Below are 72089 nucleotides of genomic sequence, written 5' to 3' on the forward strand. Positions count from 1 at the left end.
TAGATAGGGAAGGGATGGGGTGAACACTAGTCAGGCCCCACTACAAACTAAAGACAACAAGGTAAACAAAAAAAGGGGATACACTTAGCTTGAGCAGACACCAGAGAGATAATGCCAACTGTCCTCCAAGAGCACCAAAGATGAGACTAGCCAACTGTCAGTATTCCAAGTCTGCACAGAGGTACATAGAACTATCACCAGCGACTCTCTGGAGAAACTGAGACTTTTAAACTACCAAGCAAGGGTGTGTCAATCAGCAGCAGAAGGTGGAGGTAACTGCTGGGTCTTAAAAGGAGAAGGATATAAATATACTACAGAGAAGAGAGGATCAAGAAGGCGTCTGTAATACCAAGTGCAGTGACCTTCTACTCACCTGACACTCCCGTGACACAGTGGCATTAAATGTACATCATTCTATGTGCTTATTGGTGCCCATGTGAAAAGATTGCAGGGCGTCAATGAGTTGCTTTTGTAGCTTGGGATTTGAAAACCTTTATATTTGCCATCAAAAGCTCTGTTGAAGCCAAAACTCCACTTCCAAGTAGAGTGGGATTTTTTTTATACACAGCAATACTGTGGCATTGCTGTGTAAAGCACAAGCAATCAGACAATTGCAGGTTCTAGTTTCCTAAGGAGTTTAACAGATGAAGTATTCAGTTAAATTTTTTTTATAATAACATGAAAAAAAATGAAAAAAGCAAAAAAGTTCAAATCACTCACCTTTCCCCAATAAAAATAAAGATATGAAAATATTAAATAAATGCATTCAGAGAAGTCCAGTTTATCAAAATATAATATTAATTAATGCAATAAGTAAACACTTTAAACAGAAAAAAATGAAAATCACCAAAAGTGTGTTTTTTTGTTGGCCACAATGCCACAAAATATGCAGTAAAAAAGTGATTAAAGTGTCATATCTATCCCATAATAGTATCAATAAAAAGTTTGTCTCTCTCCACTAAAAATAAGCTCTCGCACAGCTGAAAAATTAAATTGTTACTGGTCACAGAAAATGGCGACACAATCAAAAAAGTGAAAAAAATGTATGTGCCTGTGAATGCATGTCTCTATGTATGTGCCTGTGCATACATGGCTCTGTATGTATGTACTGCATGTATCTTTATGTATGTGCATGCATGTCTCTGTATGTGCATATACAAATCTGTCTACATGTGCCTGTGCATGCATGTCTCTGTACGTATGGGTATGTATGCATCTATATATATGTGCCTGCGCATTCATGTCTCTATATGTATGTGTATGCATGTATTTTTATGTATGTGCCTCTGCATGCATGTCTCTGTATGTATGTGCATGCATGCCTCTGTATGTATATGCATTCATACATCTGTATGTATGTGCATGCATGCCTCTGTATGTACAGTATGTATGCATGTATCTGTATGTGCTTGCATAAATGTGTATGTATGTGCCTGTGCATGCATGTCTCTGTACGTATTTATGTATGCATCTATATATATGTGCCTGCGCAAGCATGTCTCTTTATGTATGTGTATGAATGTATCTGTATGTATGTGCCTGTGCATACATGTCTCTCTATGTTTGTGCATATATGCCTCTGTATATATGTGCATGCATGTATCTGCATGTATATGTCTGTATGTATGTGTTTTATGTATGCATGTAATTGCTCCTTGTATACATACAGTACAGACCAAAAGTTTGGACACACCTTCTCATTTAAAGATTTTTCTGTATTTTCATGACTATGAAAATTGTACATTCACACTGAAGGCATCAAAACTATGGATTAACACATGTGGAATTATATACTTAACAAAAAAGTGTGAAACAACTGAAAATATGTCTTATATTTTAGGTTCTCCAAAGTACCACCTTTTGCTTTGATGACTGCTTTGCACATTCTTGGCATTCTCTTGATGAGCTTCAAGAGGTAGTCACCGGAAATGGTCTTCCAATAATCTTGAAGGAGGTCCCAGAGATGCTTAGCACTTGTTGGTCCTTTTGCCTTCACTCTGCGGTCCAGCTCACCCCAAACCATCTCGATTGGGTTTAGGTCTGGTGACTCTGGAGACCAGGTCATCTGGCGTAGGACCCCATCACTCTCCTTCTATGTCAAATAGCCTTTACACAGCCTGAAGGTGTGTTTGGGGTCATTGTCCTGTTGAAAAATAAATGATGGTCCAACTAAACGCAAACCGGATGGAATAGCATGCCACTGCAAGATGCTGTGGTAGCCATGCTGGTTCAGTATGCCTTCAATTTTGAATAAATTCCCAACAGTGTCACCAGCAAAGCACCACCACACATCACACCTTCTCCTCCATGCTTCACGGTGGGAACCAAGCATGTAGAGCCCATCCACTCACCTTTTCTGCGTCGCACAAAGACACGGTGGTTGGAACCAAAGATCTCAAATTTGGACTCATCAGACCAAAGCACAGATTTCCACTGGTCTAATGTACGTTCCTTGTGTTTTTTAGCCCAAACAAGTCTCTTCTGCTTGTTGCCTGTCCTTAGCAGTGGTTTCCTAGCAGCTATTTTACTATGAAGGCCTGCTGCACAAAGTCTCCTCTTAACAGTTGTTGTAGAGATGTGTCTGCTGCTAGAACTCTGTGTGGCATTGACTTGGTCTCTAATCTGAGCTGCTGTTAACCTGCGATTTCTGAGGCTGGTGACTCAGCATAAACTTATCCTCAGAAGCAGAGGTGACTCTTGGTCTTCCTTTCCTGAGACGGTCCTCTTGTGAGCCAGTTTCTTTGTAGCGCTTGATGGTTTTTGCAACTGCACTTGGGGACACTTTCAAAATTTGCCCAATTTTTCGGACTGACTGACCTTCATTTCTTAAAGTAATGATGACCACTCGTTTTTCTTTACTTAGAATGTATATTATGGCAAGAAAAAAGCAGCTAACAGTCTATTCAGTAGGACTTTTAGCTGTGTATCCACCAGACTTCTGCACAACACAACTGATGGTCCCAACCTCATTTATAAGGCAAGAAATCCCACTTATTAAACCTGACAGGGCACACCTGTGAAGTGAAACCCATTTCCGGTGACTACCTCTTGAAGCTCTTCAAGAGAATGCCAAGAGTGTGCAAAGCAGTCATCAAAGCAAAAGTTGGCAACTTTGAAGAACCTAGAATATAAGACATATTTTCAGTTGTTTCACACTTTTTTTTAAGTATATAATTCCACATGTGTTAATTCGTAGTTTTGATGCCTTCAGTGTGAATGTTCAATTTTCATAGTCATGAAAATACAGAAAAATCTTTAAATGAGAAGGTGTGTCCAAACTTTTGGTCTGTACTGTATGTGTGTATGTGTTCGGTGTATACATGTGTGTGCCCCACATGTATATAGATATGTGTGTTTGTAACTTACAATGTGTGTCACATACTATGTGTGTAGCATCCGCATTTATAAATCCTGTCTGTGCACATCATAGGTGTAAACATGTCAACAGTCGCCCAATGAACAACCAAAATGCTGCTCATCGGAAGATTGGATTGTCTATACAGGGCAAAAATCATTGTTTTCAGCATCACATCGCCCGGTGTAAACTGCAGATATGCTGCTGATATCATGATACTGTATGGGGACAAATTGATCTACTAGTGATCGTTCTGTGCCCATCGTTCTTCCTTAGCTGGTGTGAAGAGTCCGGTAAACTACAACATTAATATTGCCAATCACGCTCGTTTAATGTCCTGAACTCAGCTCATATAAATGTAACCAAATGTTTCTTTGTGATGGTGCAATATGGGTTAGCATTTGGAGCTCCACTTTAAACTTTTGCCCAGGGCCCCACTTTGTTTAAAATCTGTCTTGCAAATGGGTTCCTGTTTACCTGCTAAGCCGGTCCAAGAAGCTCTAGTAATAGTGGCCAGACTTCCACGATCAGTGCTATTGTGACAAATTCATGTTCTTCAGTGTTAACTATTACAATTCTGGTTAATATTGTGATTTATGCTTAGTTTTCTTTTGTTTTTTTATTTCTTTCTTGAATATTTTAGCATTTGGTGATAAACTGGTGAGTTGTTAAGAAATTGTTTCAATGAAAGGATATACAAAAAATATAAATATACATTGTTACCCTTTTGCTGGTCACTGTAGATATAGAGACATACTGTAATTATACATATACAGTATATATATATATATATATATATATATATATATATATGTATATACAGTACAGACCAAAAGTTTGGACACACCTTCTCATTTAAAGATTTTTCTGTATTTTCATGACTATGAAAATTGTACATTCACACTGAAGGCATCAAAACTATGAATTAACACATGTGGAATTATATACTTAACAAAAAAGTGTGAAACAACTGAAAATATGTCTTATATTCTAGGTTCTTCAAAGTAGCCACCTTTTGCTTTGATGACTGCTTTGCACACTCTTGGCATTCTCCTGATGAGCTTCAGACTTATCCCCTGGGGCCAGGAAAAATCCTTTTTTTTCATCTAAATCCTGATTTTTTTTTTCCTCAGTCAGACTGTACAAATACGCATCTTATTAACCTTTTGGTATTCCCCCCCTAAAAAAAAAAAAAAATTGAGTGTGTCTGTGACTCTTCAGGCACCAATATATCTGTTTAAAAGAGTCTGGTGTAGGCCAGATAACTAGAACTTTGGTTTTGCAGTTCCACGGTTCAAATTTCTGTATTATCCTGCTTTTGGCATTTTTTCCATAAAAAAAACAGTAATAGTGTCTCCCTAACTGTTCAGACACCAATATATCTGTTTAAAAGAGTCTGGTGTAGGCCCGATAACTAGAACTTTGGTTTTGCAGTTCCACGGTTCAAATCTCTGTATTATCCTGCTTTTGGCATTTTTTCCGTAAAAAAAAACAGTAATAGTGTCTCGCTGACAGTTCATACACAAATATATCTCTTTAAAAGATCTGGTGTAGGCCAGATAACTAGAACTGTGGTTTTGCAGTTCCACGGTTCAAATTTCTGTATTATCCTGCTTTTGGCATTTTTTTCGTAAAAAAAATCAGTAATAGTGTCTCCCTGACTGTTAAGACACAAATACATCTGTTTAAAAGATTCTAGTGAAGGCCAGAGAAATAGAACTGTGATTTTCCTCTTCCACGGTTCTAATCTCCTTTCTATTACCCTTTTTCCATTGATAGTGCGAGTGTAAGCTATTTTATTTCATTTACAATGGGCAAGGTGCATGGCAAGGGACGTGGAACTGGATGTTCTGGTTATGGTGCGTGTAGAGGACGGGGCCGTGGCCAAGGTGAATATCTGCCACAACCAACAGCCACATCTTCTCGCTCCCACTTCTTGGCCGGATTACTAGGGAAGCACACTACAACACCAGATAACTGATCAGTGTGAAAAGGTTATTAATTGGATAGCACATAATACTTCCAGTTACCTGGGCACCACCACCTCCGGTCTGTCTTCCACACGGCCAAGTTTTAGTAGCCGTGAGTCTCGACCGCATACTCCTCCTCTCCCTGATGCTCCTTCCTCCCACCATGCCGAGTGTCGTCAGACAGCAACTGATCCCACAGTTGGAAACTCTGAAGAGCTGTTCACTGGTCCATTTCCATATTTGTGCACCTCGCCTGCTCCGCTTGAAGTGGTGGAAGAGGAGATCCCATGTAGCGATGCCCAAATATTTGAACAGCCACGGCCACAGGAAGTCGACGCTGGCAATTTGTCACAAGTGGTGCACGATGATGAGACACTATTGCCACGAAGTGAGGAGGAGGGTCGTGGTGCGCAAGTGGAAGAGGAGGAGGTGGTGGATGATCTAGTAACTGAATCAAAGTGGCAGGAGGACAAGCAGAGCGAGGCCAGCAGCCAACAGGGGGAGGGAGGCAGAGTACCCCATCAGGCAGGAAGAAGCAGTGTGGTGGCCGCACACAGAAGGCGGGCAACAGTTCCCCGTAACACCAACACGAGGGACATTGCCAGTACAACCTGTTGGTCTTCCAGAGTCTGGAAGTTTTTTAAAGACTCTGCTGATAACCCCAAAAAGGCCATTTGTACCACTGCCATGCCAGCAACAGCAGGGGTGACAAAACTACCAGCCTGACCACCACCAGCATGATCTGGCACATGTCATCAAAGCACCCGACTTAGTGGGGTGAACCCTGGGGTCCACGACTAGTGTCAGCGGGTGTCACCACTGCTTCTTCCGCTGTTGTGCGTGTAAGAGAACCCCCTGTTGTGCCTGCAAGGCAATTCCCTGTCCATACTGCATGCAAAGATGCCCCCTCTTCTCAGTCTTCACTTGTTATGGCAGTTTCTCAAGAAACAGCATCAACGTCCACGTCAACATCCCACCGCAGCATTCAATTGTCCATATCCCAGACCTTTGAATGAAAGCGCAAATTCGCAGCCAACGCCCCACATGCCACAGTCCAAAATTTGCACATTTCACGACTGCTTGTGTTGGAAATGCTGCCTTTTAGGCTGGTGGAGACAGAATCCTTCTGCAACCTTATGGCGGTGGCCATCCCTCTGTACTTGGTCCCCAGCCGAGACTATTTTGCCCGGTGTGCCATCCCCACACTACACAAGCACATGTCCCAAAACATCTGCCGTGCCTTCAACAACGCAGTTACTGGGAGAGTCCAACTGACAACGGACACGTGGACAAGTGCTTGTGGCCAGGGACGGAAGATCTCTCTGACGGCACACTGGGTAAACCTAGTGGGAGCCGGGACCCAGTCGGACCTTGGGATGGAACACATCCTCCCCACGCTGAGGATTGCGGGCCCTATGTCAGTCAGAGTTGCCCCCACAGTGTACAGCTCCTGCGCATCATCCTCCTCCTCATGTTCAGCCTCCATCTCAGATATCACCACATCAGTTACAAGCTGGAAGCACTGCAGTACTGCCTCAGCCAAGCGGAAAAAGGCTGTGCTGAAACTCATAAGCTTAGGTGATAAACCTCACACTGCTTGTGAGTTGTGGACAGTTGTGAAAGAGCAGGCAGATCTGTGGCTGAGACCGCTGAACCTACATCCAGGCATGGTCGTGGGTGACAATGGCCGTAACCTGGTGGCAGCTCTGAGGCGAGGCGAGATCACACACGAACCATGCCTGGCTTATGTGCTTAACCTCGTGGTTCAGCGGTTTCTTAAATCGTACCCCGAGTTGCCAGATCTGCTCGTCAAAGTACGCCGCCTGTCAGCTCTTTTTCGCAAGTCGGCTAAAGCTTCCGCCACCCTTGCTGTGTTGCAGCAGCGTTTGCAGCTTCCTGCACACCGACTGGTGTGTGATGTCCCCACACATTGGAACGCTACCCTCCGCATGTTGCAAAGGATTTGTGAGCAGAAATGATTTGTGAGCAGAAGAGAGCAGTTGTGGAGTACCAGCTGCAACAAGGCCGTCGATATTCAGGTCAGACTCCACATATAAGACCTCAGGAGTGGACCTGGATGTCTGACATATGTACCATCCTGACAAACTTTGAGGAGTCCACCAAGACTTTGAGTGGTGATGATGCCATCATTAGCATCAGCATCCCATTTGTCTGTCTTTTGCAACCCTCTCTGCAGAGAATTAAAGAGGAGGCATTGCAGCCAGAGTACGATGAGATGGATCAAGAAGCCGTAATGGGCGATTATACACAACCCTGCCTCATCTCATCCCAATGTGCATTGGGGGACAATGAGGGAGAGGAGGAGGAGGAAGAACAGGAGCTGGTATCATGCGCTGTAGACGGTAGTACCTGTACAACTGTCATACAGTCGGTTCAGTGTGGGTGGCCTGAGGACAGGGGGAGGAGGAGGAGGAGAGCATCGTCAGTCATCATCTTGGTGAGGACACGGAAGTCTTGCCCGTTACCAGTCTGGCACGCATGGCTGACTTTATGTTACGCTGCCTTAACCATGACCCTCGCGTTGTCAAAATGTTGGGCGACAGTCATTACTGGTTGGTGACACTTTTAGACCCCCGCTACAGGGAGAACTTTCACTCTCTTATTCCTGAGGTGGAGAGGTCTACAAAAATGGGTCAGTACCAGAAGGCCCTTGCTGCAGGACTGTTAAAAAAATTCCCATATGAAAACGCTAGCGGCAGAGGTCACAGTTCGTTGACCAACCAAGGCGTACAGGCGAGAGAGACGCAACTCCAATCCAGCAGAGGCAGAGGAAAACTGTCAACATTCTGGGACAGTTTTCTGAGACCCGCCCAGCTTACAGGCCCTGAGGCACGGGGTACTCTCACAAGGAGTGGAAAGTTTCAAAAGATGGTGAGGGAGTACCTTTCCGACCATGCCAGCATCCTCCGTGATTCCTCGGTGCCTTTTAATTATTGGGTATCCAAGCTGGACACTTGGAATGAACTCTCTCTGTACGTCTTGGAGGTACTGCCCTGCCCTGCCGCTAGCGTGTTAACTGAGCTTGTTTTTAGTGCCGCTGGGGGAATTATAACTGATAAGCGCACTCGCCTGTCAACTGACAATGCTGACAAGCTTACCCTTATCAAAAGGAACAAAGGCTGGATAGGGCCAGACTTCTCATCACCACGAAATGACAGCAGAGTAACATAAAGTCAAATCCACTGTGTTATTTCGGGAGGTGTATAACCATGCACCACTTCACACCCACACATGGGTATACGCTTCCTCATTTCAGCTGTATTTTGCTCTTCTCCTTATCCTCAGCCTCCACCACTGCTATACCACCAGGGTGACCGTGGTCAGTGTTGCCAGCATTGCAAGTTCCTCCATCGTAATTTTTGGAAGCTTTTGCTTGGAAGGCATAGGCAAAGACTGTGGGAGACCCACTCTCCAATAACGGGAATAATGTTTTTAATATGCTGTACTGCATGGCTCTTTTTTGCCCGCATTGCAAGTTCCTCTGTCCTAATTTTTGGCAGCTTTTGCTTGGAAGGCAGAGGCAGAGAATATGGGAGACCCACTCACCAATAATGGGAATAATGTTTTTAATATGCTGTACTGCATGACTCTTGTAAGGGGCATTGCAAGTTCCTCCGTCCTAATTTTTGGCAGCTTTTGCTTGGAAGGCATAGGCAAAGACTATGGGAGACAAACTCCCCAACAATGGGAATAATGTTTTTAATATGATGTACTGCATGGCTCTTGTAAGGGGCATTAAAACCGTCTTGTTAAGCTACTGTGACCTCCACCACTCTTCCAAGGGGCATTAAAACTGTCTTGTTAAGCTACTGTGACCTCCACCGCTCTTCCAAGGGGCATTAAAACCATCTTGTTAAGCTACTGCAACCTCCACCGCTTTTCCAAGGGGCATAAAAACCGTCTTGTTAAGCTACTGCGACCTCCACCACTTTTCCAAGGGGCATTAAAACCATCTTGTTAAGCTACTGCAACCTCCACCGCTTCTCCAAGGGGCATTAAAACCGTCTTGTTAAGCTACTGCTACCTCCACCGCTTATCCAAGGGGTATTAAAACCGTCTTGTTAAGCTATTGTGAACTCCACCACTCTTTCAAGGTGCATTAAAACTGTCTTGCTAAGCTACTGTGATGTCCACCTCCATTCCAAGGGGCATTAAAACCATCTTGTTAAGCTACTGTGACCTCCACGACTCTTCCAAGGGGTATTAAAACCGTCTTGTTAAACTACTCTGAACTCCACGTCTCTTCCAAGGGTCGTTAAAACCGTCTTGTTAAGATACTGTGACCTCCACCACTCTTCCAAGGGGCATTGATATTGTCTTTTTATTCCACTGCGACCTCCCCCACTCTTCCAAGGTACATTAAAACTATTTTGTTAAGCTACTGTGACCTCCATCACTCCTCCAAGGGGCATTAAAACCATCTTGTTAATCTACTGTGACCTCCACCATTCTTCCAAAGAGCATTGACATTGTTTTTTTAATCCATTGCGGCCTCCACCACTCTTCCAAGGGGCATTAAAACTGTCTTGTTAAGCTACTGTGACCTCCACCACTCTTCCTAGGGGCATTAAAACCGTCTTGTTGAGCTACTGTGACCTCTACCACTCTTCCAAGGGGCCTTGATATTGTCTTTTTATTCCACTGCGACCTCCACCACTCTTCCAAGGGGCTTTAAAACTGTCTTGTTAAGCTACTGTGACCACCACCACTCTTCCAAGGGGCATTAAAACCGTATTATTAAGCTACTGTGATCTCCACCATTCTTCCAAAGAGCATTGATATTGTCTTGTTATTCCACTGTGGCCTCCACCACTCTTCCAAGGGGCATTAAAACTGTCTTGTTAAGCTACTGTGACCTCTACCACTCTTCCTAGGGGCATTAAAACCGTCTTGTTGAGCTACTGTGACCTCTACCACTCTTCCAAGGGGCATTGATATTGTCTTTTTATTCCACTGCGACCTCCACCACTCTTCCAAGGGGCATTAAAACTGTCTTGTTAAGCTACTGTGACCGCCACCACTCTTCCAAGGGGCATTAAAACTGTCTTGTTAAGCTACTGTGACCTCCACCACTCTTTCAAGGGGCATTGATATTGTCTTTTTATTCCACTGTGACCTCCACCACTCTTCCAAGGGGCATTAAAACTGTCTTGTTAAGCTACTGTGACCGCCACCACTCTTCCAAGGGGCATTAAAACCGTCTTGTTAAGCTACTGTGACCTCCACCACTCTTTAAAGGGGAATTGATATTGTCTTTTTATTCCACTGCGACCTCCACCACTCTTCCAAGGGGCATTGATATTGTCTTTTTATTCCACTGCTACCTCCACATCTCTACTAAGGGGCATTAAAACTATCTTGTTAAGCTACTGTGACCTCCACCACTCTTCCAAGAGGCATTAAAACCATCTTGTTAAGCTACTGTGACCTCCACGTCTCTTCCATGGGGCATTAAAATCATCTTGTTAAACCACTCTGACTTCCACATCTCTTCCAAGGGGCATTAAAACCATCTTGTTAAACCACTCTTACCTCCACGTCTCTTCCAAGGGGCATTAAAAGCTTCTTGTTAAACCACTCTGAACTCCACAGCTCTTCCAAGGTGCATTGAAATGTTGTTTTTAATTAACTCTAACCTCCATGACTCGTACAACGGGCATTGCATTTCCTCCTAATTTTAGTCAGCTTTTGCTTTTCAATGCATAGGCAAATTCTAAGGGAGACCCACTACCCAATAATGGGTAAAAGGTTTTTAGTACGCTGTAATCCATGTCTGTTTCAAGGGGCATTGCAGTTCCTCATAATTTTTGGAAAGCCTTCCATTCACTGCTTAGGCCAACAGTGTACAGGAGACCCAGTTGCTATAAATGGAAAAAACGGTTTAGTTAAGGCCCTCTGACCTCCATGTCACTTCCAAGGGGCATTGGAGTGCCTCAAAATTTTTGGTAGGCATTGCACTCACTGTATGCCCTATAACTGTGTAGCCGAACCGCTCCTTTTGGTACAGAAACAGATCCTGCAAGACATGTGTGGTTGACTGGCCTGATATTGATGTGAATGGTCCCTGTTCCTCCTGCTCTTTCTCCTTTGCCACCACCTCATCCATCATTCAACACCTGGAGCTTTGTTTTAACGGGAGTCATAGAACTCAGATAGTAGCAGGAAAACATCCAGCAATCCTCGGAGGAGGTACAGTAGGATATGCGCCAAAAACGCTGACCACCTCAGGCCTAGCCGCTACTAAATACATGTACTTGCATTCGAAGGAACAGAAAGCTAAGGAGATGGATGGCCTCATGATCATGAATAATTTACTCATTGTGTCTACCTTCTGAACTTTGTGTTGAAGCCTGATTGACCCAGGACCCACAATCCTCTATGTCTGGAGGATGTGTTGCATCTCAGTGTCCAACTGTGTCCCGGCTTCCACAATATTAACGCAGTGTGATGGCGTCAGTCAGATAAACCATTCCTGGCCATATTCACTTGTTCACGTGTTTGTGGCTTGGCAGTCCTTCAAATAGGGGAGGCTGGGGACCGTTTATGGACACCCGGCCGCCCCCAGGCGGCTGGGGACTGTGGGTGGGCACCCGGCCGCGGGCGGCTGGGGAGCGAGTATGGACACCCGGCCGCCCCCTGGTGGCTGGGGACCAAGCGTGGACACCCGGCCGCTGGCCAGCTGGGGACTGAGCATGGATACCAGGCTACCGATGCAGCCATGACGTGGTGGCCAGATTCAGCCTCCACATGCCTAAAAGGCCCAATTTCAAGTGCAAGCAAGCGAGCAGTATGGTATTGCAGCCTGGGGGTGGGTGGGTGGCAGGCTGCATACTTGCACTTGCATTGCAAGGAATGGGGGGAGGTACAATTGAACACTGCCCTGGGACAAGGACTTGCACGGGGATAATTGCAACTCTGCATCTTCTGATGCGGCAAGGATCACTTCTGATGGCCACACTTTTAGGCAGTGACCTGGGTGTCAGAGATGATTCAAGGGGTCTTCCCCATGCTGTTCCATTGTCTTTTTAGCACTGTATGCATGTGTCACACAGCACATGGCTAGATAAGGTTGTAAAATGATAAATTGACATTTCCCGGTGAATGCATTTGTCAAGGTTGAAAGCAATACAAAAGTGCAAGAACGCATAAAAAATGCTACTTGTGATCCTAGCCCAAGGTGTGGAGGAGTATTTTTGTTTTCGGTTATTTATTTTACCTTATACAGAAGTCTTTACCATGGAAAGGATGTTCCTTAACATATTTCACAGGAAAGCATTTTCAGTTTCGTTTTTGAACGTTTCATTGTGAGCCCGTAAAAGTGGTTTAATACCTCTGACCACGTTGTTGACAGCAGTGACCTGGGGTTCAGAAATGTTTCCTGGGGCGATCCCCATGCTGTCCCCATGTCATTTGAGCACTGTTACTATCGTCTTGGGCACTTTTTAGGCTTTCTACAGACTGCCGGGGGTGCCGCCTCAAAAATGCTTGGGTCTCCCATAGACTAACATTGGGCTCGTTGCTCGGGTCGAGCACCCGAGTATCAGGGTGAGCTCGGCCCGAACTTCGAGCACCCGAGCATTTTAGTGCTCGCTCAACACTAATGATTAACAATAATAAGATTTAAGACATAAAATGGCTAAATTGAGCAGAAAAATAAACAGATTCCTCAGTGCAAAGCTACTCATTTGCATCTTTAACTCTTCAAGTACTGGGTGATTTTTTTGCACTTTAATTTTTTCTCCATTCTACTTAAAGCCATAGCATTTTTTTAATTTTCCCATCAATAAAGTCATTTAAGAGCTTTCATTCTGTGATAACATCACTCTGAATCATGATACTCCAAACTTTTGTTTTTTTATATATGCAGAGAAAAAAATATATATACAGTACAGACCAAAAGTTTGGACACACCTTCTCATTTCAACATTTTTCTGTATTTTCATGACTATGAAAATTGTACATTCACACTGAAGGCATCAAAACTATGAATTATCACATGTGGAATTATATACTTAACAAAAAAGTGTGAAACAACTGAAAATATGTCTTATATTCTAGGTTCTTCAAAGTAGCCACCTTTTGCTTTGATGACTGATTTGCACACTCTTGGCATTCTCTTGATAAGCTTCAAAAGGTAGTCACCGGAAATGGTTTTCACTTCACAGGTGTGCCCTGTCAGGTTTAATAAGTGGGATTTCTTGCCTTATAAATGGGATTGGGACCATCAGTTGTGTTGTGCAGAAGTCTGGTGGATACACAGCTGAGAGTCCTACTGAATAGACTGTTAGAATTTGTTTTATGGCAAGAAAAGAGCAGGTAAGTAAAGAAAAACAAGTGGCCATCATTACTTTAGGAAATGAAGGTCAGTCAGTGCGAAAAATTCGGAAAACTTTGAATGTGCCCCGAAGTGCAGTTGCAAAAACCATCAAGCGCTACAAAGAAACTGGCTCACATGAGGACTGCCCCAGGAGAGGAAGACCAAGAGTCACCTCTGCTTCAGAGGATAAGTTTATCCGAGTCACCAGCCTCAGAAATTGCAGGCTAACAGTAGAGATGAGCTTTGTTCGACTCGAACTGTTCGCTAATCTCAAATTCGAGCTGTTTTGGGCGGTGTTCGAGCGTTCGGCGAACACGAACGATTTGAGAAAAATTCGGCTGTTCGAGGTTATGTTCGATTACTGTTCGTGCACCAAAATCATAACTGGATTTTTTCTCAGTAATGATGAAAATTAATATTAATACGCAGTTTGAGTGTACAGCGGGGTGGGGGGAGGGGCAGGGGATGGATCTCTGCAGGAATAATGAAGATCTCCATTTTTTTTTCTCTTTCCCGCATTTACAGTGGGGAGGTGCAATCTGTCAGCCTATCAGCAGCGCACACACGGAGCGAAGTGCTTTTTTTCACACAAGCAAGGGCATGTGTCATTGGCAGTGTATGTCACATGTCCTTGCCCAATAAGACCAAGCCATTTTCCCCATCGCCACCATTTTCACACTGCTGCAGCTGCATGTTAGACGGCACCGCTGTTGCTGTGTGCGCTATACCTTGTTAATTTCAAGCCAATATTCGCACAAATCTACAGATAGCTTGGGAGTAGGGAATAGTTGTGATTGCAGTCCTTTTAAGGACTAGGTTACAGCATTTCCTACGACTTTTATTAGGCAGGTCTGTGCTCTTAAATAGATAGATTGTGGGAGTAAAGACTAATTGTAATTGCAGTCCTTTTCAGGACTAGGTTACATCAGTTCCTATCAGTTTTTGCCAGGCAGGTCTGTGCCAGTGCTGTGCAAGTTTTTTTCACAGCATTTGGCTGAATCTAGCAAAGCTAATCCTTTTTGGCCTATTGCAGAGTGTGTTAGTCAGTGGAGTAGCCTATCTGTGTTGCAAGATATACCACCTGTGTATAGAATACCAATTTTTTTACTGCACCTAGTGAAGTAAAATCTTTTGGGCATAGCATCATTCTATTAGTCCATCTATACTGACCTCCATCAGGTTGCAAATTGAATATAATTTTTTTCTGCATCTAGCTCTGAAAAAATATTTGGGCTTCTAGCAGTGTGTGGGACTTGATCTATTAGTCCATCTATACTGACCTCCATCAGGTTGCAAACTGAATATAATTTTTTCTGCATCTAGCTCTGAAAAAATATTTGGCCTTCTAGCAGTGTGTGGGACTTGTTCTATTAGTCCATCTATACTGACCTCCATCACGCTGCAAATTCAAAATAATTTTTTGTCTGCATCTAGCTCTGAAAAAATATTTGGCCTTCTAGCAGTGTGTGGGACTTTCTCTATTAGTCCATCTATACTGACCTCCATCAGGTTGCAAATTAAAAATAATTTTTATCTGCATCTACCTCTGAAAAAATATTTATGCTTCTAGCTGTGTGTGGGACTTGTTCTATTAGTCCATCTATACTGACCTCCATCAGGTTGCAAACTGAATATAATTTTTTTCTGCATCTAGCTCTGAAAAAATATTTGGCCTTCTAGCAGTGTGTGGGACTTTCTCTATTAGTCCATCTATACTGACCTCCATCAGGTTGCAAATTAAAAATAATTTTTATCTGCATCTAGCTCTGAAAAAATATTTGGCCTTCTAGCAGTGTGTGGGACTTTCTCTATTAGTGCATCTATACTGACCTCCATCAGGTTGCAAATTAAAAATAATTTTTTGTCTGCATGTAGCTCTGAAAAAATATTTGGCCTTCTAGCAGTGTGTGGGACTTTCTCTATTAGTCCATCTATACTGACCTCCATCAGGCTGCAAATTAAAAATAATTTTTATCTGCATCTACCTCAGAAAAAATATTTGGCCTTCTAGCTGTGTGTGGGACTTTCTCTATTAGTCCATCTATACTGACCTCCATCAGGTTGCAAATTAAAAATAATTTTTTGTCTGCATCCAGCTCTGAAAAAATATTTGGCCTTCTAGCAGTGTGTGGGACTTTCTCTATTAGTCCATCTATACTGACCTCCATCAGGTTGCAAATTCAAAATAATTTTTTGTCTGCATCTAGCTCTGAAAAAATATTTGGCCTTCTAGCAGTGTGTGGGACTTTCTCTATTAGTCCATCTATACTGACCTCCATCAGGCTGCAAATTAAAAATAATTTTTATCTGCATCTACCTCTGAAAAAATATTTGGAATTCTAGCTGTGTGTGGGACTTGTTCTATTAGTCCATCTATACTGACCTCCATCAGGTTGCAAACTGAATATTATTTTTTTCTGCATCTAGCTCTGAAAAAATATTTGGCCTTTTAGCAGTGTGTGGGACTTTCTCTATTAGTCCATCTATACTGACCTCCATCAGGTTGCAAATTAAAAATAATTTATATCTGCATCTAGCTCTGAAAAAATATTTGGCCTTCTACCAGTGTGTGGGACTTTTTCTATTAGTCCATCTATACTGACCTCCATCAGGTTGCAAATTAAAAATAATTTTTTGTCTGCATGTAGCTCTGAAAAAATATTTGGCCTTCTAGCAGTGTGTGGGACTTTCTCTATTAGTCCATCTATACTGACCTCCATCAGGTTGCAAACTGAATATATTTTTTTTCTGCATCTACCTCTGAAAAAATATTTGGGCTTCTAGCTGTGTGTAGGACTTGTTCTATTAGTCCATCTATACTGACCTCCATCAGGTTGCAAACTGAATACAATTTTTTTCTGCATCTACCTCTGAAAAAATATTTGGGCTTCTAGCTGTGTGTGGGACTTGTTCTATTAGTCCATCTATACTGACCTCCATCAGGTTGCAAATTGAATATAATTTTTTTCTGCATCTAACCCAGCCAATAGTTTTGGCCTAATACCACAGTTTGGCCACTCAGCTCTGCTCGGTTCCCATCCATTGTTTTTTTGTGCAAACAACTCCAGAGTTGTGAATTAGTTAACCACCAAAATGAGTGGAAAAAGGCCTGCTGCTGGTGGAAAGGGGAATAGGCATGTTGGGAAAGGGAATAAAGGTTGTGTCCGTGGGGTAGGTGTTAAAGCAACAGTAACATCTGCAGAAGAAAGACCATCTTCCAGCCAAACTAAAATGTCTACTTCTTTTAGCGGACAATGTGATAAGATCCCTTTCTTACGGACACGCCAATCGCTACAAATTCCAGATGAGGCACAAAAACAGCAGGTGCTTCAACGGATATCAAGTGCTCCTTTAAGTGGACTCTCCTCCACATCAACTTCAACATCACAAATACTCCAGTCCTCAAAGGTGTCACCCCAATCGCACTTGCTTCCTCACAACTCCCAAATCTCCAGCTGCCCGTCTGAGTATGAGGTAGAACAGATGGTTGAGTCTGCAGAGCTGTTTACTCATACTATAGCCTGGAAATCAGAGGTCGACTCCAGCGCTTCTGTGAATCCAGACGAGGAAATGATCTGCACTGATGCCCAGAATCTTTATGAGTCGGATCCAGGACCAGACGCAGAAGGTTCTGACCATAATGTAGACCCTCATTCCCAAACTGTAACTCCTGTTGGTGGAGACAATGAGGAAGACTATGATGATACTCAAATACCTGATTGGAGCGACAACTTTAGCTTTTTGTCAGGGCAGGAACAGGTTGGCTCTGAGGACGACGGGTGTGATAACGCACAGGGTGATGATGATGAGGTTGGAGATCCCACTTACTGTCAACCCACAGTCAGCCAAGAGATGAGGTCAGCAGAGGAGGTGGAGGAAGATGCTAGTGACGACGAGGTCAGGTTGCGCCTTCCTGGACAGAGACGTAGTACTGGAAGGACATCAACAACTGCATCCTCAAACACAACTCTGCCTCTCACCACAAGTCGTGGTGGCTCTTCAGGTCGCATGGGTGCTAAGCCTTGCATAGCCTGGGCATTTTTTCAGATCGATAAAGATGACCCAACTCGTGTTATCTGTAACATTTGTCAGCAAAAGCTAAGTAGAGGCCAAAAAATACATAGTTTGAGTACTTCATGCATGAACCGGCACATGGACATGAAGCATAAGTTGCAGTGGGAAGCTCAGTGTGCTACAATGCGGCCTAGCCGGCCGGGCCAACCACCGTCTGCTATATCTTATGCATTCGCGGCCTCTTCATCCTCTGTGACTGGGGGGACAGCAGTCACACCTGTTTTTGGGCGCAGACCTGCCACCTCTTTACCCGCAACAGCCAGCGTGATTGGCAGGTCATCATTTTCTTTGGAGGTGGTAACACCAGCTGGTGTTGAGCGCTGTCCGACATAGATAGCACCACCTTTGGATCAAGTCAACCTAACATGTCCGCCTGCATCTTCCTCACAGACCGGCAGTTTGCCGGGGACACCCTTATCAACCCGATCTAAGCACAATAGCCAGCCCTCGGTCCCTCAGATGTGGACACGTAAAAGACCATTTCCTCCTAGCCATGAGAAAGCTAAGAGGTTGAATTTCACCATCTGCATGCTCTTGGCTACAGAAATGCTGTCTTTCCGCCTGGTGGACACAGAGGATTTTCGAGACCTTATGTCCGTCGCAGTGCCCCAGTACCAGATGCCCAGTCGGCACTACTTCTCAAAGAAAGGTGTGCCTGCGCTCCACCAGCATGTCGCACACAACATCACCGCTTCTTTGAGAAACTCTGTGTGTGACAGGGTGCATTTCACCACAGACACTTGGACGAGTAGGCATGGACAGGGGCGTTACATGTTGCTGACTGGGCACTGGGTAACTATGGTGACAGCAGGACAAGGGGCTGCTGTCCAAGTCTTGCCGTCCCCACGAGTTGTGAGTCAATCCTCTTTATGTCAAAGTTCCTCCACTGCTTCTGCCTCCTCAACCTCCTCTCGGTCTTCCACCTGCACCCAAAGCCTGTCTGGCATGCCACAAGCTTTCTAACTGCGCAGAAGGGATCCTGCACACCTCCTTACTATGCTGGCAGTAGGGCTCAACGTCATCAGGCGGTTTTTACTTTGAAATGTCTGGGAAATGTGAGTCACACAGCTGAGGAGTTGTGGTCAGCTCTGGAGAACCAATTTCATGAATGGTTGTCTCCACTGGACCTGAAACCAGGGAAGGCCGTGTGCGACAATGCTACAAACCTGGGTGCGGCCCATCGCCGGGGCAATGTCACACACTTGCCTTGTATGGCTCACGTGTTAAACCTGGTTGTCCAGCAATTTTTAGCCCACTATCCCAGACTAGATGGCCTTCTGCAGAGGGCACGGTCGCTGTGTGCTCACTTCCGCCGTTCGCATCCCGCAGCTCAGCGACTTACATCTCTACAGAAGTCGTTGGGCCTGCCACTTCACCGGCTAAAATGCGATGTGCCTACCCGGTGGAATTCAACTCTGCACATGTTGCAGCGACTGTGGCAGCACCGACAAGCCCTGGTGCAATACGTTCTGACGTATAGCCTGGGCCAACGAGATCCAGAGGTGGGGCAAATCACGCTGGAGGAGTGGTCTCAGATCAGGGACCTATGCACCCTTCTGCACAGTTTTGAAATGGCGACGAAGATGTTTAGTGCTGACGATGCCATTATCAGCATGACTATTCTGGTGATTTACATGCTGGAGCACATGTTAAACAGAATTCGGAGTCAGGTGGTGGCACAAGAGGAGGTGGAGGAAGTAGAGGAGGAGGAGTTGTATGCGGAAGGGCTAACATCTGCAAGGTCCAGACGGTCAGCAGCACCAAGGCGGCAGGCATGTGAGGGTGGGGGAGATGGTTTTACCAGGGCGCATGGTAGCAGCCAAACTAGTGAGGAAGGTGCAGGAGCCCAGGAAGAAGTGGAGTACGAACTGATGGAAGACTCATCAGATGAGGGAGACCTTGATCACATTTCTGTTGTGCTAGGTTGGGGGGAGAGGACAGAGGAAGGAAGCATGATTGTTACCTCGCCACCAACACAACAGGGACTTGGTGCTCCTGGATGCGCAAGACACATGAGTGCCTTCCTTCTGCACTACCTGCAACATGACCCTCGAATTGTGAGAATTAGAAATAATCCTGACTACTGGGTTGCCACACTGTTAGATCCCCGGTACAAATGTAAATTTGCAGAAATTATTCCTGCCATAGAAAGGGATGCACGCATGCAGGAGTATCAGCAGAGACTGTTGCAGAATCTTACATGTGCTTTTCCACAAAACACCAGTGGTGCACGTAGTGAATCTCACAGTTCCAACTTGCCAACCGTGGGACCGTCAAGTGTTCAGCACTCAAACCGTAACAGAACCACAGTATCTGCTGGTAACATCAATTTTGCGGAATCATTTCACCACTTTTTTAGCCCATCCTTTGCAAGGCCACAGGAGACAAGAAGTCTGACACATAGTCAACGCCTAGAGACGATGGTACAGGAGTATCTCCAAGTAAACATTGAAGCCATGACTGTGTCACTGGACCCTTGCTCTTTTTGGGCTTCCAATCTGGATAAATGGCCGGAGCTAGCCACTTACGCCTTGGAGATCTTGTCATGCCTCGCAGCCAGCGTTCTGTCTGAACGTGTGTTCAGCGCTGCTGGTGGTGTGCTGACAGATAAGCGCACGCGGCTCTCCACTGATAATGTAGACAGACTCACGTTCATAAAGATGAACAAATCATGGATCCGAAACGACTTTTCTACCCCTGTGTCATCCTGGGGAGAGTAAAAGCTTGATGATTGGTTAAAATCACCCTACCAACCGTTTTAAGCTTTCAAATTACTAATCATGTTTATCTGTATCTTGGCTGGAAAATAATTTGGGCTTTGTAGCAGTGTGCAGCACTGATTCTATTAGGCCATCTATAATAAGCTCCACCAGATATAAAATTACTATTCATGTTTATCTGTATCTTGACTGGAAAATAATTTGGACTTTGTAGCAGTGTGCAGCACTGATCCTATTAGGCCATCTATACTAAGCTCCACCAGATTTAAAATTAATAATAATTTTTAGCTGCATCTAGCCCGGAAAATAATTTTGGGGCTCCGAGATGCGCAAGACACATAAGTGCCTTCTTGCTGCACTACCTGCAACATGACCCTCATATTGTCAGAATTCGAAGTAATCATGACTACTGGGTTGCCACACTCTTAGATCCCCCAAACTTTTCGATCATCCTTTTCATTTTAATAAAGACCAAAAAATGGTCATTTTTGAAATTATAAGCATTAGCAGGTAATTAGAAACTGAAATCAAACAGTTTTCAACTCAAAGCTTTATTCTAGGTGATGTTACATTTTCACAAAGGACCCTTTGTTCGAAAGGAGCTTCTGAACTCTCTCGTCCATTGAATTTGTCAGGTTTTGGATGGTTTCTGCTTCAATTGTTTTGCATGAGGACAGAATACCCTCCCAGAGCTGTTGCTTAGATCATCATAGACACTCCTTTTGATGATGCTCCAGAGGTTCTGAATGGGGTAGAGGTCAGGGCAGCATGGGGGTCACACCATAAGTTTGTCCCCTTTTATGCCCATATCAGCCAGAGATGCAGATGTTTTATGTGCAGCATGAGATGGTGCATTATCATGCAAAAAAATGATCTTGCTGTGAAATACACAGTTATTCTTCTTGAACCATGGCAGAAAGTGCTGTTTGAGAAAATCCACATACATTATGGAGTTCATCTTTAGCACCTTCAGGGATCCTAAAGGGGCCGAAAATCTCTCTCCCCATGATTCCAGCCCAAAACATTACTCTACCTCCTCCTTGTTGGCGCTGTAGCCGTGTTTGCGTGGGGTGTCCATCAACCAGCCATCCTCCACTCCATCCATCTGGACCATCGAGCGCTGCACGGCACTCATCCGTGAACAAAACAGTTTTGAAATCAGTCTTCACGTAATGTTTGGCCCACTGGAGCCGTTTCTGCTTGTGTGAAGTGGATAGAGGAGGTCGACAGGATGGCGTATGCACAGCTGCAAACCTCTGAAGGACCCTGCATCTTGTTGTTCGGGGGACGTTGGAGGCACAAGCAGCTTCAAAAACTTGTCTGCTGCTATGACAAGGCTTTTTTGCCGCTGCTCTTTCAACCTGACGTAATTGCCTGTAGGAAAGAGTCCTCAATTTGCCCTTATCAGCACGCACACGTGTGTACTGTGAATCAGCTACATACTTCTTGATTGCCAAGACACTTCATCCTGATCATCGCACAATGTTGATTGTAGTCATGCCTTGACCTAAACACTCCACAATTTGTTGCTTCTCAGCAGCCGACACATCCTTTTTCTTTCCCATTTTGGCAGAAAATGTAGGCTGCTTAATAATGTGAGACAGCCTTCTTAAGTAGTCTTGCCTTTCATTGGACACACCTGCCAAACTAATTAGCACAGGTGTCTGCAATTGCTTACAGTGATATAAAGAGCCCTGACACACATCACCATCAATGAGTTTAACTGACAAACAAACAAATTCTTCCCTTATCACTCCTAAACACTTTTTGCATAATAATTTGGAACACAGTGTACATGTGCTTTTCCACAAAACACCAGTGGTTCACGTAGTGAATCTTACAGTTCTAACTTGCCAACCGTGGTCTGTATGGAGTTGTTCAATAAAGGGCCCAAAATTAAGATAACATAGATGGGAGAGGTCTCTATGAATAGGAATTCCTAAGTATTTGATACCCTGTGAGGGCCAGGCAAAGGGAAAGTTGGACTGGATGGAATCCTATATGGATTTGGGGAGGGAGACATTGAGGGCCTCAGACTTCGCTGCATTGATTTTAAAATTTGACCATGTAACAAAGTGATCTATTTCAGCCATAACAGCATGGATGGATATATGTGATTGAGTGATATATACTAGGACATCATCAGCAAATAGAGAGCACTTGTACTCAGTGCCTCCCACCTCAATCCACCTAATATTGGGGTTATGGCGAATTGATGAGAGCAGGTGCTCCGTCACTAGGATGTATAAGAGAGGGGACAGAGGACATCCCTGCCTTGTCCCATTGGTGATTGTGAAAGGTGATGAAAATGTTCTGATGCACCCCCTGGGCCTTGGGACACCCGGAGCCGGACCCTTTTTGGTGGATGCTGGTGGTTGCAGTCTTCGTGGCGGTGACCCGGTTCCGTGGCTCAGGGTGGTCAAACCAGTGGCGGAACTATTTATGTGGTTTTGATGTTTAAATGTCCGACTATGCCACACGTGGATTGCGGTCAGAGTGAACCGCCGATGCAGGGCAGACCGCTGAGGCTGGTGTTGTGGGTGCAGCAGAGCGTAGCATAACTCCCCACGGGAGGAGTATAGCCTCAGGGCAGTGTATGCGGAGGATGGAGGTGATGGTGCAGGGCAGCAGCAGTAACGACACGGAGTCAGTGATGCAGTCCAGGGCCTTTACTCACAGTTCTTATTATCCAGACCACGTCTGCAGGTAACGGCTGCCCACGTCGTACTGTGCTCACCAGGTGAGGGGCTCAGACAACTCCCAGATAACTTTGGAGCGCTTCACAGGACCCCCTTTGTGTGTCCTTTGTCTGGCCTTTCTTACCAACCATTCTGTCCGGCTGCCTCGGGCCTCCTCTTGGTAAACTTGGCGCCAGTTTCCCTGACCCTATGTGGTGCCTTCCTAGCGGGTGTAGCGAGGGGCTGCGCCACACAAAATGTCACAGCCTCCGGTTTCTAGCTGAGGGTCGATTCCTGCCTCCACTAGTTTCGGGGACCGGTCTCCCCCTTTGGCCTGACCCCTTCACGCAGGTGGATTCGGGCGTGCGGTGGCGACTCGCCCGTCCGCACCCCTGGGATCCCTTCATTCCTCGTTCCTGGAGGTTTCTCCGCTCCTCTTCCTTCCTTCTCCCTCTTCCACGCCTGGGCCTCTGTTACTAGGCCCGCCTCCGGAGCAGAGCTCATGCAGAGCCCCTGCTCCCTGCCACTTCTGCTCAGACTTCTCTGCACTGAACTAAGATGGTGCCCACCTTTTATACTCCCTTCTCAATGCACCCAGGAACTGCTTCCTCCCTGCTCCTGCACTACAGGGTTCCCCTTCCTCAGTGTTCCCTCCCCCCACTCCAGCCAGGGACAGGGACTGTCGTGCCCATCTCAGAGGCATATTGGTCGCCCTGCCCCACGGCAATGTGGTGTAATGCATGCATGTGTCGGGTCCTGATCCACACTCCATCCTTACCTGAGAGTGAGATATCACACCTCTGGGTGAGGTGCAATACCTCTGTAGCAACCGAGCCCTCAGGGTGCTACAGTTCCATTTATCTTCAGCCTAGGTGACGTATTGTGATACAGGGCCGTGATTTTGGCTATAAAAGGGTCCCCTAGACCCCTACCCCAAGCTTTTTAAGAGAATCATATATGGCGTGCCAGGAGACTCTATGGAATGCTTTCTCAGCATCCAACGAGAGTATCTAATTACAAATTTTTAACTGCATCTAGCCCAGGAAATACTTTGTGCCTAGTAGCAGTGTCTGCTAGTCAGCGGATTATCCCGGCTGTTAGACAAGCTACACCACCTGTAGTTTGGACACTTAATTTTTTCAAAGGAAATGCTTCGGGACCATGGGATACTCAGTGAAGAGCATCAGGAGGCACCCCAAGGCATAGGGGCTGGGACTGGCAGTAGGATGCCTTGCGGTGGACAGCCGAGCTCGATCCTTATAAAAGCTTTTTAACTGCAGCAGCTTTAGTGGACGCTACTGGAGCTGGAATTACGCGGCTGCTGGCATGAGACTTGCCCTCCAATAGATCCTTGTAAATGGATTTAAAGTGTATTCATTCAAATTAGAGAGACAATTTAAATTAAAAAGCTTAGAGCTGCCTCCACCACAGGGGGGCTCGCTCGACCCACCAGCGGACAGGCACCAGTATTGGGAGAGGGGGGCTGGCCGTCAGGGTTCACCGCGGCTCTGGCACAAACCCGGCGACACGGAGGTGGCACGGGCAGGAGCGGACTGAACGTGTCGGCTTCTCACTTTTTGGATTTTAGAGGGGCATGACATGCCTATATCTGTGTCTACCCCTCCTTTTACTCCTCCACCTCATTTCTTTTCGCATGACTATATGTACTTGTCACTTTTCCATGTGTTAGTTGTGTCTTCTGAGCAGTTTGTCAGCTTTTGGACACCTTTGAAGGTGTTTTCTATGTGTTTCTATGTGTTTTTGTTTGCCTGCCATTGGTTTTAACGGTGTTCTAAGGTGTTCGACGAACAGTTTGACGAACAGTTCGGCGAACACACGGATGTTCGACGATCCGAACCGAACTCGAACACTACAGGGGTGGCTCAACACTAATTGACAGCAGCTCAGATTAGAGAGCAGGTCAATGCCACACAGAGTTCTAGCAGCAGACACATCTCTACAACAACTGTTAAGAGGAGACTTTGTGCAGCAGGCCTTTATGGTAAAATAGCTGCTAGGAAACCACTGCTAAGGTCAGGCAACAAGAAGTAGAGACTTGTTTGGGTTAAAGAACACAAGGAATGGACATTAGACCAGTGGAAATCTGTGATTTGGTCTGATGAGTCCAAATTTAAGATCTTTGGTTCCAACCACCGTGTCTTTGTGCGACGCAGAAAAGGTGAAAGGATGGACTCTACATGCCTGGTTCCCACCATGAAGCATGGAGGAGGAGGTGTGATGGTGTGGGGGTGCTTTGCTTGTGACACTGTTGTGGATTTATTCAAAATTGAAGGCATACTGAACCAGAATGGCTACCACATCATTTTGCAGCAGCATGCTATTCCATCCGGTTTGTGTTTAGTTGGACAATCATTTATTTTTCAACAGGACAATGACCCCAAACACACCTCCAGGCTGTGTAAGGGCTATTTTACCAAGAAGGAGAGTGATGGTGTGCTATACCAGATGACCTGGCCTCCACAGTCACCAGACCTGAACTCAATCGAGATGGTTTGTGGTGAGCTGGACCGCAGAGTGAAGCCAAAAGGGCCAACAAGTGCTAAGCATCTCTGGGAACTCCTTCAAGATTGTTGGAAGACCATTTCCGGTGACTACCTCTTGAAGCTCATCAAGAGAATGCCAAGAGTGTGCAAATCAGTCATCAAAGCAAAAGGTGGCTACTTTGAAGATACTAGAATATAAGACATATTTTCAGTTGTTTCACACTTTTTAGTTAAGTATATAATTCCACATGTGTTAATTCATAGTTTTGATGCCTTCAGAGTGAATGTACAATTTTCATAGTCATGAAAATACAGAAAAATCTTTAAATGAGAAGGTGTGTCCAAACCTTTGGTCTGTACTGTATATATATATTTATATAAATAAATACATGGTGAGTTTTATCATTTTAATTCCTTAGCCCATAACATTTTTATTTTTCCATTTATTGCACTGTCCAATGGATTTTTGTTGTATGGAGATCTATTGATTTCAATGATATTTTGGGCTAGGTTTGACATTTTAATAGACGTTGACAAGATTTTTTTTTTATGAGAAATGGTGCCTTAAAATTTTTTTTTGCAATGTTATTCTTTTCTCGTTTATGCACTTATCAAATGGGCTAATTACATTTATGTTATTAGAGAAAAAAATTTACTGATGCAATGATGCATAATATGATAATTTAATAATGGCAGCATTAGGGACCATCAGAAGGCCCCCAGCAGCCATGGTATCTCATCGATTCCTCTTGTTTGGGGGTTGCTCAATGGTGCGCACAAACACTCGCGCGTTCCATTTAAAATACACTGTCATAGTGTCATAATGATGATGAAATGGTTAATAAAAATGATATGAGCTCACCTCCAGCCACTGTTGTTAGACATAAATGCTGGCTATGTAATATAGCTGCCATCAATTGCATGTGGAGAGAGGACAGTGTCTGAGCCCTATATGCATGCTGTCAAAATTCTATGTGATTTTGCATTAGGGAGTTAAACTGTATAATACAGGAATTTAGATAAAATGTACACTTCTTTAAACACATTTTCCCGGCTCCTGTGACAAAATGTTGGATGCAAGTTGTGAGCATCAGTATGCTTTTGCCCTTAATAGGTCTTTTGTACTATCACAGTGGCATTCCTGTACTGATGCATTGCTTGTCTGACCACAAAACTTTTCTCCACTGGGTGACACTGATGCTAAGGAGTGTTGTGATCTCCATTTCTTTCTCCCTTTATAGTGTGCATTACAGACTCAGATGCTACCGATGTAAAATATTTTTTATAGAGTTTTACTTAGGCATATATAGAATGTTGCTTAATTTTGCATTTAAAAAGCAAATTGACAAATTAAAAAAACATTACGAAAGGCTCCATAGCATTTTAAAAGCATATACATTTTTTTTTCTCATGAACAAAAAGAAGATTGTGAAAAAATACCCTCCAAGATAGCAATGTATGGAAAGTTTGTACAAGCTGCACAAAAATATCTTCAAAATGTCCCTAGAAGAAAACTAGTTCTGTTAGAAATATTATGATACAGTATTAGATTTTAGCTAACCAAATCAATTTTACAACATCTAAAACCAATTGATTTTCTTTCCTAAGAGCTGTCAAAATTTATTTTTTTTAGAACCAAACACATAAGGCTTTGAAATTGGGATTTAAAAATCAAGTAGTAATCAAAATGTACACATGACCACAAGCTATGTTCTGTCTTTCTTACTGATACTTAGGCAACTGTTACTTTTAATAATGCATTACAAGGCACTATTCCTCCAGGTATTTCAATGCAAAAATACATTAATTATTTAGATATTTTCAGTTTTCGTTACAATATTTTGTTTAACGTAAAAGACAAAATGACAAGTATGAATTTGAATTGTATGCAATGATTTTCATACTTTTACCTTAAATCATTAGAATTTTAGTTTTGTTACTTTAGAAAGGAAAACTGTTGTTACTATTAGGCAATTGAATAATTATGCATTATTAAAAATTTAAACCAGAGTGTTTATTCTGGTCAGGAATTAAAAGGTTTAGCTAAAGTGATGCTTTAAAGTTTGTGAGCCCTTCAGAAGTATCCATATTTCTGCATAAATTTGACCTTAAACTACATAAGATTATCACACATGTCTAAAAAAAAGTAGCTAAAAAGAGCCAAATAAAAAAATGAGTAAAAAGTATTAGACTTTTAGGCCATGTTCACACATTGCATTTTTGCAGCGTTTTTTTCTGAATCCTGACATTTTGGCAGTAAAACAACTGCAGACAAAACTGAGGTTTTACTGACTTTTTTGCTATATTTCTTGCTGTGTTTTTGCTTTGTTTTTCAGGATCCCAAAGGCTTTGCTTCAATTCTAAGGTTAAATGGGTTCATGAAAAAATACACAATTACATTCAATATCCTGCACATTAATAGGGCATTGAGTTGGTAGAACATTGTTTACATTCACACATTTGTAGGACATTGAAATGATTGAGCATTATTTGCTTTTACACTATCACTAGTTTATTTAGTTAAACTGTACTGTACTAACAACCAAGCTCAGGTGAGGAAACCAAGACATTGTGGTTTAACCCCAAAGGTTGTTTGCACGTTAATGACCTGGCCAATTTTTACAATTCTGACCAGTGTCACTTAATGAGATAATACCTCTGGAACGCTTCAACGGATTACACTGGTTCTGACAATGCTTGTTCGTGACATAATGTACTTCATGATACCGGTAAAGTTTATTTGATATGACTTGCGTTTGCTTGTGAAAAAATCAGAAATTTGGCAAAAAATTTCAACATTTCGCAATTTTGAAACTTTGAATTTTCATGTCCTTAAATCACAGAGATATGTCACACAAAATAGTTGATGAATAGCATTTTCCACATGTATATTTTACATCAGCACAATTTTGGAACCAAAATTTACAAAACATTTTTTTAGGGACCACATCACATTTGAAGTGACTTTGAGGGGCCTTTATGACTGAAAATAGCCAAAAGTGAAACCTTCCTAAAAACTGCACCCCTCAAGGTGCTCAAAACCACATTCAAGAAGTTTATTAACCCTTCAGGTGCTTCACATGAGTTTTTGAAATATGGAAGAAAACAATGAACATTTAACTTTTTTTCACAAAAATTTTATTTAGACCCAATTTTTTTATTTTTGCAAGGCTAACAGGAAAAAATGGACTCCAAAATTTGTTGTGCAATTTCTCCTGAGCATGCTGATACCTCATATGTGTGGGAAAATCTCGCTTTGTGCACACGGCAGGGTTTGGAAGGGAAGGAGCGCCATTTAACTTTTTGAATGTAAAATTTGCTTGAATAATTAGCGGACGCCATGTTGCGTTTGGGGAGCCCCTGATGTGCCTAAATAGTGGAAACCCCCTGCAAGTGATATCATTTTGAAAACTAGATCCCTCAGGGAACTTATCTAGATTTGTGGTGAGCACCTTGAACCCCCAGGTGCTTCACAGAAGTTTATAACATTGAGTCATAAAAATAAAATTTTCACATTTTTCCCACAAAAATGTTTTTCAGCCCCCAATTTTTCATTTTGATAAGGGTAACAGGAGAAATTGCACCATACCATTTTTGTTTAGGCGCACGGCAGGCCTCGGAAGGGAAGGAGTGCCATTGGACTTTTTAAAAGTTAAATTTGCTTGAATAAATAGTGGATGTCCTGTCGCATTTTGGGAGCCCCTGATGTGCCTAAACAATAGAAATCCCCCACAAGTGACCCCCTTTTGAAACTAGACCCCTCAAAGAACTTATCTAGATGTGTGGTGAGTACCTTGAACCCCCAGGTGCTTCACAGAAATTCATAACGTAGAGCCTTGAAAATAAGAAAATCAAACTTTTTCCACAAAAATGATCTTTTAGCCCCAAATTTTTTATTTTCACAACGGTAAGAGGAGACAATGGACCCCAAAGAAATCAGCAGCAGGTGAAGAATTGTTTTTATTTATTTTACGCTGCTTCTTGTGCGGTATAAGTGATTAGACAACTTTATTCTTTGGGTCAGTGCGATTACAGCAATACCAGATTTATATCGGGTTTTTATGTTTGCCAGCTGTCACCCGCTAAAAAACCCTTTTTTTTGCAAAGACTAGTTTTTGCATCGCTATATTTTGAGAGCTATAATTTTTTCATAATTTGGCTGACAGAGTCATGCAAGGGCTTGTTTTTTTCGGGACGAGTTGACGTTTTTATTGGTACCATTTTCAGGCATGTGACATTTTTTGATCGCTTCCTATTCCGATTTTTGGGAGGCAGAATAAACAAAAAAGAACAATTCAAGAATTGCTTTTTTGTTTTTTTTATGCCGTTCCGCGTGTGGTAAAATGGATAAGGCAGCTTTATTCTTCTGGTCAGTACGTTTACATCAATACTACATTTATATCTTTTTTATGTTTTGGTGCTCTTACACAGTAAAAACTATTTTATAGAAAAAATAATTTTTTTGGATCGCTTTAGTCTGAGAGCTATAACTTTTATTTTTTGGCTGATGGAGCTGTATGGCAGCTTGTTTTTTGCAGGAGAAGATGACATTTTCATATTTTATTTCAATTATTTATATATATATATATATTTTAATTATTATTATTTTTGTATTTTTTTTATAACTTTTTTAAATTTCTTTTTCACTTTTTTACTTAGTCCCACTATGGGACTTTCACTTTCTGCAGTCTGATTGCAGTTATAATGTATGGCAGTGCCGGATCACTGTTATACATTATAACCTGTCAGTGCTGTCGACTCAAGTTACTTTGATCATGCACTGCGTATCTCCTGGCATAGAGTTTTTGAATTTCGTGTTGGAGGGTAGACTTGTAGGGATGGAGAAATTACATATACCGTACTGGCCAAAGTTTTAGGCAAATATAAAAAATAATACTGTAAAGTGAGAATGTTTTCTGAAATAGAACTATTAATAGTAATTTTTATCAATTAACAAAATGCAAAGTTAATAATGAACAAAACATAAATCTAAATCGCATCAATGTTTGATATGATCAGCCTTTGCCATGAAAACAGCATAATTTTTTCTAGATACATTTGCCACATCATGAATTTTGTAGAATTATAATCATTTGTATGGTTAACCAATTACACAATCAAATGATAGTGATTGGCATTTCCATGCATGAGTTAATAATATACAGTCATTAACTTAAACAGAAACAGCTATATAGGAGGCTGTAAACTGATTGAGGAACTCTGCTACAAAGGTGAGGTTGTGGAAGATAATTTCATTTCACAGGTCATATACCATGGCAAGACTGAATACAATACAACAACAAGATACAAAGTAGTTGTATTGCATGGGTAAGTTATCTTTCAGGCAAATCAAAGTAGACTGAATATTTATGATTTTGCTGTTTAAGCTCATTTGAAGTGAATGGTTATGAAAACTTTCAATGGATGAAAGAGACTTCCCTTTGAAAACAGAATCTATCCAGCAGTGTTAGCAGCTCAGAACTATCAATAACCATTTGGAGCCAGCTGCACCCATCTATTGTTTGGAGAAGAAGGTTTCTTATTTAGCAACACTTTTTCCACACCTGCTTTAAAGTGTTGCATATTACTGTATCTTTTGATATTGTCTTATAGAAATGATTAGATATATTTTAGCATCAATACATTTGCTCTCACACATTATTTTGTAAGCTTCTTATATTTTTAAGAGATCTATTTCCAGGAGACTCAGGTATACAATTTTTAGGAGATTTTAATAAATACGTTAAGCATTTTGGGTAGCGTTCTGCATAAAACTGTTGAAAAAGGTTTAAGATATTTAAATTTGGTCTTTTTTTAGAAGGAATGGGTTGAATCATGGTGCTTGTGTTGCAGCTTGGCGGCTAACAATGAATTTGATGTGTCCTGGAAATGTATGGTTAAAATTCAAGAAAAGTTATAAAAACATGCATAAATAAGTCACTGTGGTTGAAGTTAATGTTACCCGAATGCAATTAAATTAAAGTGTGCACTATATTTTATCTAAGCAATGCATTTTCCCTCATGTTTTGTGTATTTATGTACTGTCTACTCTTGGGGATATTGAGATTCATATTGTAAAGATATGTAATAAATTTAGTATTTCTAAAATCAAGATTATCTAAAAATAATACCAAAAGTAAGAAAAGATATAAAAACCCTCTTCTAATATCTGTCATTCACAATTAATCCCCAGTGCTGGGTTGCTATTTTAGAGCTGGTCACTCTTACAGATGAGCGGATCAAGCAAAATTTGAATTTCCTGGTTCCCTCTAATTTTCCTGGGAAATTCGATTTGTGGAAAAGTTGAATTTAAAGTACCTTATTATTCTGTGGGGTCTCTCTAGACCCCAAACCATAATAAATGTAGTATGTAAAAATAAAAAAAAATCACCTGATCGTTCACCTCATCATGAGTCATCAGGGTCTATCAAACCTGTAAGCCCCGGCCTAGCGTGAGAAACATGGGGATTTTAGTGCGGTCAAAATTGTTCCAAAGATTCAATGAGGACCAGACTGGTGGCAATGAGGAGCAGAGGAGTTGGAGAGGTGAGTGGTGAGATAAGTATAAGGATTTTTTTTTATATTTTTAACATTTTGATGGTCTTTTTCGGTGTTGAAACTGCCATTTAGTGACCACGATGCTGATGAATCCATATGAAAGCAAATTACAAAAACAATTGACGAATGCAGATTTATGTAACATTAGAGTAGCATTCAATTCCACTCAAATTTATTTGCTCATCTCTAGTCACTCTCTATGAAGCACAGTCATGCAAAAATACCAATTGCAAACAGATAGTCTATTGTCCTAATTAAGTTTTTCTATTTTGTCTTTAACCCTAGATGAAACCCAGATGGTGATACTCATGTCAAGCAAGAGGTAATCTTGTGCAATTATTTGCAATTTACTATACAGTATGCTGATTTTAGCTTTTGTTTTGTAAGTACAACAAAGTCAGTATGCAAATTAACCCTGATGTTGTAGTACTTTATGATGGTAGGATGTAGTTATGTTATTTATTTCATCTTTCAGACAAGAGAGGACAGTGTAGTCCACAAGCCCATATGGAATAGCAACACAATGAGTAACCAGTCCTAATTCTCAACAAAAGAATGAACTCTTGTTGCTGTAATTCATAAAAAGAGTGTGAACCCTCACATTGTGCGAAACCAGTAATAATCAAATAACACTGTTCTACATATTTTCAAAAATTGTCAGTTCAGTAATGAAATGAGCCATTTCTTAATGACTTTGACCTCCTGAATTTAAATCTGACAATGAAAAATTTTAGTTGGCTCTTATTTCTATGATATCAAAGAGATTTTTTTACTGCCACATATAATTAATACATAAAAATTGCAGTACTTTGAAACATTATTATTTTTGCAAATATAAAGATGCAGAATATTATGTTATGTCAATTTTCTGATATTTATTTAGAGGAAGCTTACCAACAAATAAAATAACTAAAACATGTCTAAACACTGTTGCGAATTTAAACAGTTACAGAAATTGCACTACAAAATTTAGTCCTTATTCAGTGACAACTTTTTTTTGCTTTTCTGTTGTAATTGTGAATTAGATCATATCTTACAATTGTCCAACAGTGATCTGCAAGCATTCATGGATTCCATTTCCCTTGCTATCTTTTCTCCATAGCTGCAATACCTTGGTGAAATCTCTCACCGTTCTCATTGCTCACTGCTTCGCAGTTTGGTGGAAAAGAGTCTAGATGCAAATGTAAGAAATGAATATTTAAAGCGCACCTGTCAGCAGGATTGTGCTCAGTAAACTGCATACACTGTCTGGTGGGCAACATTACACTGAATAAAATGATACCTTGGTTGATGAAATCCGTGCTGTGGTTCTTGTGTAATCTTTACTTTCAGTTTGGAGATAATGATATGCTCGTGCTTCGGGGTGGCCTGTGGGGGGACTCTATCTGGTGCTCTGCTTACATATTCATCTGTATGCTCTTATGACATCTCACTGTGCCTTCACTGACCTGCCTCTTAATATACCCATCCCCGCACTCCTATATGCATTATGTAAAATAGGAGGCAGGTCAGTGAACGATCAGTAAGCTGTCATAAAAGCATACAGTTGAATATATAAGCAAATCACCAGCTAGATCCCACCCCACAGTCCTGCTCCAAAGCACGAGCATATTATTATCTCCAAACTGAAAGTAAAGATTACACAAGAACCACTGAACGGATTTCATCAACCAAGGAATCATTTTATTCAGTATAATGTTGCCCACCAGACAGTGTATGTAGTTTACTGAGCACATTCCTGCTGACCGGTGCACTTTAAAGACTTGTTACAGCCATGGTCCTTATATGTTTTGAGGAGATTTTTCACCAACTCTTCATAGTTATTTGCTCTTGGGTTTCCCAAAAAATTTGTTACAACTAATGAGAATGCTACCTTTTACCTGCCCAGCAGCAAATGTAGAAACTCCTCTATTTGAAGAAAATTATGAATCTGAGGTCCAATAAAGACAAAGACTCCTTCCTTTATCTTTGCTTCACTCAACCGCGGAAATTTATTAATGAGATATCCGAATGCTTTTGTATTTTTATATATTGCCTTTAAAAAGTTCTTCATCAGGCCCAACTTGATATGCAATGGTGGTAACAAAATCTTATGTGGGTAAACAAGTGCTGGATGCAGGACACTTTTACTCCCTGGCTGAAGTCAATGTTGGAAAGGCCAGTCTCTTTTATTGTAGTGATATTCTCTTGCACGACTATCTCACTCACACTGAAAGCTGCTGTATTTTGTGTATCCACCCTGGAAACCAAGAAAGAGGGCAACCTCCTTTAAGCCACTACAGAAGGGCTACAAATTTTGGTCACAGTTCAGGCACCTCAACATCTGTTTCGTTTTGTCATGGGTTTCTTTCATGTGGACTGCATAACCAACTGGAATTGAAAGCAGCAAATTGCCAGTATGCAGCAAGACTGCTTAAAGGCTTGTTTTGGACAAATCAATGAAGAGTCTCCATTCCTCTGGATTTTGACTTATCTTCAGAGCTTCCATTAAACTGTTGATATTGTTGCATGCCACAAGATTGCCCTCCGTGAAGAAGTATTGTACAAGATCGTTATCACGGTTGTGGAACAAAGAAATCGGAGCATCGCCCGCTAAGAGAGTCCACTGCTGTAGCCAGAAACCTAAGAGCTCATTGTCTATCTATTATTTTACCTTAAGATGCTAATACAACTGTTCCTCCCTTTCCCTTCCCCATCTTTTACCAGGATCAATTCTTCAAATAAACATGCTACTTGTTCATAGTGATAAAAGTGAAACATATGTATTATAACACCCACATATGAAGTGCTGTGTATCTAAGTATTCTAGATCTCATAGGATCAATAGAATACACTAACAACATGTAGTAGATATGATAACATGTCACTGTGTAAGAGTCCATTGGTCCACTTTTCTTGCTGAAAGGCTGTAAGGCATGGTTCACTCCAGTCCTATAAATCCAATGAGTCCAAAATGATGTTATGAGTCCTTCAGTAGTGCCCCAGCTGGTGGCTAGTACCTATAACTCTATCTCCACAAGTGAAGCTCCTGATTGCTGCTCTTGATTGCCGACTGTGCCGTCACTGAACAAACTACTGAGCACCACCAAATTTGAGTGATCTGCTGAATTTGACACTCATCAGATTTGTCTACTTATAATTAATAATTTCAATGTGGAGTTTAGAACTACAGTTTAATGTTTTTAAAGATCAAATTGGTAGCATACGGTTTAATCAGTGTGTGTTTTGATCTCTTTTAATATGACATTTTAACATGTTTTCACTTTCAATTTCTTTTCCTCTTGTTGTCTCACATCATTTATCAGGAGACTTGTTAAAAATTGTTTTGGTTATTGAAGTTGTCCTATCAAAGGAACAAATTCTTGTTTGAAAGATGTATTTTTTTGTCTTTGCCAGAGTCTCTTTCTATTACTCTTGCTATTCGACTTTTAGTAGCAAGGGATCAGACTGACTGAAGAGAAGATAAACCGTTTGAGCCAAGCAAATAAAACAGACACACACAGAAAATCAATATCATTTTGAAAGACCAAGTTGAGTTTATGCTTATCAAAGTGACTCTTGCATCACAGACATTATCTTTCCCTTGTTTTGTTCAATTGCTTTAGCCAGTTGAGCACTATTTGAAGGACATTGTCCATGGATAAGAAGATCTCAATAGGTTTATAGTGTTAGTATAATGTAACTCCCTTCATGAAATCATTGTGAACCATGGCATTTTTATGGCTTATACTAAATATATTATTTTATTAATGCTCAACAAAGAATGTCAGGGCAGTGATGTAATAATATGTTAGGGCATATTGTATGTGCACAGGCAAAAATATATTGGCATAAACAGTACAGACCAAAAGTTTGGACACACCTTCTCATTTAAAGATTTTTCTGTATTTTCATGACTATGAAAATTGTACATTCACACTGAAGGCATCAAAACTATGAATTAACACATGTGGAATTATATACTTAACAAAAAAGTGTGAAACAACTGAAAATATGTCTTATATTCTAGGTTCTTCAAAGTAACCACCTTTTGCTTTGATGACTGCTTTGCACACTCTTGGCATTCTCTTGATGAGCTTTAAGAGGTAGTCACCGGTAATGGTTTTCACTTCACAGGTGTGCCCTGTCAGGTTTAATAAGTGGCATTTCTTGGCTTATAAATGGGGTTGGGACCATTAGTTGTGTTGTGCAGAAGTCAGGTGGACACACAGCTGAGAGCCCTACTGAATAGACTGTTAGATTTTGTATTATGGCAAGAAAAAAGCAGCTAAGTAAAGAAAAACGAGTGGCCATCATTACTTTACGAAATGAAGGTCAGTCAGTGTGAAAAATTGGGCAGTGTCCCCAAGTGCAGTTGCAAAAAGCATCAAGCGCTACAAAGAAAGTGGCTCACATGAGGACCGCCCCAGGAAAGGAAAACCAAGATTCACCTCTGTTTCTGAGGATAAGTTTATCCGAGTCACCAGCCTCAGAAATCGCAGGTTAACAGCAGCTCAGATTAGAGAGCAGGTCAATGCCACACAGAGTTCTAGCAGCAGACACATCTCTACAACAACTGTTAAGAGGAGACTTTGTGCAGCAGGCCTTCATGGTAAAATAGCTGCTAGGAAACCACTGCTAAGGACAGGCAACAAGCAGAAGAGACTTGATTGGGCTAAAGAACACAAGGAATGGACATTAGACCAGTGGAAATCTGTGATTTGGTCTGATGAGTCCAAATTTAAGATCTTTGGTTCCAACCACTGTGTCTTTGTGTGATGCAGAAAAGGTGAACAGATGGACTCTACATGCCTGGTTCCCACCGTGAAGCATGGTGGAGGAAGTGTGATGGTGTGGGGGTGCTTTGCTGGTGACACTTTTGGGGATTTATTCAAAATTGAAGGCATACTGAACCAGCATGGCTACCACAGCATCTTGCAGCGGCATGCTATTCCATCCGGTTTGCGTTTAGTTGGACCATCATTTATTTTTCAACAGGAAAATGACCCCAAACACACCTCCAGGCTGTGTAAGGGCTATTTGACCAAGAAAGAGAGTGATGGGGTGCTACGCCAGATGACCTGGCCTCCACAGTCACCAGACCTGAACCCAATCGAGATGGTTTGGGGTGAGCTGGACCGCAGAGTGAAGGCAAAAGGGCCAACAAGTACTAAGCATCTCTGGGAACTCCTTCAAGATTGTTGGAAGACCATTTCCTGTGACTACCTCTTGAAGCTCATCAAGAGAATGCCAAGAGTGTGCAAAGCAGTCATCAAAGCAAAAGGTGGCTACTTTGAAGAACCTAGAATATAAGACATATTTTCAGTTGTTTCACACTTTTTTGTTAAGTATATAATTCCACATGTGTTAATTTATAGTTTTGATGCCTTCAGTGTGAATGTACAATTTTCATAGTCATGAAAATACAGAAAAATCTTTAAATGAGAAGGTGTGTCCAAACTTTTGGTCTGTACTGTATGTTACTCTGTTCTACAGCCAAATTGGTTCAGAGATAAAAACAGTTGAACCCAACTCTTTTTGTGGTGCTGAAAATGAACATGATGCTTAAATTTGGTGATTGGCTCTAATTTTCAAGATTCAGATGAGGTTGTAATTACTTAAGACACTTTTCATGAAGGCTTATAGAAAAATTACGTTTTATTATTTCATCATCATTATTGCATTGGCAGTAGCTAGTCTATTGCATCATCTGTTTACACTATTGGGCCTTCAGAATTCTATCATCTTAGGGTGACCAATCAAAAAACGCTAACTTCACTCCGATGATGTAATCCTAATTACTGTTGCATCAGCTACTTTTATAAATACTCTCTGTGTAAGCTATACAGTGAAACGATGTCATAGTTTAGTTTCTTAGCATATTGACATGTTTCTAAATGTTTTTTTTCAGATATGCCTTGTTCTTGCATTAACAAAGTGAATAGTTTTTGCTACATATGTGGACAAGCCACTCTTGTGTCACAAAGGCAAAACTTGAAAACCATGATAACGAAAGCCTACAACCTGTATTTTGGCTGCAGATTAGGAGATCAGGAGAAGAATTGGGATCTACAAATATGCTGCAATATATGTGCATCGCATCTTACCCAGTGGTTGCATGGAAAGAGGTAATTTATGCCTTTTGCAAGCTGAATGATCTGGAGAGAGAGAACTGATCACATTACCAATTTTTAGTATGCATGGTGTACCCGATTAGGAAAGGAGTTTCACAGAAAAAGTGGACTTCACAGTATCCAAACATTCCATCAGCAATATGCCCAGTACCATATACAGAAGAACTGACAATTCCAAAAGCACCAGAAACATTTTCAGTGAAGTCAAGTGAGGAAGAAGAGGGTGCTTGGTGTCATGAAGCATTTTCCTCTCAAGACTCAGACATTCTGTCAGCAACATCAACTGAACCATACTGTAAAACACAAAGTGAACTGAACAATATTGTTAGTGATTTGGATCTGCCCTAGAGTAAGACTCAGCTCTTAGGTTCCAGGCTACAGCAGCAGGATCTCCTAGCAGGTGATTTTCAGATTTCTATGTCCTTCAATTATGATAAAGATCTTCTTTCCAATACTTCTTCATGGAATGCAATCTTGTGGCATGCAACAACATCAACAGTTTCAGGGAAGCTCTGAAGATAAGTCATAATTATTGATGAGCGAGCACTAAAATGCTTGAGTGCTCGGTACTCTAATCGAGCAGGTCGGACGCTCGGACAGGCTCGACTCGAGTAATGAGTATATTAAAAGTCAATGGGAAACGCGTACCATAATTTGTGGATGCAAGAAAGTGCCAATGATTCCGCGCTCCTCCGTGTCAAAAGAAGGGATTCATGACCCAGTGCTTGGTTAAGAGTCCATTTATTTAGAAGCTAAAATCAGACATGTTTCGTGGACGTCCTGTCCACTTCATCAGTGCATAGCTTGTGTTAGGTATAGCAAGGAGTGGACATATATATACAAAAAATGTAAAAAAAACTGGCACCAAAACAAGGTGACCATTAAGGCAGAAAAGTACAATCAATAAAAAGGCATAAATTTGAGTATCCATCAATGTATATATGCGTCGGGAATAAAATATTGTTAGCATGATTAAAAAATAATTAAGAACCGATATAGTTCAAAGCAAAAAAATAAAAAAATAATTTAAAAAAAAATATATATATATATGTATAATTCCTGAATTGGGAATTGAACCTGTTGTATTGCGATCAACTGGATCGTGTTTAGATCCTAATCATGGTACAACCCTCTAAGCCATTGGTGCTCATGTATATTTAGACTGATTTTGTTCTGATAGGAAGTAATAAACGAAAATTACAAGATATTTCTAACTTATATGAACATGCTAAACAAAATAAAAATGTATGTCAAGATCCAAAAGACAGTGCCTAAGAAGAGAATGTGTCTTATGGAAGATACGTATTAAGAAATGTATCAGTTACCCTTGTCTGTATTATACAGCCCAAATGCATGAAACGTGTTCCCACATACAATCAATTGTTCCCCAAATTTTATTTATTTATTTATTTTTTATTATTCTTATAATAGAATATGTGATCGCATCTGCAACCAGAATTATTTGCAGAACATGAATGATTTCTTTAGGAGTGTGTCCGTATTACTGGTGTAGTACTAGAGAATAGTCGTGCACATTAATGTCCACTAGGTGGTATCATGAGCACTGAAAGTATCCTAGGGAATGGTACAGACTACTGGGAACAGAATGCAATGATCATAAGAAGAAAGGGAAACTTAAGTCAGTCAAAACCTGGACCGAGACAGTGGATCAAGAATAAGCCAAGACATGTGTTCCTGACCATGTAGAGGTAAATTATTTTTGCCAGTGCTTTCAAATAAAAACCTCTGATAATTCATTGAGACCCCAAGGTTTCAAAGTATTTACTTGATATAGCCAGTATATCTCTTTCCTATTGAGAGACTGAATTCTATTGGGAGTGGTGCATGGAATATGCTTTATGGGCAGGATTTTAAGACACCCAAAGTCTTTATTGTGATGGATTGCCATATGACGGGATAAACCATGTTTTAAAAAACCTGTAGCAACATTGTGCCTATGAGAATTTAGTCTTTTAAGAAAGGGTTGCATAGTTCTACCGACATATTGCTTGGGACATGTGCATTCAATCAGATATATGACAAAATCAGTGTCACAGGACATATTACTATTTATTTTGAACCATTCATTGCTTGATGTGGATGCAAAAGTGTCGGCTCCATGAGTAATATTCAAGCAACACATGCAGTTCTTTTTGCCACATTTGGTGATGGTTTTATTCTTGTTATTGATCTTGCTACCATCTACAGTAGAAAGGGTGTGTATCCTACTGGGGGATAAAATGTTCCTTAGAGTGGGGACTCTCCTATACACAATGGAGGGTTTTTATGGGATAATCTTCTTGAGTATCGGATCATTTAACAGAATATGCCAATTCTTCTGCAGAATATCTCTAAATGATTTATGCTGAAAATTGTATGCAGTAATGAATTTTACACAGTGCTCATAGGACATTTTATCTGAATTAGATCTTAAAAGAAGTGAATTCTGGCTACAGATATCTCTTACCTTTTAAATGATTTGCCAACAAAATTTTTGGGATAACCCTGTTGTAGAAATTTCTGTTTCAGCATACCTGATTGCTCTGAAAAATCATTTTCAGAAGTGCAATTCTTTCTGATCCTCTGAAATTGATTAAAAGGAATATTACGTAGCCATTTATGGTAGTGGCCTATGCAACCCTTTCATAAAAGACTAAATTCTCATAGGCACAATGTTGCTACAGGTTTTTTAAACATGGTTTATCCCGTCATATGGCAATCCATCACAATAAAGACTTTGGGTGTCTTAAAATCACGCCCATAGAGCACATTCCGTGCACCACTCCCAATAGAATTCAGTGTCTCAATGGGAAAGACATATACTGGATATATCAAATAAATTCTTTGAAACCTTGGGGTCTCAATGAAATATCAGAGGTTTTTATTTGAAAGCATTGGCAAATATAATTTACCTCTACATGGTCAGGAACATATGTCTTGGCTTATTCTTGATCCACTGTCCCGATCCATGTTTTGACCGAGTTAAGTTTCCTTTTCTTCTTATGATCATTGCGTTCTGTTCCCAGTAGTCTGCACCATTCCCTAGGATACTTTCAGTGCTCATCATACCACCTAGTGGACATTAATGCACACGACTATTCTCTAGTACTACAGCGGTAATAAGGACACACTCCTAAAGAAATCATTCATGTTCTGCAAATAATTCTGGTTGCAGATACGATCACATACTCTATTATAAGAAGAATAAAAGAAATAAATAAAATAAATAAATAAATAAAATAAATTGGGGAACAACTGATTGTATGTGAGTACACATGTGAGTACACATTTAATGTATTTGGGCTGTATATTACAGACAAGGGTAGCAGGTACCTTTCCTAATACGTATCTTCCATAAGACACATTCTCTTCTCAGTCTCAGTATACATGAGCACCTGTGGCTTAGAGGGTTGTACCATGATTAGGATCTAAACATGATCCAGTTGATTGCAATACAACAGGTTCAATCCCCACTTCAGGAATTATACATATATTTTTTACATTTTTTTTTTTTGCATTGAACTATATCAGCTCTTAATTATTTTTTAATCATGCTAACAATATTTTATTCCCGACGCATATATACATTGATGGATACTCAAATTTATGCCTTTTTATTGATTGTACTTTTCTGCCTTAATGGTCACATTGTTTTGGTGCCAGTTTTTTTCACATTTTTTGTATATATATGTCCACTCCTTGCTATACCTAACACAAGCTATGCACTGATGAAATGGACAGGACGTCCACGAAACATGTCTGATTTTAGCTTCTAAATAAATGGACTCTTAACCAAGCACTGGGTAATGCATCCCTTCTTTTGACCCAGAGGAGCGCGGAATCATTGGCACTTTCTTGCATCCACAACTTATGGTACTCGGACCCTTTAGGTTTGGTGTCTCCTGCAGCACTCCACTATACCATCATATGAGTTGTGCATTTCACAACTCACCAAGGTGAGCATCTTTTTTCCTTTATACCACTACTTGTCTGGGTAACAGCGCTATTGGCACCCCCTCTCCATCTTAATGGGAAACTCGAGCATTTTTCCGAAAGACCCCAGTATGAGGATTTGGTGGACAGGAAAATCGCTGAAAATAAAGGAAACAGCACTGTAATGGAATGGGAACAGCATGGGGAGACACCTGGACACATCTCTGACTCCAAGGTCGCTGCTTGGAACAATGTTGTCATAATATTACACTACTTTTACGGACTGAAAATAAAACATACAAAACCGAAGATAACATGGATTTTACAGCAAAAAATGTTAGGAAACATTCTTTCCTGTAAAATGACTTGTATGTAAGACAAAATTAAAAAAAATAGAAAAAAAAAACAAACCACCTCCTCCACCACTTAATAGCCAGGCCATTTTCTCACCATATTTCCCCGTCACCTATGACTACAGTAGATGACATAATAGAAGGGAAAATAAAACTACACCCATCGGTAGTCACTGGTGAATGTAATTTTAACATTTTACTTTCTTATCTGGGAATGTGTTGTGTGTGACATGGTCAGACACATTCAGTTTAATTTATGAAGGAAGAATTCTGAAACACACAAAACCTATGAGGACAATGCAAGCGCTGCAAAAAATTAGAAGGAAGAGAGACTCCATTATACCCTATATTAGACATAAAGGAACGCCTCATACACATTCTGTTAAAATTGTTCGGTATTGGAACTCTTAGACCCAAAAAGCCCATGTGTAAGGGCTGCTAAAAATTAGAAGGAGGGACTGCAGTACACCCTGAAAGACACTTAGAAGAAGGACTTAGAAATAATTTTTTTTCCAATTTTTAAGTAGTGGGACTCCTAGACTGGTAAAGCCTATGTACTAAGTAGAAGAGCTGAAATATATATATATATATATATATATATATATATATATGTATACCCCCTAGGGGTAAATGTAAGAGAATTGTAGAGGTAGGCCTGATACACATCATATAAAAATTATGAAGGAGGGCGTCATACACACCCTGGAAAAATTAAAAGCAAGGGTCGCATGATGATCCTCTGAAAATTTGAGGGCTGCCTGAGGACCGTATAGCGATTTTGAGTGAGGACCGCCTGATGACCCTATAAAGATTTTGTGTGAGGGCCACCTGATAACCTTCTAAAGATTTTAAATGAGACCCGCCTAATGACCAAATAAAGATTTTGAGTGAGGGCCGCCTGATGACGTATAAAGATTTTGAGTGAGGGCCGCCTGATGACCCTATAAAGATTTTGAGTGAGAGCAGAATGATGACCCTATAAAGATTTTGAGTGAGGGCTGCCTAATGACGCTATACAGATTTTGAGTGAGGGCCGCCTGATGACCCTGTTGATATCGTGGATGAATAGGAGTACAAGAAAAAGAAACCATGAATTGTAAACCCTTTTTGGGTAGGAAGGGTTGCATGGGAATACACCAGGAAAAAAAGGAACATTTGAATTGGCTTTATGTTCCATTGCTATCATCCAGTGGGGTTGATAAGTCTGGGACAATCCAGGTATTGCTCATTTTGATAATAGTCAGCCTGTCAGCATTTTCAGCTGAGGGCGAATGCGGCTATCAGTTAAAATGCCCCTGGCAGCATTAAAAACCCACTCTGACAAAACACTTGCAGCAGGGCAGGCTAGCACCTTCAAGACGTAGAGGAACAGTTCATGCCACGTTTCCAGCTTGGATGCCCAATAGTTAAATGGAACAGAGGAATCACGAAAGATGCTGGTATGGTCAGGTAGGTACTTCTTCCCCATCTTCAAAAACTTTTTCCTTCTTTTCAGTCTAACCCATGCATCAAGGCCTGGGCACTGGGAGGGTCTAATGAAATGGTCCCAAACCTTTGATAGTGTTCCTCTCACTCTATTGGACCTGGTGTGAGTCTCCCTTGTCTCTCCTCCTTGGTTGCCCAAGGAACTATGACCTCTGCCGCCAGTGTTGTTAGATGAGAATTTTTTAACTAATTGTTCGACTATGGCCTTCTGGTATTACACCATTTTACTAGCCCTCTCTGCCTCAGGAAAGAGAGATGGAAAGTTCTCCTTGTAGCTCAAGTCCAGAAGGGTAAACAACCAGTAATCAGTGTTGGCAAAAATGTGTATAACGTGAGGGTCACAGAAAAGGCAGCGGGGCATAAAGTCTGTCATGTGTGTCAGACTCCCAACAAGCAAGACTTCCACCAGGAGGACAACTCTCCATCTACTCCTCCCTTTCCTCCACCTCCTTTTCTTTAGCCCATCCAAATTGAACAGACTGAATGAAGCTAGTGTGGATAGTACACTCTGTAGCACATGCAACCATCTCCTGTTCCTCCTTCTCCTCAGCCTCCTCCTCATTATCACCCAATCCACACTGAGAAGATGAGATGAGGCTGGGCTTGGTAGAATCACCCTGTGTACTTTCTTCCTCCTTCTCCACCTGGTCCACATGCAAAGCATCCTCTTTAACTGTAAGCAGCAAACATTTGAGTAGACACAGAAGTGGGATGGTTACGCTGATTATTACATCATCGCCGCTCACCATCTTGGTTGGTTCCCCAAAATGCTGCAGCACTGCTAGATTGGTGGCAGCTGTAGCAGATTTGCAAAAATGGGTGCACATGCGGTGTGCCATCATAAGTAGCTCTGGAAAATCTGAATAGGTTTTCAGAAACCGCTGAACTACTAAGTTGAGCACGTGGGCCAAGCATGGTACGTGTGCGAGCTTGCCAAGCTTCAGAGCCACCACAGGTTCGGCCATTATCACACAGGACCATGCCTGGTTGTAGGTTCAGCGGCAAGAGCCACAGATCTGTCTGGTCTGTTATATCTTTCAACAAATCTACAGCAGTGTGCAGTTTGTCACCTAAACAAATTAGTTTCAGCAAAACCTGTTGCCGCTTCACCGGGGCAGTGCTGCAGTACTTCCATCTTGCAACTGATATGGAAGACATGCTCAAAGGTGAGCATGTCTTGGAGTTGGAGGAGTAGGAGAAGGAGCAAAAACTGGTGTAGGAGGTAGAAGAAACTGATGAAACTTGGGCTTGCAATCATCGGCGTCCGTAGCACGAGTGCAGTCCAAGGTTCTGATTCGGTCCCGACCTACACAAGGTTCAGCCAGTGTGCCATCAGGGAAATGTAGTGTCCCTGGTCACAAGCACTTGTTCACATGTCGGTCGTTAAGTGGACCTTCCCAGTTAGAGCATTGGTCAGGGAACAGGTGATGTTATGGGACATGTGCTGGTGTAAGGCAGGGACGGCACACCAGGAAAATACTGGCAGCTGTGAACCGAGTACCGAGGGACTGCCGCCGCCATGAGGTTGTGGAAAGCCTCAGTGTTCACAAGCTTAAACGCCAATATTTCCAGGACAAGCAGTCTGGAAATATGCCTGTTTAGTGTTTGGGCCTATGGGTGGGTGGCTGGGTATTTTTGTTTGCATTCCTAGGCCTGGGGTAGGGACAGCAGAACTTGGGCAGGGACAAAGAATTGTACATGGTTTCTGATGGTGCTTGCGCATGTGCAATGTCAGAGAGGCATCCATACCTGCGTCATGGACAGGGAATTGGCAAGCACATAGCATGGGGAAGTGGCAGTGGTGTCACCTGCAGACACTGATTTTGGACCAAGGCATTCCACCCATCTAGTCGAGTGCTTTGATGACATGTACCTGAGCATGCTGTTGGGAGACGGGCTGGTAGTGGTCAGGCCCCTGCTCATCTTGGTATGGCACAGGTTGCAAATGACTTTTCTTTAATCAACTGCACTTTCTTTAAAAAGCGCCAGACTGAGGAACACCTAACCTTTGCCCACCTTCACCTTTTGGCTACCCACTGCCACTTCCTGCCTGTTATGGTGCTGTGAATCCACCCCACCTGCCGTGCTGGCCTCACTCTGCATGGAACCTTCCCAGGTTGGGTCAGTGACATAGTCTACCACTTCGTCTTCCACTTCTGCACTCTGGTCCTCCTGATTTGTTGCATTAACAACATCACTTGTTGGCAACCTGTGTTTTATCACTGTTTTCTTTTTCTGACCGTGGCTGCTCAAACATTTGGGCATCATTACACATGATTTCCTCATGTCCCTCTTGAAACCTGCAGGGTGAGAGAACAGAATCAAGAAATGGAAATGTAGCTAGCTCCTCAGTGTGTCCGAGTGTGTGATCACTTGTTTCCTAGGACTCGCCATGGTGGGAGGAAGGAAGATCAGGGTGAAGATTGTATGGACCAGACTATTGGATAGTGAGACTGGACAATGTGGAAGACAGGGTGGTTCTGGGAAACATACTGGAAGCATTATCTGCCATCCAACCGACCACCTGTTTGAACTGTTCTGGCTTCAATAGTGGTGTCCCGTGCCCCCATGCAAAGTGGAACAGGAAGCTTGGTCTCATGGATGATCATGTTTGTTGTGCTCCTGCAGTAGGCACAGTTTCACCTGGCCCATGGCTTCGACCTCTGCGTGCACCATCAGCCCTGAAAATGGAAGGTTTTTTTAGGTTGCAGCAGCAGTATACCTATATAAGGTTTTGAAATAGCAATCTTATCCAAATTGCCTCTACCCCAAAACTATCCCTCCTCCACCTGAATGCAGGTAACAGAGGCTTTACTAGAGAAAGGAAAATATATAGCCCTGAAAAGGACTTTTCTTTTAATGGTACAGCAGCGGTAGATAAGTACTGCAATAGTAATATTAAATACAGTATGCCTCTAATCCAAAACTATTCCTTCACTGAATGTAAGTAAAAGCATTTGTTTCTACTGAAAGGAAAATACAGTATGTAGCCCTGAAAAGGAGCAGTACAAGAGATAAGCAAAAAAGAGTTGTCACTAGTGTTAAGCATTCCGATACTGAAATATCGGGTATTGGCCGATATTCGCGGTATCGGAATTCCGATACTTAATTCCGATACTTTTAGAATATCGGATACAGGAATCGGAAGTTCCCACAATGCAATGAGGCAGTTTCATTTTATTCAGTCAATGAGGATCCAAAGAAGTGTGGGCACATCCTGTTAGGCATGTAGGCATGTTAACTAATGGCATGGCTGTGATTGGCTGCTGAAATGATGTCATTATGCACTTTAAAAGCCGCAACCGCCATTTTGAGCTCACTCTGCTATGAATTCAGTTAGGGATAGGACGCTGTTGTTCTGAGGGACAGTTTTAGCTACCTATTTGCTCTATTCTGCTTTACCCAAGCTACTTTATAAATCGCTGTGCCTTGCAGCGCTAGTGCACAGTTCTCTGCACTGTTCACCGCTGTCTGCAAGGTCTCTGTGTGTGAGTGCAGCTCACACTGTAGAGTGTGCTTCAGCCACGTCTGGTTGTAGTGCGCTCAGCGTGCGTCACTGCCTCATACATTGTCCTTTTTTGCTAATTGATCATTTTTCCTGATTTCTCCTATTAGTGTGGTGGTTCCATCTGTATTCAGCTAAATTGGTTCCAAACACACTATATAGGAGTAGTTAGAGGAGCCTTTCTGCAGCATTGGGCCCTGCAGCCCCAGCCAGATTAGTATTAGCCTATTTTTTGTAGCCTCATCTATTGCAATGTAGGTTACCTTCCTACCAAAAGTTTGTGATACTATCGGTATTACATCTTTGGGCACATCCAGTGTCTTTTTATGACAAAAAAAAAACTAAATAAAGTTCACCAAACACTCCACTTTACAGTTGTGTAGGCCACATTAGCTCATATTAAAGTCTAGTCCACACTTTATAAAATTAGTGTTTCTTATACCTGTTAGCAGCTGTTCAGGAATAAGCACACTAAGCCCTTAGTACTTTTCTGCCTTTCTTTATCAGTCTACCAAGATGAAGAAGGCACGGAGTAAGGCATGTGGTCGTGGTCGTGGGCGTGGAGTTTCTGCAGGGAGAGGACGTGAGGATTCTGTGCCTGCAGGGAGAGGACGTGGGGATTCTGTGCCTGCTGCGGGCACCAGTGACTCAGCATCCCCCAGTTTTACCAGGGAACAGTCCTTTATGCGCAGCTTTGTAGGAGCTAGCCGTACCCCACTGCTGCATGAGGACCAAATTGAAGCCGTTGTCGGATGGATGGCAACTAACGCATCAACTTCAATTAGTTCCAAATCCTCTCAGGTCCTGAGCACTGAAGAGCACCCATCTGTCTCTTCACCACCTGCCAAATTGCCCAGGCAGTCAGAGAGCCCTGGACAGGAGCCATCTCTACTTCTGTTCTCTGAATCTCTTGGCTTGGAAAAAGGGGGCCAGTCAACCAGAATTCGAGAATTTGAAGAAGAGGTAGTATGCAGTGATGAGCAACCGTTTTGTCTCTCTGAATCTGAAGAGGCGGGTGGACCAGTGCCGATGATCAGCAGCACACCTCAGTACGCATCTGATGATGAGACTCACGTGCCACTTTCTGGTGCGTACTGTGCTGTCAAGACTACCCAGGAGTAGCAGCTGTTTGAAGAGGGTGGTGTAGATGATGAGGTCCTTGACCCATCATGGCATGAGGGACAGAAAGGTGGTGGGAGCAGCTCTGAGGAAGAGATTCCCCGAACGGACCAAAAAGGAGTGAGAGGGAGGGGGCAGACTTGGTTGCCTGTAGCCTCCACTTCGGCACCCGTTAGGAGCATGGCTCTTCCAAAATCCAAAGTGGGCGCTCCCAAGACTTACAGTGCCTGGTCCTTTTTTGACACAGTTGCAGATGACATTTGACAAATGCAAGCTGTGTAATCAGAAGGTGAAAAGAGGGAAAAGTGTCAGCAACCTCAATACCACAAATATGTGGAAACATGTGCGAACCAAGCACGTGGTGGAGTTACAAAAACACACTGAAGACCTAGGCCAACCTACAGCGCCACCTGCCACCTCTTCAGCTCGTGTTGTAGCCTCTTCCTCCAGGTCACACAAAGCTGGTTCGGCTTCCTCGCAGGATCGCTATGGAAGAACCTCTGGCACTGTTTTACAGAGACACAGCACCACGTTCCCTGTCTTCCTCACACTCCCAGGCCAGTCTACAGCCATCGTTAGCACAGGAATGAGAGAAAAGGCGGCCATACACGGCAAACCACCCCCGAGCACAGGCTCTGAATGCTGGCATTGCAAAACTACTGGCCCTTGAAATGCTATCATTCAGGCTGGTGGAGACTGACACCTTCCGTAACTTTATGGCATTGGCAGTCCCACAATACAACGTGCCCAGCCGCTTTTATTTCAGCAGGCAAGCCGTCCCTGCCCTGCAACAGCATGTGGAGGGAAAAATTAAACATGCGCTACAAAACGCCGTCAGTAGCAAGGTCCACCTGACCACCGAGCATGGACAGGGACGATACCTTTCCCTCACTGCCCATTGGGTAAATGTTGTGGAGCCGGGTACAGATCTTGAGAGTGGCGCTGTACGTGTTCTACCAACTCCAAGGATTGCAGGAATCCAGTCTGTACACATTGACTCCTCCTCATACTCCAGTTCCTCTGAATCAGCGCTGCAGGAGCCATCACGGTCTACCTCCACATCGACCCATGAACGGGTTACCTGTTATGATGACCTATATGAGCACAGCCGTGGCCAAACGTCAACAGGCCTTATTAAAATTAATTTCTTTGGGGAATCTAAGCCACACAGCGCACGAGCGCATGAGCTCTGGAATGCCATCAAGCAGCAGAGCGACGTGTGGTTTGTGCCAGCGAATCTCCAGCCAGGCATGGTAGTGTGTGCCAATGGCCGAAATCTGGTGGCAGCTCTGGGCCTAGGCAACCTCACTCACATCCCATGTCTGGCACATGTGCTCAATTTGGTCGTGCAGAGCTTTTTGATGGACTATCCGGATCTTGATGCACTGCTGCACAAGGTCCGCATAGAGTGCGCTCACTTGCGGCGTTCCAGCAATGCAATATCGCGCATTGCAGCTCTGCAGCGCCGATTACATCTTCCAGAACATTGCATCATATGGAATGCACCAGGTGGAATTCAACGTTACATATGTTGGAGAGGTTGTGTGAGCAGCAGGCAGCAGTAATGGAGTACCAGCTGCAGCAGGCGCAAACAAGTCGCAGTGTGCGCCGTTCACACTTCACCACCACTGAGTGGGCCTCTATGAAGGACATTTGCCACGTTTTGCGTGCCTTCGATTATTCCACGCGGATGGCGAGTGCAGATGATGCACAAGTTAGCATGAATATCCCCCTTATCTGCCTGCTTGAAAAAACACTGCAAGCACTAAGGGAGGAGGTTTTGGAAGAGGTGGAGGATGAGGAGTCACAAATGCCATCTGCTTCTGTACAGTCTGCGCAACGTGGTTCCTCACAAAGGCCTAGGCAGGGGACACTTTGTGAGGAGGATGAGGAGGAGTCAATGGAGGAGGAAGACATCTGTCCAGAGGAGGGAGTTACACAATGCTCTAGTAGTCAGTATCTAGAGCGAGGGTGGGGTGATGCAGACCAGGCAGAGATCACGCCTCAAGCAGGGGACAGCGTTTCTTGGCCAGTTGGCAGTCTGCAGCACATGGTTGATTTCATGCTGCAGTGCCTGAGAAACGACCGACGCATCACCCACATTCTCAACACGGCTGATTATTGGGTGTCCACCCTCCTAGATCCTCGCTACCGGACAATGTACAAAGCCTCATAACACCGTTGAACCGGGAGCGTAAAATGCGGGAGTACCAAGACGCACTGGTGCATTCCATCATGTTCTCCATTCCAACCGAGAGCAGTGCTGCTAGTGCTTTACAAAGCAGCTCAGTGCGTCGAGGCAGTGGAGGAAGCTCTGCACAAAGAGGGAGCAGAAGCAGCGCCTCTGCACAAGGCAAGACCAGTATGGCCCAAATGTTGCAAAGTTTTGTGTCCCCGCCGCCACAAATGTCTACACCATCACAGACGGCTCCAGTCAGCAGGAGGCAACGTTTCTGTCAGACGGTGACAGACTACATGTCTTGCCCTCTCAGTGTACTCCCAGACGGCTCTTACCCCTTCAAGTTTTGGGTCTCTAAGCTGGATACATGGCCAGAGCTTAGCCAGTATGCATTGGAGGTGCTGGCTTGCCCTGCTGATAGTGTATTATCGGAATGAGTCCTTAGTGCCGCAGGTGGTGTAGTAACAGACCGTCGCATGCGCTTATCCTCCAATAACGTTGACCGGCTTACTTTTCTGAAAATGAACAAGGCCTGGATCTCGCATGAATTTGCCAGTCCTCTTCCAGAATAAATAATTGGTGGCAACAGTATCCAGGTCTCCTGTTGTGTTCATGTTTCTACCACTTGAACAGTAATCCCTGAGCTCCAACACCGCCAGTTGCTGCTCAGAAGTGCCGTCTGCACAGTCAACACTTGCTGCCGTGTTATTGGGGTTCAGTAACGTCAGCTGATCCATAGCTGTGTGTCCGGCAAATTCTCCTGCTCTGTCCACATCCACTCTACTACTAATTTAGAACTTGCTCCAATTAGACCTCTGGCTCCTCTGTTTTCATTATTTACCCTGGGCTCCAACACCGCAAGTTGCCGCTCAGAAGTGCCGTCTGCACAGTCAACACTTGCTGCCATGTTATTGGGGTTCAGTAACATCAGCTGTTCCCCAGCTGTGTGTCCGGCAAATTCTCCTGCTCTGTCCACATTCTCACTCCTAAAGAATTTAAAGTTGCTCCAATTAGACCTCTGGCTCCTCTGTTTTCTGTAATCACCCTGGGCTCCAACACCGCTAGTTGCCGCTCAGAAGTGCCATCTGCACAGTCAACACTTGCTGCCGTGTTATTGGGGTTCAGTAACGTCAGCTGTTCCCCAGCTGTGTGTCCGGCAAATTCTCCTGCTCTGTCCACATTCTCACTACTACAGATTTTAAAGTTGCTCAAATTAGACCTCTGGCTCCTCTGTTTTCAGTATTTACCCTCTGCTCCAACTCCGCTAGTTGCCACTCAGAAGTGCCGTCTGCACAGTCAACACTTGCTGCCGTGTTATTGGGGTTCAGCAACGTCAGCTGTTCCCCAACTGTGTGTCCGGCAATTCCTCCTGCTCTGTCCACATTCACACTACTACAGATTTTAAAGTTGCTCCAATTAGGCCTCTGGCTCCTCTGTTTTCAGTATTATTCCTGAGCTCCAAAACCGCCAGTTGCTGCTCAGAAGTGCCGTCTGCACAGTCAACAATTGCTGCCACGTTATTGGGGTTCAGTAACGTCAGCTGTTCCCCTGCTGTGTGTCCGGCAATTTCTCCTGCTCTGTCCACATTCACACTACTAGTCTACTACTCATTTTAAACTTGCTTCAATTAGGCCTCTGGCTCCACTCTGTTTTTAGTATTTACCCTGGGTTCCAGCACCGCCAGCTGTTTCCCAGCAGTGTCTTTGGCACGGGTACACCCTCGTGCCCAGCCTGGTTCCAGCACACCAGCTGTTTCCGGGTAGTGTCAACTAGAGATGAACGTTGTTCGACTCGAACTGTTCGCCAATCTCAAATTCGAGCTGTTTTGGGCGGTGTTCGAGTCGTTCGACGAACGCGAACGATTTGCAAAAAATTCGGCTGTTCGAGGTTATGTTCGACAACTGTTCGTGCACCAAAAGCGTGTCCTGCATGTCTGGCGCTATTTAGAGCACCAATTATGCAGGGATTGTCTGCCACTCACTGTAATGCCACAGCCATGGTGGTTGTGGCATTACAGTGGTTGCCCAAATCGATGGGAACAGTGCTCAAAGTGAAACATGAAAAGCCGGCAATTCAGCAGCGGCATACACCGGTACCCGACAATTTAGAACCGAAAGAATAGAGTATCATAAATAGATTAGATAGATAGAAACATGTCAGTCACATATATAATAAGTACAGTGATAGTGTTGCTTACTGTACTTGTCATTTAGTGTAAAGGATTTATTGTTTTCATGCACCGTCTCTTTAAAAAAGCCTGCTGACAATTCAGCAGCGGTACCCAACAATTTATAACAGAAAGAATAGAGCATCACACATAGATTAGATAGATAGAAACATGTCAGTCACATATATAAGAAGTACAGTGATAGTGTTGATTACTGTACTTGTCATTTAGTGTTAAAATAAAGGATTTATTAAAAAAAAAATTGGCGTGGGGTTCCCCGTAATTTTAGTCTCTAGCGGAGGTTAAGCAGACGGCTTGGCCCGATGTTTGAAGCCTGGGAAGGGGGTAATACCCACGGAGCTTCCCAGGCTACTAATATCAGCACCCAGCTGAATACCTAGCCTTTACTAGCTATTAAAATGGGGGACCCCAAAAAAAATGACGTGGGGTCCCCCCTATTTTAATAGTTAGCAAAGGCTAGGCAGACAGCTAGGGGCTGATATTAATAGCCCAGGAAGGGTGCCATGAATATTGGCCCCCTCCCAGGCTAGAATCACCAGCCGTCAGCTGCCCCAGAAATGGCGCATCCATAGGATGCGCCAATTCTGGCACTTAGCCTCGCTCTTCCCACTGCTCTGTAGCGGTGGCAGTGGGGTAATAGGGCTGGGGTTGATGTCAGCTTATAATGCCAGCTGACATCAAGCCCAGGTTAGTAATGGAGAGGCGTCTATAAGACACCCCCATTACTAACCCACTAGTCAAAGTTAAAAAAAAAACACAAACACCCAGAATAAAGTCCGTTAATTGAAACAAAGACAGAATTCTTTATTGTTCTAAATTAAACCATACTTACCATCACGCCCATTCCAGCTGAAGCCAACGATCTCCTGCAATAAAAGTAAAATAATAAGGCAACATCATCCTTACCTTTCCCTGGTTCTCACGACAGCTTCAGCTCTGCTAGATTCACATGACAGGCTGGACCGCAGCAGAACGCTGCCATCCAGCCATCCAGCTTGCCATGCGGCAGACACTGAGAAGCGCAGGCATGCTTGCGCTTCCCAGTGTCTGGCTGTGACGGCATAAAGATGAGCCGAGGTCATGTAAAATGAACTCAGCTCACCTCATGCACATCACTGACAGCGTGGGAAAATTCTCCTGCGCATGCGGTGAGTGCAGGAGAATTTTCCCACGCTGTCAGTGACGTGCATGAGGTGAGCTCATGTCCAATGAACTCGGCTCACCTCATGCACGTCGCTGACAGCGTGGGAAAATTCTCAGCGCTTGAGCAGGAGAATTCTCCCACGCTGGGATGGCATTGAGATGACAGGCTGGATCACAGTTGAGCGCTGCCATCCAGCAAGCCATCCTTCATAGACACTGCAGAGCGCAGGCATGCTTGCGCTCTGCAGTGTCTCTGAAGTATGACAAGCTGGATGGCAGCGCTCAGCTGTGATCCAGCCTTTCATCTCAATCCAGCACCCCCTGTAGGACTGTGGGTTTCGGTAACTGCAGCCGGCTCGCAGCCTTGCAACTTTTTTTTCATGGGTACCTTCTGCTACCCATCTGGGTTCCAGTACCATCAGCTGGTTCTCAACAGTGCCTTTGGCTTAGGTGCCTCCTTCTCTGTATCCAAGTTCCACCAACGTCTGCTGGTCCTTGGTAGTGCTTTCTGGCACAGGTACCTCCTGCTTAGTAACCGAGTTCCAGTACCGTCAGCTGGTCCTTGGTAGTTCCATTGGCTCTTGTACATTCTGCTACCCATCTGGGTTCCAGTACCGTCAGCTGGTTCTCAGCAGTGCCTTTGGCTTAGGTGCCTCCTTCTCGGTATCCAAGTTCCATCAACGTCTGCTGGTCCTTGGTAGTACTTTCTGGCACAGGTACCTCCTGCTTAGTAACCGGGTTCCAGTACCGTCAGCTGGTCCTCAGTAGTTCCATTGGCTCTTGTACATTCTGCTACCCATCCGGGTTCCAGTACCATCAGCTGTTTCCCGGCAGTATCTTTGGCACGGGTATTCCCTCCTGCCCAGCCTGGTTCCAGCACGCCAGCTGTTTCCGGGTAGTGTCAACGTCACTTTGCCTCCAATACGTTGTCCTGTCGTGTTGCGGTCGGGTTAGCCGACTCTATGGTGCCTGCAGTTTAGGTGACTCCTATGTGGGCTGCGGGATCTGGCAATGAAGGCTGGTTCCATAATGCCAATTGGACAAGCACGCCCTGTAGGACTGTGGGTTTCGGTAACTGCGGCCGGCTCGCGGCCTTGCAACTTTTTTTTTTATGGGTACCTTCTGCTACCCATCCGGGTTCCAGTACCGTCAGCTGTTTCCCGTCAGTGTCTTTGGCACGGGTACTCCCTCCTGCCCAGCCTGGTTCCAGCATGCCAGCTGTTTCCGGGTAGTGTCAACGTCACTTTGCCTCCAATACGTTGTCCTGTCGTGTTGTGGTTGGGTTAGCCGACTCTATGGTGCCTGCAGTTTAGGTGACTCCTATGTGGACTGCGGGATCTGGCAATGAAGGCTAGTTCCATAGTTCCAATAGGACAAGCACCCCCTGTAGGACTGTGGGTTTCGGTAACTTCGGTCGGCTCGCGGCCCTGCAACATTTTTTTTTCTTGGGTACCTTCTGCTACCCATCCGAGTTCCAGTACCGTCAGCTGGTTCTCGGCAGTGCCTTTGGCTTAGGTGCCTCCTTCTCGGTATCCAAGTTCCACCAACGTCTGCTGGTCCTTGGTAGTGCTTTCTGGCACAGGTACCTCCTGCTTAGTAATCGAGTTCCAGTACCGTCAGCTGGTCCTCGGTAGTTCCATTGGCTCTTGTACATTCTTCTACCCATCCAGGTTCCAGTACCGTCAGCTGGTTCTCGGCAGTTCCTCAGCCTTCTTGTACCTTCTGCTACATTTCCAAGTTCAAGCTTTTTGAAATGGTTCTTGGTAATCACTCTGGATCTCCCTGATGACGACCCTGAATACAAGGACCCTGAAGCCCACCCCGAAGAACACGAGGACCCCGAAGACAGCGACCCTGAGGACGAGGACCCTGAAGAACACCCTGAAGATGAGGACCCTGAAGATGAGGACCCTGAAGACCACCCCGAAGAAGGCGAGGACCCCGAAGACGAGGACCCTGAAGACCACCCCGAAGAAGACGAAGACCCCGAAGATGATGACCCTGAAGACGACGACCCTGAAGGCCACCCCGAAGAAGACAAAGAAGATGACCCTGAAGATGATGACCAAGGGGACAAAGAACAAGAAGACAACCACCAAGATACAGAAGAACAAGAGACAGAAAACCAAGGAGCAGAAGAACAAGAAGCTGCAGATCAAAAAGCTGAAGAACATTAAGCATAAGACTAAAAATCAGAGCAAAAGATATTATCTAAATTATAAGCAGAAGAAGACTAAGCAGTGTATGGGGGTGAGTCCGTTCCTCCTCGTGGTGCCCCTGGAAAAGACCTGTTGCGGCAGGCCAAACTGAACACGGACAAATCCTGTTGTAAATCTTTTGTGACGGGCAGAACGAAAGGTGTAATGTTCAAACTTTTATAGATAACAACTATAGGACTGCCTGTCACAAATAAGAATATGATGAAGAAGAAGAATATGAAGAAGATGAAGAAGTAGAATATGAAGAAGAATAATAGTTGAATAAGAAGAATATGAAGAATGTAAAAAAAAAAGAATAATACGAAGAAGGTGAAGAAGAAGAAGATGAAGGTGAAGAAGAAGATGAAAAAGTTGCAGATGCTGAGGATGATGAAGGAGAAAGTGTGGGAGAAGTAAAAAAGAAGGTGAAGAACATGGAAGTAGGGAAACATAAATATCTAACAAAATGTAAAAAAACTTAACATAGTCAATATTTTCGAAACTCAGAACGTCTTAAAAAAATATTAATTCCTGCTATTCCATTTGATTTGGCTAAACCTCTATGCCTTTATTATCTCCCCCACTTCCCCCAATACATTCCACATTATTCTTAGTTGTTTTCCTTCATGTAGAATTAACCTACAAGGAAAGAAAGGGTTTATTTTCATTCCGATATTTGTGTCCCATTGACTTGCATTGGTTTCCGGTATCAGAATCGGCGATATCCAATATTTTTTGGGTATCGGTCCGATCCAATCCGATCCGATATTTCTCGATATTGGAAGGTATCGCTCAACTCTAGTTGTCACTGAATGAGGACCAAATTTTGTAGTGCAATTTCTATAACTGTTTATAATTTACAGTAGTGTTTAGATATGTTTTAGTCATTTGAATTGTTGCCAAGTTTCCTCTAAATAAATATCAGAAAACCAGCATAGCAAAATATTCGGCATCTTTATACTTGCAAAAATAATAATCTTTCAAAGTACTGAATTTTTATGCATTAATTATATGTAGCAGTTAAAGGAGAACTATTTGATATCACAGAAACAAGAGTCAACTAAACATTTTCATTGTCAGATTTGAATTCAGGAGGTCAAAATCATTAAGAAAGGGCTCATTTCATAACTGAACTTGACATCTTTTGAAAATATGTGAAAATGTTTTCAAAGAAAAAAAAATATTTTTGCATAAATATTTTTAAGCTGAAAACATTGTTGTATTTGGTATGCTTGTAAACCCCCTACAATCAACTTATTTCAATTACAACGAGTCAAATGACAAATGTTTTGCCAGAAAAGTCACTCCAAAAGGTCCAGAGAATGCCATTGTTACATTAGAAAAAGAAATGTAGCATGACTATAAATAGTAAAAAACTAAAAAATGATAGTGTTGGCCCCCTTAAAACTAAAAAAGAAAAGGGAAATCCACTGGCACATCCAACAGGAAATAATTAAAAATTGTTCTTTATTGAAGAAAAAACTAAAACATGCTAAAATGAAACCTCAGAAACCTGACGCGTTTCTGGTGTATACAACACCCTTATTCATAGGACGACTGAGGCAACATGTAACAGACCAGACTTTATACCAAACTTGCAATAAATGAGCAAAAACAATAGGTGGAGCTCAAATCAATGCTGCAGAGGAAGTTGCAAACAATACAGGTGACAAGCATGAAATAATAAATGCAGTGCAATGAAAAATAAATAATTCATAAAGCATACCCAACATGGCAATAATATTCTAAATGGACAAATATAATTGCAATAACAAGTCACATAATTGCAACTAATGGAAGCCGCAATTCAGCAGTCAGTATCACACAGGATGAAATCAGATATGCAGCCAGGCAACCAGTAACACAAAGAATGGAATAAGGTGCAAAAATCGACAAACAGCATTACATACCATCAGAAAATATATTGAAAAAAAATATGATCCCAAGGGGATTACGTATCAAAAAATCACCCACATATATTTTTTCAGATCGATTCCTGACTGAATAGAATTTGATACTTTCTGAATGTTCTCTAAAATTGATGGGTCTAATCACCTCATATGAAGAAACTAGGTTGCAAACTCTAAAAATGGACATTGATTTAATTAATGTTGAGCTCAACAAAATTTCAGAAACCTCAGAATATCATCAAATAAAGAAAAAGATGTCTGATAATCTCAATGCCTTGGAGGACAATATCATCAAAATAAAACAATCCAAGTTCAATAGAGATATATCAGATTACAATAATGATAAGATCTATACATGGAACAGAGACCCCTCCAAAAGGCCATTCAGGTCTATTTTGAAAAATTGCTCTGGTCACTATTCACACCAGGAGCCAAATGGAAGGTCCGTTTCTTTCTCATCATCGGACTTTAACTCATGTGACAGTGGTTCTGATACCTCTGCATCTGGCACAAGCATCAGACAGGAACGTGGCCAACAGTTTCCAAAAAACATCACAGAAGGAGGGGAGGCAGTAGAGCTAGGAAAAGAAGATTGGAGACGCTACCCCATGAGAGTCAGAAAACACCGACATCGTCGCTAGATAGAAATCTCCAGAGCGTTATTGTTTTGACTCCGTTTGTGTTGTCATCTGCACAAATTGATGTCCTAGCTAAAGGATTAAACTTTGTTCCGTCACAAAATTTCAATTTATTACAAACCATCAGGGATGTTAATCGTTTTACACGTCTACTTACGGTCAAGAGACATTTTTTCAATGAGCAACATTATTTTTCACCTACTGATGAGACTGTTACTGTTCATGAACAAACTCTTGATGCATCTCTTACAGTTTCGGAACAAATTGCCCTATTAACCTTATCTTCATTACAGGACACTATCCAGCTTTTGGATAAACCAGCAGATGATGATATTTGCGTCACTTTGTCTAATCCATCGTATTATCCTTTACAATCGAGAGTTCCCTCCTTGGACCTTTTTCAATCTTTGGTTGAAAGAGATCTTAGGAAGTTATATGCTGATACTCATGAAATCCACTTTAATAGTAATGTTGATAAATCCCAGTCTGATTCTGTAAAAGATCTACAACACAATCCACACCTGACCATACGCCAGTCTGATAAGGGAGGATGTGTTGTTGTGCTGGATACGGATGCTATACTAAAGTATCTGAAGAAGAATAACCTCATGACCCAATATCAACATGGGTTTATGAGGGACCGTTCCTGTCAAACTAGTCTGATCAGTTTTTATGAGGAGGCAAGTTCTGGACTGGACCCAGGAAATGCAGTGGATGTTGTGTATATGGACTTTTCAAAAGCTTTTGATACGGTTCCACACAAAAGGTTGATACATAAAATGAGAACAATGGGGATAGGGGAAAATATATGTATGTGGGTGAAGAACTGGCTCAGTGATAGGAAACAAAGGGTGGTTATTCATGGAACACACTCAGACTGGGTCTCAGTTAACAGTGGGGTACCACAGGGGTCAGTATTGGGCCCGCTTCTTTTTAACATATTTATTAATGATCTTGTAGGGGGCATACAGAGTAGTATTTCAATATTTGCAGATGACACTAAACTCTGCAGGGTAATCAGTACAGAGGAGGACAATTTTATATTACAGGAGGATCTATGTAAACTAGAAGCTTGGGCTAATAAATGGCAAATGAGCTTTAATGGGGATAAATGTAAGGTAATGCACTTGGGCAGAGGAAATAAAATGTATAATTATATGCTTAATTGTAAAACAGTGGGCAAAATTGTCACTGAAAAAGACCAGGGTGTATTGGCGGACGACAAGCTCACGTTTGGTGGCAAGTGTCAGGCAGCTGCTGCAAAGGCAAATAAAATAATGGGATGCATTAAAAGAGGCATAGATGCTCATGAGGAGAACATCATTTTACCTCTATAGAAGTCACTAGTGCGACCACACTTAGAATACTGTGCACAGTTCTGGTCTCCGGTGTATAAGAAAGACATAGCTGAACTGGAGAGGGTGCAGAGTAGAGCGACCAAGGTTATTAGAGGACTGGGGGGACTGCAATACCAAGACAGGTTATTACACTTGGGGTTATTTAGTTTGGAAAAACGAAGGCTTAGGGGTGATCATATTACTATGTACAAGTATATGAGGGGACAGTACAAAGACCTTTCTACTGATCTTCTTACTCTGAGGCCTGAGACGGGGACAAGGGGGCATCTTCTACGTCTGGAGGAAAGAAGGTTTAATCATAATCACAGATGCGGATTCTTTACTGTAAGAGCAGTGAGACTATGGAACTCTCTGCCGCATGATGTTGCAATGAGTGATTCTCTACTAAAATTTAAGAAAGGCATGGATGCCTTTCTTGAAAAGTATATTACAGGTTATATATACTAGATTCCTTGATAGGGAATTGATCCAGGGAACTAGTCTGATTGTCGTATGGAGTCAGGAAGGAATTTTTTCATCAATGTGGAGCTTAGTGTTTGCCACATGGTTTTTTTTTGCCTTCCTCTGGATCAACATGTTAGGCTATGGGTTGAACTAGATGGACTTAGTCTTCCTTCAACCTTAAAAACTATGTTACTATGTTACTATGATACTGACCAAAAAAACAAAGATTCATAAAAAATAAAATAATTATTAAAAATTAATAAAAAGCCATTAAAAAGCATTTAAAAATAAATTCAAACAGAAACTATGGCAGAAGACTACCAGAGGACTAGTTTATTTATATAGTTATTGGATATAGATAAAATATGTACACAAACAATGTATTTCACTAAATAGCTAGGCTTGCAAATAGAGATAATTCAATTGATTCAATGTAAATCCAATTCCTGTCGAAGTGTATGAAATTTGCAGGTTCCAGTGAATTGAAACAATTTGCGATTGTTGAGATTGATGAGAATCGCAAAAAAAATTGTTAAGCACCATTTTACACAAATCTGAAGATTTCATTGGCCAGAATAAGTTTACATGACTTCAGCAGTCTACCCCATAATGGCTTGCAACAATAATATCAAACACATGATAACCTTATGAGAGCAAAAAACTGAGATCAAGGAGTGGATGCAAAGTTTTGTAAAGTGTTTTTGTTGAGGATTGGCTGTTATATATTGAGGAGGATGTGGAGAAGGCATAAGAGGAGGTGAATAAATGCCATTTGACATTGGAGCTAGACCTAGCATCTAACTAAGGAGGATTAAGTGCAGCTCAAAGTATTGACTCTGTGGGTCATGAAAGACATGTACTGTTTCTGTCCATAATTACTGCAACATGTGTCAGTGTTGCAGTGTAGTGATGAGTGAGCATTAGTGTTGAGCGAACATGCTCGACACTGCTCGGTACTCGCCCGAGCATCACGCTACTCGGGATGTTCGGCGAGCACCGAGCATTTCCGGGTTACTCGGGCGGGAGCTCGGGTCTCCGCCCTGCATGTTTGGTGCTCTTTACAGAGCCAATGAACATGCAGGGATTGCCAGCCAGTCACTGTAATGCTGCAGCCATGTTGGTTGTGGACATTACAGTGATTGGCTGGCCGCACAGCGTCACCTCGAGTATTTAAAACGGGGCGCCGCCATCTTGGACACAGTCACTCCAGATTAGACAGTGTAGGGACAGCGCTGCTGATTTAGGGAGAGATATAAACTGCGAAATAGTTAGTGTAGGGTCTGTAAAGGCTGCCAGAACAAACAGTCCTTTTCAGGACTAATATCCATCCCAGATACCAGGCAGGTAGGCTGTATAGGAGACACAGTGGTTATATCAGCAAACGCTGCATTACAGTCCTGTGTGCTCCTGTCGCTGAAATTGCTGGACTTAGCACCAGGTGTCGGGGGCCAGGAAAAATCCTTTTTTTTTCATCTAAATCCTCCTTTTTTTTCCTCCTTCACACTGTACAAATACCCGTCTTATTAACCTTTTGGTCCCCCCCCCCCCCCCAAAAAAAAAGCGTGTCTCTGATTTTTCAGACACAAATATAACTGTTGAAAATAGTCTGGTGTAGGCTAGAGAAGCAGAAGTGTTGTTTTGCACTTCCACGGTTCAAACCTCTGTATTATCCATTTTGGGCCATTTGTATCTAAAAAAAAAAACAGTTTGAGTGTGTCGCTCACTGTTCAGCCGCAAATATCTCTATTTAAAAAAGTGTGGTATACCCCAGTAAACAATAACTGTGGTTTTGCCACCCACGGTAAAAAATCTCCATTATTCAGGTTTTGGTAGTTTTTTTCCGTAAAGAGAAACAGTAGTGTCTCCTGACTGTTGTGACACAAAAATATATCTGTTGAAAATAGTATTGTGTAGGCCCGACATCCCAGTGTGGTTTCGCAGTTCCACGGGTCAAATCGCTGTACTATCCAGTTTTGGGCCTTTGGTATCTAAAAAAAAAGCAGTTTGAGTGTGTCGCTCACTGTTCAGCCGCAAATATCTCTATTTAAAAATGTGTGGTATACCCCAGTAAACAATAACTGTGGTTTTGCCATCCCACGGTAAAACATCTCTATTATTCAGCTTTTGGTAGTTTTTTCCATAAAGAAAAACAGTAGTGTCTCCTGACTGTTGTGACACAAAAATATATCTGTTGAAAATAGTCTTGTGTAGGCCCGACATCCCAGTGTGGTTTCGCAGTTCGTCGGGTCAAATTGCTGTACTATCCAGTTTTGGGCCTTTGGTATCTAAAAAAAAAGCAGTTTGAGTGTGTCGCTCTCTGTTCAGCCGCAAAATTCTCTATTTAAAAAAGTGTGGTATACCCCAGTAAACAATAACTGTGGTTTTGCCATCCGACGGTAAAAATTCTCTATTATTCAGCTTTTGGTAGTTTTTTCCGTAAAGAAAAACAGTAGTGTCTCCTGACTGTTGTGACATAAAAATATATCTGTTGAAAATAATCTTGTGTAGGCCCGACATCCCAGTGTGGTTTCGCAGTTCCACGGGTCAAATCGCTGTACTATCCAGTTTTGGGCCTTTGGTATCTAAAAAAAAGCAGTTTGAGTGTGTCGCTCACTGTTCAGCCGCAAATATCTCTGTTTAAAAAAGTGTGGTATACCCCAGTAAACAATAACTGTGGTTTTGCCATCCCACGGTAAAAAATCTCTAGTATTCAGCTTTTGGTAGTTTTTTCCGTAAAGAAAAACAGTGGTGTCTCCTAACTGTTGTGACACAAAAATATATCTGTTGAAAATAGTCTTGTGTAGGCCCGACATCCCAGTGTGGTTTCGCAGTTCCACGGGTCAAATCGCTGTACTATACAGTTTTGGGCCTTTGGTATCTAAAAAAAAAGCAGTTTGAGTGTGTCGCTCACTGTTCAGCCGCAAATATCTCTATTTAAAAAAGTGTGGTATACGCCAGTAAGCAATAACTGTCGTTTTGCCATCCCACGGTAAAAAATCTCTATTATTGAGGTTTTGGTAGTTTTTTCCGTAAAGAAAAACAGTATTGTCTCCTGACTGTTGTGACACAAAAATATATCTGTTGAAAATAGTCTTGTGTAGGCCCGACATCCCAGTGTGGTTTCGCAGTTCCACGGGTCAAATCGCTGTACTATCCAGTTTTGGGCCTTTGGTATCTAAAAAAAAAGCAGTTTGAGTGTGTCGCTCTCTGTTCAGCCGCAAATTTCTCTATTTAAAAAAGTGTGGTATACCCCAGTAAACAATAACTGTGGTTTTGCCATCCGACGGTAAAAATTCTCTATTATTCAGCTTTTGGTAGTTTTTTCCGTAAAGAAAAACAGTAGTGTCTCCTGACTGTTGTGACATAAAAATATATCTGTTGAAAATAATCTTGTGTAGGCCCGACATCCCAGTGTGGTTTCGCAGTTCCACGGGTCAAATCGCTGTACTATCCAGTTTTGGGCCTTTGGTATCTAAAAAAAAGCAGTTTGAGTGTGTCGCTCACTGTTCAGCCGCAAATATCTCTATTTAAAAAAGTGTGGTATACCCCAGTAAACAATAACTGTGGTTTTGCCATCCCACGGTAAAAAATCTCTAGTATTCAGCTTTTGGTAGTTTTTTCCGTAAAGAAAAACAGTGGTGTCTCCTAACTGTTGTGACACAAAAATATATCTGTTGAAAATAGTCTTGTGTAGGCCCGACATCCCAGTGTGGTTTCGCAGTTCCACGGGTCAAATCGCTGTACTATACAGTTTTGGGCCTTTGGTATCTAAAAAAAAAGCAGTTTGAGTGTGTCGCTCACTGTTCAGCCGCAAATATCTCTATTTAAAAAAGTGTGGTATACGCCAGTAAGCAATAACTGTCGTTTTGCCATCCCACGGTAAAAAATCTCTATTATTGAGGTTTTGGTAGTTTTTTCCGTAAAGAAAAACAGTAGTGTCTCCTGACTGTTGTGACACAAAAATATATCTGTTGAAAATAGTCTTGTGTAGGCCCGACATCCCAGTGTGGTTTCGCAGTTCCACGGGTCAAATCGCTGTACTATCCAGTTTTGGGCCTTTGGTATCTAAAAAAAAAAAGCAGTTTGAGTGTGTCGCTCACTGTTCAGCCACAGATATCTCTATTTAAAAAAGTGTGGTATACCCCAGTAAACAATAACTGTGGTTTTGCCATCCCACAGTAAAAAATCTCTATTATTCACCTTTTGGTAGTTTTTTCCGTAATGAAAAACAGTAGTGTCTCCTGACTGTTGTGACACAAAAATATATCTGTTGAAAATAGTCTTGTGTAGGTCCGACATCCCAGTGTGGTTTCGCAGTTCCACGGGTCAAATCGCTGTACTATCCAGTTTTGGGCCTTTGGTATCTAAAAAAAAAGCAGTTTGAGTGTGTCGCTCACTGTTCAGCTGCAAATATCTCTATTTAAAAAAGTGTGGTATACCCCAGTAAACAATAACTGTGGTTTTGCCATCCCACGGTAAAAAATCTCTATTAGTCAGCTTTTGGTAGTTTTTTCCGTAAAGAAAAACAGTAGTGTCTCCTGACTGTTGTGACACAAAAATATATCTGTGGAAAATAGTCTTGTGTAGGCCCGACATCACAGTGTGGTTTCGCAGTTCCACGGGTCAAATCGCTGTACTATCCAGTTTTGGGCCATTGGTATCTAAAAAAAAAGCAGTTTGAGTGTGTCGCTCACTGTTCTGCCGCAAATATCTCTATTTAAAAAAGTGTGGTATACCCCATTAAACAATAACTGTGGTTTTCCTCTTCCACGGTTCTAATCTACTCTTTATTACCCTTTTTCCATTGATAGTGCAAGTGTAAGCCATTTTACTTCATTTACAATGGGCAAGGCGCGTGGCAAGGGACGTGGAAGTTGACGTTCTGGTGATGGTTCGTGCAGAGGACGGAGCCGTGGACAAGGTGAAAATGTGCCACAACCAACAGCCACATCTTCTCGCTCCCACTTCTTGACCGAATTACTAGGGAAGCACAGAACAACACCAGTATTGAGAACTGATCAGTTTGAACAGGTTATTAATTGGATAGCAGATAATACTTCCAGTTACCTTGGCACCACCACCTCCGGTCTGTCTTCCACACGGTCAACTCTTAGTAGCCGTGAGTCTCGACCGCATACTCCTCCTCACCCTGATGCTCCTTCCTCCCACCATGCCGAGTGTCGTCAGACAGCAAGTGATCCCACACTTGGACACTCTGAAGAGCTATTCACTGGTCCATTTCCATATTTGGGCCCCTCGCCTGATACGCTAGAAGTGGTGTAAGAAGAGATCCCATGTTGCGATGCAAAAAATATTTGAACTGCCACGGCCACAGGAAGTAGACAATGGCAATCTGTCACAAGAGGTGGACGATGACGAGACACAATTGCCAGGAAGTGAGGAGGAGGATCGTGGTGCGCAAGTGAAGAGGAGGAGGTGGTGGATGATCTATTAACTGACCCAACGTGGAAGGAGGCCTTGCAGAGTGAGGCCAGCAGCACACAGGGGGCGGGAGGCAGAGTACCCCAACAGGCAGGAAGAAGCAGTGTGGTGGCCGCAGACAGAAGGCAGGCAACCGTTCCCCGTAACACCAACACGAGGGACGTTGCCAGTACAAGCGGTAGGTCTTCCAGAGTCTTGAATTTTTTTAAAGACTCTGCTGATAACCCCAAAAAGGCCATATGTTCCACCTGCCATGCCAGCATCAGCAGGGGTGACAAAACTACCAACCTGACCACCACCAGCATGATCAGTCACATGGCAGCAAAGCACCCGACTTTGTGGGGCGAAACCCAGGGTCCACGACCAGTATCAGCGGGTGTCACCACTGCTTCTTCCACTGTTGTGCGTGCAATAGAACCCCCTGTTGTGTGTGCAAGGCAATCCCCTGTCGATACTGCATGTAAAGATGCCCCCTCCTCTCAGTCTTCACTTGTTATGGCAGTTTCTCAAGAAACAGCATCAACGTCAACGTCCACGTCCCACCGCAGCGTTCAACTGTCGATATCCCAGACCTTTGAACGAAAGCGGAAATTCGCAGCTAATGCCCCACAGGCCACAGTCCTAAATTCGCACATTTCACGACTGCTTGCATTGGAAATGCTGCCTTTTAGGCTGGTGGAGACGGAATCCTTCCGCAATCTTATGGCGGTGGCCGTCCCTCGGTACTCGGTCCCCAGCCGACACTATTTTGCCCGGTGTGCCATCCCCGCACTACACAAGCACGTGTCCCAAAGCATCTGCCATGCCCTCATCAACGCAGTTACTGGGAAAGTCCACCTGACAACGGACACGTGGACAAGTGCTTGTGGCCAGGGACGGTACATCTCTCTGACGGCACACTGGGTAAACATAGTGGAAGCCGGGACCCAGTCGGACCTTGGGACGGAACACATCCTCTCCAAACCGAGGATTGCGGGCCCTATGTCAGTCAGAGTTGCCCCCACAGTGTATAGCTCCTGCGCATCCTCCTCCTCATGTTCAGCCTCCATCTCAGATATCACCACATCAGTAACAAGCTGGAAGCATTGCAGTACTGCCTCCGCCAAGCGGCAACAGTCTGTGCTGAAACTCATAAGCTTAGGTGATAAACCTCACACTGCTTGTGAGTTGTGGACAGCTGTGAAAGAGCAGGCAGATCTGTGGCTGGGACCGCTGAACCTACATCCCGGCATGGTCGTGTGTGACAATGGCCGTAACCTGGTGGCGGCTCTGAGGCGAGGTGAAATCACACACGTACCATGCTGGGCTCATGTGCTTAACCTCGTGGTTCAGCGGTTTCTTAAATCGTACACCGAGTTGCCAGATCTGCTCGTGAAAGTACGCTGCCTGTCAGCTCATTTTCGCAAGTCGGCTACAGCTTCCGCCGCCCTTGCTGTGTTGCAGCAGCGTTTGCAGCTTCCGGCACACCGACTGGTGTGTGATGTCCCCACACATTGGAACTCTACCCTCCACATGTTGCAAAGGATTTGTGAGCAGAAGAGAGCAGTTGTGGCGTACCAGCTGCAACAAGGCCGTCGATATTCAGATCAGACTCCACACATAAGACCTCAGGAGTGGACCTGGATGTCTGACATATGTACCATCCTGACAAACTTTGAGGAGGCCACCAAGATGGTGAGTGGCGATGATGCCATCATTAGTGTCAGCATCCCACTTGTCTGTCTTTTGCAACGCTCTCTGCAGAGAATTAAAGAGGAGGCATTGCAGCCAGAGTATGATGAGATGGATAAAGAAGCCGTAGCGGGCGATTACACACAGCCCAGCCTCATCTCATCCCAATGTGCATTGGGGGACAATGAGGGAGAGGAGGAGGAGGAGGAGGAGGAGGATGAAGAACAGGAGTTGCTATTGTGGCACCCCAGGGGTCTGGTTTCCACAGTAATAGCAATATTACGTCTGTGAGCAGGTGGGAGGTCTCCTGGGCAGGAATCCTAAGCATGCCACACCTCCTGCCCAGTCCTGGGAGGGGAAGAACTTCCCCTACATAAACTGGGGCTGAGGCAGGGTTAAGAGAGAGGAGTTCCAGACAGAGACGGAGTCTGGTCTGGACACGCAGAAACAGGGACAGAGAGACATCAGGAGCTCTGTAGGAGCCAAGGAGAAGCGCCAGGGGCTGGAGCTGTGCAGAGCTCGCCCTGGGAGAAGGTACTAAAACCGGACACAGGAGTCCGAGGCTGTGGGGACTAAGATATACCCAGCAGCAGAATCCATCCGGCAGGGGATTCCAGGTCCTCTGGCCATAAAAGCCCGGAGGCTCAGTCACAACGAAGGGACCATCACCGCCATCCCGGAGCGGAGGCTAACAGGAGGCCCCAGGTCACCAGCCATACGGGTGAGCACCACACGGTATACCCAGGGACGTGGGCTACTTGTAACCGCCGAAAGCAGGGTAGCCAGGAAGGGTACAGACTAACGGGAAGGCCTACAACTCCACCTGGCCAGGGGAACTCCGGCTTACTTGCAGACTAACCAGACCCCAACTACTAGCCAGTACTCCCGGGGGAATTTGCCTTGTACCATCAGTAAAGAACCTGAACTGTACCCTCGCGTTTCCGTGCTTCCTTGTCGCACCATTAGTGCTGGGACATCCACACCACCACTCCCAACATCAACCTCATCCTCTGCCCTGAGGCCATACCCCTCCCGTTGGGGGTTATACCATCCACGCTGCACATCCGTACCACCGGCCTCAGCGGACTGCCCTGCAGCGGCGGCTTCATAGCCGCATTCAACGGGTGGCGTAGTCGGACACTAATACCATCATACCAATAACTGCCACTTAGTTTGACCACCCTGGGCACGGACCGGGTCACCGCCACACGAAGACTACTACCCCCATCGGATCCGGCTCCGGGTATTCCCCGCGCGCACGCGCGCCGCACTACAGCACTGGCCCAGGGGGCGCGTCAACTTTGGCGTAGTCGGCAGGATTACGTGCCCGCAACCACCGGGTACTGCGTGCCTGAAAAAAGAGACTTTTATACTTACCTGTGGTGAAGTTTCCCGCCGTCCGGAGTCGTTTCCCGCCATCTGGAGCCGATTCCCGCCATCCGACGCCATCTTCTGCCTTCTTCCCGCCATCCGTGGAGTTTTCCCGCCATTGGACGCCATCTTGAGGGCGCCGCTAGGGAAGAAGAGGGGCGTGGACTCCGAAAGCCCGCGAGAACTGAAGCCCCGCCTCACGTCCGGACGTTGCGTAAGGTCCTGGAAGGAGCCCAGCAGACGCCGACGTCACAGGAGCGCGACGGAAGGTCCTCAACCCTGACGATCCACTGCGGAGCCGCGGCCTACGGAAGAGGATCATCGCAAGGTAGGCCACGGTCCACTAGGGGGGAGGAGGATGTCGGATACGGAGGAGAGCTTCACCGCCACAGCCGCCGCCAGCGCCACCGCTGCTGCGGTCATGCCTTTCACCATGCCCTATATCCCGGGGGTAGCCTGGCTACCCCAGTACTCAGGGGAGTCACATACCCTAAATGACTTCAGAGAAAGGCTGGATAGCCTCTTCCAGGTGTATCCCCTCACGGAGGCGCAAAAAGTGAGCATCCTGGTGGCCCAATTAATCGGGGCAGCCCAAAGGGAGGTAAAGTCCTGGCCACCTGGGAGGAAGAGGACTGTCAGAGACATACTAACCCGGCTGAAAGACACATTTGACACCCGCACCTCAGCCGAAATAAAAGTAAGATTTTATGGGTGCAAACAACGGGCACATGAGAGTATAAGAGACTATGCTCTAAACCTACAAGAGGCCCTGAGAGCCATTAAGCAGGCAGACCCTGACAGCGTGGGAAATGAAGATAAGCTGTTGACTGAACAATTCATTGAGGGTCTACTGTGCAATGCCCACCGAACCCAGTTGCGGGCAATGGCCTTACAGGACCCTGACCTGGACTTTGCACAGTTCAAGGACAGAGCCATCCGGGTGCTCCGAGAACCGGCACCAGGTGGCGCTGTGACCCACAGGCGCCCTGCTATCACTTATCACCAGGAGACGGCGCCCTTGTCTGCAGGGCCTGTGGGAGCTGATGCGCAGGCTTTAAACAATGACCCAGCTACAGACCTGCACCATCAGGTCCAAGAGCTAACTAAAAGCGTTGCCGCGCTAACCCGAACTGTGCAGTCTTTACAGGTTTCTACTGAAGGGAAGATCGAGCTGGCATCCGGACCGGAGGACATCCCGTGGCGCCGACCAAGGAGGACCCCACCGGCCAGAGGAAGACCCAGCGATCGATACAACGAGGACGGACGACCTATTTGCCGCTTCTGCAATCAACCCGGACATGTGGCAAGGTACTGTCATTTAAACGGGCACAACCTGGGGTAGAGGGCCAACCCCCAGGCATAAGACCATCAGGCCCATCAAACTGGCGTGATAAATACGTAGGGGGACGTCCAATCTTGCCTGTGGTACTGGATGGCATTCCTATGAGTGCCCTGCTAGACACTGGGTCACAGGTCACCACCATCCCGTACGTGCTCTTCAAGCAGTACTGGAATGATTCAGACATAACCCGCTACCCAGACGACGACCTGAGTATCATCGCCAGCAATGGTCAGCCCGTGCCGCAGGTGGGATTCAAGGAGGTGACCATTAAAATCGGTAAAGTCGAACTGGCGGCACAAGGACTGATTATAGTGGACATAGACCGTCATGAGAGTCACCCTAGAATCACCCTGGGAACCAATGTAATTGAAAATTGTCTTGCAGAGGTGATTCTCATTTTACAGCAGGTTGCCAAGAACGCCAGTTCCGGCCAGGAGCGTGTGCTCCAAAAAGAGATCCGGGCACTGATGAAGCGGCAACAGGTGGAACTATCTGGTGGTGAGATAGGTAGCGTGAGAATGTGTGACCCGTTCCCTATTGCCATGCCCCCAAAAAGTGAGATGATGATTTGGTGCCGGGCAGCTATTGGTCTAAGAGGTAGAGACTACCAAGCAATGGTAGAACCCGTCTACTCAGACAGTAGGCCCACCATTTTGACAGCACGGGGGTGGTCGATGTACGCCATGGGAGGGTGCCCGTTCGCATCATAAATATCGGTGAGAGAGAAGTACACCTGCCCCGGTATGCCACGCTAGCTAAATTGTTCACCATAAACCAGAATTCTGTACAGGCCGTGGAACCCTTGCCTCTATCTCAACCAGAGGAAGGTAGCGGCTCCAAGAAACCAATGGAGGACTGGTGTCAGCAACTACATCTGGGTACTGACTCCACTCCCTCACACCAGAAACAAGGAGTCTATCGGGTGGTTCAAGAGTACGAGAGAGTGTTTAGTAAACACCCGTTAGACTTCGGGCGAGTAAAGGGGGTAGAACACCACATCCCCACGGGAGACCATCCTCCCATAAAGGAGAGATACCGACCCGTACCCCCTGCACACTACCAACACGCCAAGGGGATGCTTAGAGACATGAAGGAGGCTGGGGTAATCAGGGACAGCTGTAGCCCCTGGGCAGCTCCACTAGTCTTAGTGAAAAAGAAGGACAACACTATGAGAATGTGTGTAGACTACAGGAAGTTCAACCGTATCACACACAAAGATGCGTACCCGTTACCAAGGATAGAAGAGTCCTTAGCTGCATTAAAATCTGCTAACGTCTTCTCTACTTTGGATCTCACTAGCGGGTACTGGCAGGTTCCTGTAGCAGAGGCAGACCGGAAGAAGACCGCATTCACCACCCCGATGGGTCTCAGCGAATTTAACTGTATGCCGTTCGGGCTCTGCAACGCACCAGGAACCTTCCAACGGTTGATGGAATGCTGTCTGGGACACCGGAACTTCGAGACGGTCCTGTTATACCTGGACGATGTCATCGTCTATTC

Source organism: Phyllobates terribilis, unplaced genomic scaffold, assembly GCF_046119375.1.
Source record: "Phyllobates terribilis strain yellow unplaced genomic scaffold, ASM4611937v1 Scaffold_7__3_contigs__length_470593459, whole genome shotgun sequence".
NCBI lineage: Eukaryota > Metazoa > Chordata > Amphibia > Anura > Dendrobatidae > Phyllobates > Phyllobates terribilis.